General features: G+C 43.7%; 9 protein-coding genes and 1 long non-coding RNA gene across 21 annotated transcripts in view; 6 read left to right on the plus strand and 4 right to left on the minus strand.

Moving 5' to 3' along the window:
* On the plus strand, window positions 11,974-14,145 carry LOC8080460 (metacaspase-1). Its single transcript, XM_002465142.2, has 4 exons — window positions 11,974-12,729; window positions 12,831-13,279; window positions 13,411-13,614; window positions 13,743-14,145. The coding sequence occupies exons 1-4, from the start codon at window positions 12,360-12,362 to the stop codon at window positions 13,800-13,802; spliced, it is 1,083 nt and encodes a 360-aa protein (XP_002465187.1). The 5' UTR covers window positions 11,974-12,359; the 3' UTR covers window positions 13,803-14,145.
* On the minus strand, window positions 14,280-16,222 carry LOC8080461 (2-hydroxy-6-oxononadienedioate/2-hydroxy-6-oxononatrienedioate hydrolase). The gene is made up of 5 exons (XM_021450767.1): window positions 15,286-16,222; window positions 15,097-15,189; window positions 14,928-14,995; window positions 14,689-14,827; window positions 14,280-14,481 (listed from the first exon to the last, which is right to left on the minus strand). Exons 1-5 carry the CDS (start codon window positions 16,138-16,140, stop codon window positions 14,464-14,466), a joined length of 1,173 nt encoding a protein of 390 aa, XP_021306442.1. The 5' UTR covers window positions 16,141-16,222; the 3' UTR covers window positions 14,280-14,463.
* Window positions 18,434-27,799, minus strand: LOC8077118 (calmodulin-binding transcription activator 3). 3 transcript variants are annotated; one of them, XM_002467719.2, is made up of 13 exons: window positions 27,521-27,799; window positions 26,479-26,598; window positions 24,586-24,701; window positions 23,869-23,957; window positions 23,707-23,749; window positions 22,901-23,075; window positions 22,668-22,784; window positions 22,252-22,583; window positions 21,611-21,949; window positions 20,771-21,456; window positions 19,993-20,569; window positions 18,915-19,238; window positions 18,434-18,818 (listed from the first exon to the last, which is right to left on the minus strand). In XM_002467719.2, the coding sequence occupies exons 1-13, from the start codon at window positions 27,561-27,563 to the stop codon at window positions 18,705-18,707; spliced, it is 3,075 nt and encodes a 1,024-aa protein (XP_002467764.1). In that variant the 5' UTR covers window positions 27,564-27,799; the 3' UTR covers window positions 18,434-18,704. The 3 variants fall into 3 exon arrangements, with proteins under 3 accessions (XP_002467764.1, XP_021316757.1, XP_021316766.1); XM_021461082.1 differs by having other exon boundaries at window positions 22,668-22,787; XM_021461091.1 differs by lacking the exons at window positions 26,479-26,598; window positions 27,521-27,799 and adding exons at window positions 25,051-25,115; window positions 26,167-26,198 and having other exon boundaries at window positions 22,668-22,787.
* On the plus strand, window positions 31,224-33,886 carry LOC8077119 (WAT1-related protein At5g45370). 2 transcript variants are annotated; one of them, XR_002451549.1, is made up of 7 exons: window positions 31,224-31,537; window positions 31,651-31,713; window positions 31,787-31,903; window positions 32,077-32,362; window positions 32,542-32,701; window positions 32,821-32,972; window positions 33,581-33,717. XR_002451549.1 is itself a non-coding variant. In XM_002465143.2 (7 exons), the coding sequence occupies exons 1-7, from the start codon at window positions 31,299-31,301 to the stop codon at window positions 33,738-33,740; spliced, it is 1,173 nt and encodes a 390-aa protein (XP_002465188.1). In that variant the 5' UTR covers window positions 31,227-31,298; the 3' UTR covers window positions 33,741-33,886. The 2 variants fall into 2 exon arrangements, 1 of the variants encoding a protein (XP_002465188.1); XM_002465143.2 differs by having other exon boundaries at window positions 31,227-31,537; window positions 32,542-32,697; window positions 33,581-33,886.
* Window positions 35,156-38,355, plus strand: LOC8080462 (WAT1-related protein At3g45870). 3 transcript variants are annotated; one of them, XM_002465144.2, is made up of 8 exons: window positions 35,159-35,651; window positions 35,792-35,854; window positions 35,982-36,098; window positions 36,254-36,530; window positions 36,728-36,883; window positions 37,033-37,184; window positions 37,923-38,103; window positions 38,197-38,355. In XM_002465144.2, the coding sequence occupies exons 1-7, from the start codon at window positions 35,416-35,418 to the stop codon at window positions 38,074-38,076; spliced, it is 1,155 nt and encodes a 384-aa protein (XP_002465189.1). In that variant the 5' UTR covers window positions 35,159-35,415; the 3' UTR covers window positions 38,077-38,103; window positions 38,197-38,355. The 3 variants fall into 3 exon arrangements, with proteins under 3 accessions (XP_021307657.1, XP_021307656.1, XP_002465189.1); XM_021451982.1 differs by lacking the exon at window positions 35,792-35,854 and having other exon boundaries at window positions 35,156-35,651; XM_021451981.1 differs by having other exon boundaries at window positions 35,158-35,651; window positions 37,923-38,355.
* On the plus strand, window positions 39,432-47,620 carry LOC110432388 (brassinosteroid LRR receptor kinase BRL3-like). The gene is given in 7 exon segments (XM_021452711.1): window positions 39,432-39,633; window positions 41,757-41,759; window positions 45,591-45,698; window positions 45,978-46,300; window positions 46,302-47,363; window positions 47,366-47,467; window positions 47,558-47,620. Coding segments are annotated over 7 exon segments (1,863 nt in total).
* On the plus strand, window positions 48,397-49,951 carry LOC8080465 (copper-transporting ATPase PAA1, chloroplastic). The gene is made up of 4 exons (XM_002465147.2): window positions 48,397-48,791; window positions 48,881-48,934; window positions 49,313-49,466; window positions 49,590-49,951. Exons 1-4 carry the CDS (start codon window positions 48,498-48,500, stop codon window positions 49,619-49,621), a joined length of 534 nt encoding a protein of 177 aa, XP_002465192.1. The 5' UTR covers window positions 48,397-48,497; the 3' UTR covers window positions 49,622-49,951.
* On the plus strand, window positions 53,568-56,990 carry LOC8080466 (serine/arginine-rich splicing factor SC35). 4 transcript variants are annotated; one of them, XR_002451917.1, is made up of 7 exons: window positions 53,568-53,735; window positions 53,856-53,934; window positions 54,026-54,105; window positions 54,185-54,251; window positions 55,375-55,417; window positions 55,539-55,610; window positions 56,217-56,292. XR_002451917.1 is itself a non-coding variant. In XM_021458418.1 (7 exons), the coding sequence occupies exons 1-7, from the start codon at window positions 53,660-53,662 to the stop codon at window positions 56,644-56,646; spliced, it is 714 nt and encodes a 237-aa protein (XP_021314093.1). In that variant the 5' UTR covers window positions 53,575-53,659; the 3' UTR covers window positions 56,647-56,990. The 4 variants fall into 4 exon arrangements, 3 of the variants coding, with proteins under 3 accessions (XP_021314106.1, XP_021314093.1, XP_021314095.1); XM_021458418.1 differs by lacking the exon at window positions 55,375-55,417 and adding an exon at window positions 56,463-56,990 and having other exon boundaries at window positions 53,575-53,735; window positions 56,217-56,372; XM_021458420.1 differs by lacking the exon at window positions 55,375-55,417 and adding an exon at window positions 56,466-56,990 and having other exon boundaries at window positions 53,575-53,735; window positions 56,217-56,372.
* Window positions 55,612-56,280, minus strand: LOC110434422. The gene is made up of 2 exons (XR_002451920.1): window positions 55,987-56,280; window positions 55,612-55,898 (listed from the first exon to the last, which is right to left on the minus strand). It is a non-coding gene; the product is annotated as an uncharacterized LOC110434422 (long non-coding RNA).
* Window positions 61,411-66,986, minus strand: part of LOC110435648 (protein LNK1-like) — a 5,837-nt gene continuing 261 nt past the window's right edge. The window contains exons 1-11 of one of the 4 annotated variants that reach the window (XM_021461443.1): window positions 66,950-66,986; window positions 66,532-66,561; window positions 66,136-66,249; window positions 64,733-65,202; window positions 64,362-64,641; window positions 64,197-64,268; window positions 63,429-63,645; window positions 63,043-63,311; window positions 62,580-62,728; window positions 61,938-62,073; window positions 61,411-61,848 (exon numbers count right to left, since the gene is read on the minus strand). The exon at window positions 66,950-66,986 is cut by the window's right edge and continues 261 nt beyond it. In XM_021461443.1, the coding sequence (XP_021317118.1) occupies window positions 61,735-61,848; window positions 61,938-62,073; window positions 62,580-62,728; window positions 63,043-63,311; window positions 63,429-63,645; window positions 64,197-64,268; window positions 64,362-64,641; window positions 64,733-65,202; window positions 66,136-66,159 (1,731 nt within the window). In that variant the 5' untranslated portion in view covers window positions 66,160-66,249; window positions 66,532-66,561; window positions 66,950-66,986 and the 3' untranslated portion in view covers window positions 61,411-61,734. Of the gene's footprint in view, window positions 61,849-61,937; window positions 62,074-62,579; window positions 62,729-63,042; window positions 63,312-63,428; window positions 63,646-64,196; window positions 64,269-64,361; window positions 64,642-64,732; window positions 65,203-66,135; window positions 66,250-66,531; window positions 66,562-66,840 lie in introns of all 4 variants that reach the window. The other 3 variants (XM_021461452.1, XM_021461460.1, XM_021461447.1) reach the window with 3 other exon arrangements.

Below are 66,986 nucleotides of genomic sequence, written 5' to 3' on the forward strand. Positions count from 1 at the left end.
GCTCTCCTCGGTTGTTTTGCAAAAACACCCTCGAAATTCAGTGGAATCAAGCCGCAGTCCATGCCTCCTCTCAATTGTTTTAGAAACAGAACCTCAAACTTTATCGAAATCAACCCACAATTCAGGCCTTATAAATGGGCCGGCCTGACTCCCGTTCAGGCATACATCGTGGATCTGGGCCTTACTAGGCCGAAATTGGCTTGAAGACGTCTTCCTATTTTTGTTCGAATTTATTCTTTATTTAAAATGGTTGGAATTTTGTAGAGGACATAATAAAAACAAATAAAAATAAAAAAAGGCCAAACTAAGTTTGTTGAACTCTACACAACTATCACTGCACTGCAAACACATAACATCACATATTTCAATGATTTTTTTGCTATTAATGATAGCTTAACCATACCACTTATAAAATAAAAAAATTGAAGATTTTACCAGCTTTATAGGCATAAAAAAATATATAAATTTACTTTCTTCAACAAAATACAATTATGTTTATGTATTGCAAATTTCACGATTCGAGATCAAATTCTCCTCATGTCGCAATTACATTTAGCTTTCGGCTATCATGATCTTCCCTCTTTAATGAAACGACCTAGATTTTTCCAAAAAGGGAAAAATCCACAGATTCGAATTATAATGTGATAATTCAAAAATTGAACCATCTCATTATCATATATCAGCTGTTATCATAGTCATACATCGTGAGAAACAAAATTACAACACATTTACTTTACAACTCTTGGTCAACAAGCCTATTGCATCGTTTTTCTAGCGGAAACACACACGGGTCTTTATCAGAGTTGATGTAGCGCGTCAGCGGTGAAGGCTCCTCCTTCACGGGCAATCATCAGAGTCGGCATAGTTTATCAGCGGGCGTAGCCTTCATCTCCGAACCAAACTTGAGTGCAGAAACGAGACCACCTAAACCTTCTATTCTCCGTGGTTATCATCATAGACCATGTTCATAACCTGCTAAATAATTTTCAGTACGATTTGTACTGGCCACTGTCTCCCACCCTATGCTTTTGCGTAAGCTTTGTGGTAGGTGGAATGCAATAGGTATATCAAAAGGCCTATATATGTGGCTGTAGTCTTTCCTATGCAAGTTCATCAATATTTTGTAATAATAATTCATCAGGTTTTAATGCACCTCAACCACACGTCCATCCATCCATCCCATCACACACATCTCACCACACTCTCACTCTCTAGGCGGCAAGGACGACTCCCGCTCGTGCCTTGCCTCAACGGCCAACGCCGGATCCAACACAAACCCAGGGGAAGATAGAAGGGACTCCTCTCTCTAGTCAAGTGAAGCGGAAACATAGGAAAGGTCCATAGCCGAAAACGGCATATGTATCGATCGATCAACCAGAAACTCTGCAGAGGTTTGCACTAACCACAAGATCACCATCATCGGTGGTGCGCCCCACCTAGGCTGATGCCGGGCTGCCTTCCAACTAAGTACGATGCCACCCTACCACTCAGAACTGGGACCATACTGGAGTACCACCGGTACGCTGAGACTGTGAGGCGTAGTACTGTAACATCCCTGATGTTACGAACACTAAAACTGGATCATGTCATCATAAGCATTGCAAAGCATATTTGTTAAGCACATTATTATGCATCAACTTAAAATAAGTTTATTTTGGTTGATTGTGCTTAGGGAATTAAAGTGTGTTTATCTTGTGAAGAGATGCTTGTGATGGTTGTTTAATCCCTAGTTAAGGAGGGTGGTAAGGGAATAGCTAAGGGAAAAACCCTGATTTTAAAAGCCTTGTTTTGCCCCCTTTTGTGCAATTTAAAAACTAAGCAAAATTTGAAGTTGAGTTCAAAATCAAAGTTGTAGATCTTGTAAAGATGTACAACTTTGGTGTTTTGAGTTTTTGAAGTTTCAATACAAAATTCAAAGTAATTTTGATAAATAAGGAAGAGGGGGATAAGGACACGCTACAGTACTTCTCCTTTGGAACAGAGCACCGTGACCCTGTCCGGCACCCCTGCTCCCCCACGTTGCCATGGGCATGGCTGGCACGCAGCTGCTTGCCTGGTTGCTGTCACCATGAGATGGACGAGTCGAAGGCATCCTCATCCAGTCCTATCCACCGTCCCAATCTTGCAGTCGCCTTTTTCTCTGCTCACGGCTTGACGCCGGCGAACTTGCTCGGCTGCCTCCATGTCCGCTCACCCACTTGCTCCCGAGCCAAGTTGAGAGCCCCAGCAACTCCGCCTTGCGCTTTCGCTGCCCTAGCACCCAGCCAACCATCCCCTACCCCCCCTCAAAGCTCCGGCTGAGTCCTTCTTCCCCAACTCTGATGGAAGCACCGCCGCCCGTGGCCAGAACTCCTCCAACTTTCCCCGTAGCTGCCAAGTGGCTCCGCAGTCTCGCGATGAGCTTCTGAATCTCCCCGTTGCTTTCTTTTTATCTCTACTGCATCATGGTGGCCGGCCCATCGCCGCGCCACCGTGCCGTTGCTGCCGGTGCCGCTGCCCGCGCGGCCAGGCCACCTCGAGCCATTGCGGGACAAGCTATGACCACCAGAAGGTGCGCACTAGTCCGGGCAAGCTCCCCCGATGCTCCACTGCCGCCGACGAGCACTCCAACGCCGAAACTGCGATCTCCGACGAGCTCCTGTGTTTCCAGTTCGCGACCAGGGACTTCGCGCGACAATTTGAAGTTCTCCAGGGGTCTAATTACACAGACTGTGACTCAGGTGAATAGTGCTATAAGGACTTGTTTGTAGATGTTTTGTTGAATCTTTGAAAATTCATATCTAGAGTTGGGTAGCTCCAATTTTGGTGGACCAAATTTTGTTGTGCTCCTTGAGATGTCTAGTTTTTATTAAAAATATGAAACTGACCATGTTTTGTAGTAAAATAATTGGTTATGATTTATGCCTTTTAATTATGTTTAAAAAGGAGAAATTCATATCTTATTCGGTGTAGATCCTATTGCCCTGAAATTTTTATGGTGTTCTCGTGACGTTATGTGAGTGTTACAGTAAAAATTTCATGTTCAGTAGATGATATATGGTTAAGTTATTAATTTATCTTGTTTAGTGCTTATTAAATAGTTTAAAATTAAACTAAAAATAAATAAATATAAAATATGGTTCCTCTGCCTTTATATGAGGTCTTTATATCATACAGATACATAATTTAGCTATGTGTTTGTAGAAAATGTCGAGTTTCTTATTTATCTTGTTGCTACATGCTTTCTTGTGATGGAAATTTATCTTTTTCATGGAAACTGCTATACTTATTCAAATGGCATGAAATTTATAGAGTAGACTTTGGAGAACATATATGAGCTTCTGTAGTTTTCTCAGAATTTATTGTGTACTTTTGATATATGGTTATTACTTTGTCTATTTATCTAAATAAATTAATAAAGACATAAAAAGAATTTATTTAGGGATGACCATGATATTTTCTAGTATCTCTTTGATGTATTTCAACTTTTGGTGAGCTGGGTTTTGCCCAGGTTCAAGTTTGGAACATAAATGAAATATGATTTCTCTATAATTTAATTGTTAGTGGTTTCTTGATAGTTTTTAGAGCATGATGAATTGCTCTAGGTAAATAATGTTGGATATGAAACTTGTCTATAACAAAGTTGTATAGAATTCATGTATCTAGCTGATGTTAAATTTTGGTGGCATTTGGCCCTATAGTTTCTGAGTGATGTCTGTTTAAATTTAAGTTTCAGAAATGGTTTCTTTCTGTCAAATCCTGGATCAGTTTCTGTAGTTGTGCAATTTTAACCTACTAAACTTATGAATCATGCTTTCATGATAAAAGATGAATTGTAGTAATTTTCATAAGCTTTCTAAAATGTTATGGATCATGACGTTTGGTGATCTAGAACTCTGGTCATAGAGGTATAAAGCTTAATGTCTGATTCTGTCCAAAGTCTGGACAGAATTGTTTATTCATGCTGTTTGGCTATTTTATCTTTTAAATCAGTTCTCGAAGATAATAACAAAGTTGTAGAAAATTATCTAAGCTTTCCATAAAGTCTAATATCACCTTTATTGGATGTTTGAATCTCTAATTATGGTTGAATGAAGTTGTGTATATGCTGCTGTCCTGGTTATGTGTGCAAATAGAGTTGTTTGTTTTTAGCTAGCCTTTACTTAAATAATGAATTGCTTAATTTCCAAACTAGAATTTGAGTGCTTTTGGGATTTGTGTGATGACCTGAGGTCATTATCTTTCAATGACCTTTGGCACTTAATTATTGTTTGATGTTAATACTTAATTATTACCATTAATATTTAATTAAGAATTGATTAAGATAAATAGAAAGCCTAATCATTTTAGGTTTTGATTGATCTTTGGGATTGATTGACAACTAGTGGTTACTTGGCATGAGATCTATACAACCTTGCTTAATGAAGATGATAAAATTTGTTTAGTAGTAATCCATGCTTTGATAGCTAGATTAGTTTGTTTCTATACCATGAAGGTAAGTTGTACTCGAGGTAGTTATGTTTGTTGTTATCATCCAAGAACATGTAACCTGTCTTTATCATGTCATGAGCATCTCATTGATCATGCATATGCACTTTTACGTATAGAATACGCTCGGAAGAATCTGATCCTCAGTGGGTTGCTTCCGAGTTTGTGGATCCTTCGGGTTTTGCTGAGTTGCCGAACTTCCCTTCCGGTCAAGGCAAGCCCCGGACATTAAACCCTATCCTTGTATTTTCATAAAGTTATTTATATCACTTGAGTTAATATGATGCATTAGGTGAATAGGAGTTGAGTGAATCCTATTTGCTGCATTATCTACCTTGATGATTTCAATATTAACCTTGATACTTGTTTTATGAAAATACTTAGTATGCTTAGCCCTGCTTATTAGATAAGTTTTCAAATGAGAAAGTTTGAAGGGTTGTTGTGGAATACTTTTAAGGTCAATACTGTTCAACTTGAGACCGGTCGGTGGACTTGCTTTAAGAATGGAGTCTTAAAGTAGTGTCTCCAACTGTGTCGATTAAGGACCGTTCTGTTGTTGGCCTGTTGTGATTGAGACCTTTGAGTACAGCCCACATGCGCTGGTAAGCCTTACCTATAGCTATTCCGATACTTGAGAACGGCTAACCGCGTACTGGGAGTGGAGAGATGGCGAGAGTAGCGTGTACCCACCTTACGGATCTGAGATGACCGGGAAACATCTAGATTGGCTGTAGGATGGTGGTGTACTGTACTCTCGGGTGACGCTGGACCCGTTCTTGTATGGGAGTATCTATAGAAAAGGTTGACATATGCAAGATTAAGTTCTACATATGTCGTGTGGTACTGAATCCCCAGCTGGGTTTAATCGATTCGAATCGCCGTGTTTCCTCGGATATGGAGCCTCAATCCTCACCCCATCATCGTAGTAATAAATGATCTTTGGTAAGAGAAAGAGGTGGTATGCTTATGCAAGTTTGATAACAATTTTGGTTAGTCATAAATAATGATCTTGAGTTAAAACTTGAAAGTAGGTTTTACTCTTAGTAAGCTTTTATGCAAAAGAAATGCTTTGATCCTGTTAAGGTTTTACCTTGAATCCCTATAGCCTGCATACCTGAGTCTTCACCTCTTTTCTAGTCGGTTAAGTCTTGTTGAGTACTTTTGTACTCAAGGTTTTATAACCCCTGTTGCAGGTGCTGACTTAGTCTGCTAATGGAGGTCATGTCGGTGGGCGCGACATGATTTATCCACCTCTTCTACCTTAGAAGCTTCACCTAAGATGCTTCCGCTACTCTATACACCTTTTGGAAATTTAGTTAAGTTTATACTTCATCATATGTTGTAAATTAAGTTATAAATCTTCCGCACTCTGATCTAAGTTATTTTTGTAACAAATGTTGTAATGTTGTGGTAACTCCATGTTGATCCTGTATGAGTTAAAACGTGGATGATTCGGGTTTCCCGAGGACACCCGACAGACTTCTTGAGTCATTTGGAACTCGTGCACGCTGATCAGAAGTCTTTGAGACAATGATGGGTGCATGTGGGCCACTTAATTCAGGAGGTTCTGCCACAAGTACCGGGCCCCCAAAGGTCACTACGCTGTCTTAGGAGGGTGTGGGTCCTCATGCCCGTACCTCCCTACACTGTCTACCAACAACCTAGTAGTAGTGGCACCGCCCTAACTGGTCGTACATCCGTCTCCTCCCCATAAGAGCGAGTGGGGTGCAAGGCTTCCTACGAACCGGTTCTCAGAACATCTCAGTCCTTAGGGTGACCGAACAGGACATCTTCACGAGGGGCCAACCGATGCTCCGCTCGACGAGACATCCGGCTACCCCGTGCTAAACAGCACCTCCCATCCCGGCGCTTCATCCCATGAAGACACTCCACTTCGGGACCTCTCCCTGTCACATGTACCCACCACAGGTATCTCTCGTGGAGAACGCCCAGGTAGCGTCCCCCGGCAAGACTTGTCCCAGGACTCGTCGTAGATCCTGCTCGGTCGACTCAACCCTCACCACACACCCAAGACACACGCCAAGATCTCCCCAAATCCATTACCATCTCATTATCTAGCCTTTGGCACCACGTGCCTTATCCACTCACTTCCAGTCCTCCACAATGCATCACATCACAGATATAATACGTAGTAGAAGCAGTAGTAAGTAGTATGCAAGCATCTAACCTAACAGCGGGTGTGCGAGGGTTATAGGTTGCAACAAGGCAATGGCTCACAAGCATTTCTACCATGCAACCTATCTCAGTTCATTTGCATAAAGTAAAGCACTAGCATCTACATTATTGCATGTCTAATAGGATTCTACGAGGTTGGGTGGGACGTGGCACCTGTTGAATGTCATTTCCAAGATCCACAGTGCACTTGTAGTTGTTCTCATCCGAGATCCTCCTTTCCGCATGTCTTTTCTTCAACGGGTCCCGATCCGATCAACGCTAACCGAAGCAACTACCTCGTAAACGACAATCAAGGCGAAACAATCAAACCACTAGACCTCGAAAGACTGCGAAAAGAGATGACAGAACACTGAGGAACAACTACACTAAAAGAGCAACGAAAGGAAAACGGCTTAGCCCTCTCGACGGATGTCCGATCTCTGGGCTAAAAGAAACGAGAATGGTTGTTCACTAAGTACAAGCTGGAGTCTTAGCCTAGCCGGTACTTCCTGGGTCGACTAAGTCAACCTGTACGACCTTAATAAATGGCTTAGACCCTAACTCATCATAAGCAAACACCATAGCTAGTGGCCCTTCGATCCAAGCGTCGCGGAGATCGACGGGGATGAAAAGGGCTACGAGCACGAGAAGTCCCGGTCTCTCTCAATCCATACGCTATTGTAGTTGGCGAGAGCCAAGAGAGGGTGGAACAAAGAGAGAAGAAAAAGGGAAGTGGTCTACTCCTTCCAATCCACTCGTCATGGTAAGAGACGGGGAATCAAAAAGAGTGACACACAAGAATACGAGTGCTCAAACTACTTGTAGGGTACCACTACCTAGGTGCACTAAATGCACTAAGACATCTCCAGGGTTCTTAGCGGTGCGGTTGTCACCATGAGAACCAAAGAAGTGCTACGGTCGAATAGGTACAAGCATACAAGAGTTTAAACACGAAGAACCAAAAAGGCGAGAAAAGACACGGAATTCACCTTCCTTTGATCCGCTCGCCATAGCAACGGCGGGGATCGCGGGATTGGAAACAAAACATCAAACAAGCAAAAGGGCTTAATCCATATCTTACTGGATCGACGGGATTGAGAACAAGAGAGAAGAAGAATGATTCACACTCTTTCGACCAACTCGCCATGGAACGGACGATGGTTGGATAAAAAGTGATATGACCCCACGATCCAACCCTACTCGTAGGGTACCACGACCGTGCAACTGAATCGGCACGAGGCTATTCCTAAGGCCCGTAGCGATGCGGTTGTCACCACTAGGTCCGAGGGAATGCTCTAGTCAGGATGGTACAAGCATACGAGGTGGTTAGGATAAACACCCGAGAAATGGGGTAAAGCCCGATGGTCATGGCAAGGTGGACTTGCGGCCATGAGCTTCACCTAACGAGTTGGCCTCCGACAATTCCACGAAGGTTGTCCCCTAATCCGTATCCCACTAGACTAGATCACAGAGGACTCGAAGGTGCGGGTAAGAACCGCGTTGTTATGAATATCGAGTCTGCAATGATCAAACTCTAGGGACGGGGATAGGAGCCAACGGCCGTAGTTCAACGAAGTCAACTAAACACGAGGAATGCGTTACGCTCGGCATCGCGATCACGGCGGGACGAACCCACGATCGAAATGATCAAACGTACAACGATTTCCCCGACCGGCTCGAAGGCACGGTCCACAGACGACAGCACACACACTCAAGAACCAACGCACAAAGAACCACAATGCCACGACCAACACAAAGACCAAATGGAGTACCACATTCCCATCGCGACCAACAGAGATAGATAAATAGATAGATAAATAAATAGACCGGCACGAAGGCACGGCACAGACATGGGTATAGATAATCACGCATAGATGACTAAGATCAAGTATCACAAGTATACAAAGGTATAGGAAAAAGGGCATGGGTTTTGTCGACGTCACGAAGGGCGTCAACTCAGTTTGAGGTTCGACCTTGGTGTGAGGGAGGCGCTGCTGCGGCTTGGCAAGGATGGAGCTGGCGGTGCGATCTTGGGGCTCGGCAATGCTTCACGGGTTTGGTGCTTCGACATCAGCGGCGCCTTAAGTTCAGCGGCTCCAGCGAGTGGCACAGCATGGCTGCAGCATCCCTGCAGCAGTGAAGGTTCACGGCGTGAAGGCCGGTTGTTAGCCAAGAACCACAGTATGGTCTTCGGAACGGAAGGAAGGGTATAGCCTTGGTTTGAGAGCTCACCGGTGGCAAACGAGGTGGTGCTGGCCACGCAGTGAGGATGGGGTGCCCCTGGCTGTGACAGAGCAGAGACCGTGGGTGACATCGCAGGGTGGGGCAGGTCGTGTGCACGCTCGACGGGGCGCAGCTTGACAGTCGGTGCAGCTCGCGATGTCGCAGCTCGCGGACAGGGTGATGGCCGCGGTGAGCTCAGAGCCGCGGTCGGCTCGGTGGCGAGGGCGTCGTTGTTCCGGGCAGCGGGCTCGACGTCGCGGCGAGGGCACGACGCGCGTGGTCGGGGCGAGGGCGAGGCCGTCACGGCGTGGCCGCGACTCGGCGAGGGCAGCACGGCGTGCCCATGGCTCGCGGAGTCGACGCAGCCGGGATGAGCTTGGAGCAGAAGTGGCCAGAGTCCGCCGCGATCGGCCTTAGGGCGTCGTCCTCGCGGGTTCGTGCGACGGCGTGCAGCTCCAGCGTCGCGGATGGCGAAGCTCTGGGCGAGCTCTTCGGCGAGGTGAGGTCGTGGCCACGGTCGTGGTCGCCACGGCCGGTGCGGCGTCCGCGCGCGACGTCGTAGGGGCACCGGTGTCGGAGTGGCCAGGCGAGGTAGCTCTGCGTCGCGTGGCAGGGCTCGACGGCATCCAGGCTCGACAGCGGCGGGTGCGCGGGGGCGGTGCCGAGGACGAGGCACGGTCGTGACGGTAGCGTCGTGGTTGCGGCGCCGGTCGTGGAGGAGAAGGGGGAGGGCGGCGGCGCTGGTTGGAGGGAGCAGAGCGGCGGCTGCGCGTGGGGAGAAGGGCGGCGGCTGGCGGCTCGGCTTTTATAGCACGGGCGCTAGGGCTTCGGGGTGGAAGCGTTGATCCTCGGCGTCCGTGCTCACGTTGGGACACGCGGCAGCCGATGCGAGGTCGGGGTACGGACGTCGAGACGCCCAGGCGCGAGCGCGTGCGTCCTAGGTGGTGGCGGCGGTGCTGGGAGTAGGCAGGGGCGCGCTAGGGTTCCAGGGGCGCGGGTCTTGGGCCAGGAGGCCATCTGGGCCGCGCGTGGTTGGAAGGGGGATGGCGCCGGCTCCCTCGTGGGCCACAGCCTGGCTGGAGGGGGGAAGGGCAGACTGGGCCTTGGCGCACGCGGGCCGGTCGGGGTGAGCAGCCGAGCTAGGCCGGCTGGTCATGTGGGTCAGAAGGAGGAGAAGAAAGGTAGAGGGGAGCAGGGCCGGCCTGGGCTGGACATGAAGGGAGGAAAGAGGATTTTGGCCCAAGGGAGAAGAAGAAAGATTTCCTTTTTATGGATAAAGGAATTTGGGATTAGGTTCAAAGGATTTTTAAAGAGGGGATTGAGAGGGGAATTTCGGGAAGAGTTCAAAAGAATTCAAAGGAGTTTGAGACGTACTCCAACGGAAAGATTGAGAAGGGATTCGTTTCGCCTTTGAGATAGGCTCAACGGAGATTCGGGAAAACTTTGCTACGGATTTGTGCACTCCAAAAGAAACTCAAAACCCTAAACATGACCCAACTCAAGACGACTCACGAACGAAAGCACTCGCCTACAAACAAATCTACATGTATGCTATGATTTGTTAGCAGGTTAGGATCGAATTAGACCTAAAAACTATATCATTCACACGATTACAGGATAAATTTTTAAAAAGTTCGTAGTTTTGGTTTACGTAAAAATCTGGGATGTTACATTTAATAAATACTTTTAATATTTCTTCCTCCATAATAAATTTAGCCAAAAAAAGTGATACCTTCATATCGATAACCAATAAAATATATTATGTCGCAATTACATTTAGCTTTCGGCTATCATGATCTTCCCTCCTTAATAAATACTTTTAATATTTCTTCCTCCATAATAAATTTAGCCAAAAAAGTGATGCCTCCATATCGATAACCAATAAAATATATTACTTAAATAATACAAGTTTGCAAAATATATACCAAGTGTAACAACGAGCTGCAGACCGTGACACCTATATAAAAATAACAAAGTGACAAATTTTTCTTACCTATGTTGCTTAAAAAATGTGCATCTATCTACATACAATTATTATTACTCTACGCTTGAAATAAATATTTATCCTACTACACTTGAAAAAACAACTCATATGAAAAAAGGGTCCATCAAGCATTGCAAATGGTGCACACACTGGCCATACGCGGCAACGCCGCGTGCATTTCTAGTGAGAAACTATAGATGTAGATCTCGTATAGAATAAAATATTTTTTTATTTATATGAGAGGATTATAGTCAATTATTGATAATTTTTAATTTATGTATGAGAGGATTACAGCTAATTATCTAAAGATCCATCTAATCAATATTGTTTACAATAGTTGAAGAGGCGATGAGAAGCGACTAGTGAGTCTATGATTTATAGATCCAGAACTTGCTACTATCTTTACTTTCTATCTATCTTAAACTTTTTCGAATCCTTTATTGAGTAACAATTCTCTCGAGGTGATCTTGTCAATCCTTGAACACCCTATAATCCCCCGATGAATCCTATCGTGTATATCTCCGATGGATCTTCTCGAGAGGTGTTCATAGGTTCATCGGGCAAACGACAAACGCCAAATCAGTCTAATTGACACGTTGGTCGCCTTCACCGTTTATTAGAAGTATCTTCGCCGTGTGTATCTAGGCCAAATGCAGCTTTGAATGACGTAGCCTCTGCCGATGAGTTTGGCCATATTTAGCGTCAACCGTTATGCATAGGGCAGAGTCTCAAATTCCATTTTCCAATTAAACAAAGGCTAAATAATATCCTTCTGCAATGTACTTCTTTTAACGTTCGTGCACCTTTTTCTGATTGTGATATATACCCGGTAGGCTCCTTTTGTGCTTCAAAAATAATATTATAAGATATTTTTGTCAAGAATCAAGTCGCGTAATGTTTAGTAGAATCTTGAGACCACATTTATAGTCTTTTTATTTTTACAAGATAGAAAGCGGAGGACGATATATATTTTTTTAAGAAAAAAGGAATGCAAGTAGCTAGCTAGTAGCCTAGTATACTAGTAGAGCCTAGAGCTACCTTTCGACTGAAAGCATATCGCTCAAATTGTATGATTTCCCGTGGCTGTGACAACTTATATATATACCACGCCAAAAGTATCTCAAAGCAAACCCAGCGGACACAAATTCTTCACAGATTACAGAAAATAAATAGAAAAGCCCAATAACCAATGATCCTTGGGAGACAAAATATGCTCAGTTCCACTCAAATCATTTGCCCATTCACGCAAATCTTTTCCCACAACACAACACCTAATAATGATCATCAATTATATACACACAAGGGCCAAAATTAAATGTCCGCATCTTTGGAAAAGAAAAAGAAAAAGGGAACAATCTTCGGCAGCAGCATCTGGTAACAGTAGTTTCCTTTGCTATATAAAGGGGAGGAACGCAGGAGTCTGATGGCAAGCAGCAAGCTAACCGAGCGAGGGAGCTCTGAGCTAGCTAGCAACGCGTAGCAACTCGGCCGGCTAGTAGCTTGGATCGCCATGAACATGGGCGGCAGGACCCCGGCGGCGGCGACGACGACGATCCGGTGCAAGTACTGCAGCGCGTGCCTCACCGTGTGCCCCGGCGAGCGCGCCGTCCAGTGCACGCAATGCTGCGGCGTCACGCGCATCCGGCGGTCCTTGTCCTCGCGGATCCCGCTGCCGCCGGCGATGACGAGGCCGGCGGCGCCCATGGGCGCCTTCCCGTGCTCCCGCGGCAAGAAGCGCGCCGTCCTGATCGGCATCTCGTACGCCAGCGTGCGCCGGGGCTGCGGCCAGCTGAGGGGACCCATCAACGACGTCAAGTGCATGAGGCAGCTCCTCTGCCAGCGCTTCGCCTTCCCCAGCGACTCCATCATCATGCTCACTGGTATGCAATGAGAGAAACCGTGTCCGTGTCCATGTCCATGTCCATGCATGATGCATTTCGATGTGTCTCAAGAAACTAATGAGACCGGTGCGTGCACGCAGATGAGCAGAAGGACCCGTTGAGGCTGCCGACCAAGGACAACATCCGGATGGCGATGCGATGGCTGGTGCAGGGGTGCAGCAGCGGCGACTCCCTGGTGTTCCATTTCTCCGGGCGAGGCTCGCAGGTCGCCGACGAGGACTGCGACGAGCTGGACGGGTACGACGAGGCCATCTGCCCGCTGGACTCGTTCGACAAGGGCCCCATCCTGGACGACGAGATCAACGAGACCATCGTCCGCCCGCTGGTGTACGGCGCCAAGCTCCACGCCGTCGTCGACGCCTGCCACAGCGCCACCGTCCTCGACCTCCCCTTCCTCTGCAACATGTCCAGGACCGGGAACTGGCAGTGGGAGGATCACCGTCCCCCGTCGGGCGTCTGCAAGGGCACCAGCGGCGGCCAGGCGGTGCTCATCAGCGGCTACAGCGACGGCAAAACCAAGTTCAGCGTGGTCAGTCAGTGCACAATCATCATCATCATCCTATATTAATTCCTATGATCGCCATCGCCATGAACGTAACGCTCGCACTCTCTAATCTATGGCGATTGGTTTGACACGGGACACGCCATGTTCTACTGCAGACGCCGGAGGCCTGCGCGACGGTGGGGGCCATGACGCACAGCTTCCTCAAGGCGGTGGAGTGCGAGCAGCAGGGGGTCACCTACGGCCGCCTGCTCACCTCCATGAAAGCCTTCATGACCAACGCCGGCGGCTGCAACCAGCTGCAGGGTCCTATCTGCGCGGGCGTGCCCGCCCGCAAGGTCGCCAACTTCAGCGGCGTGCAGGTGAGGCTATCTCTGCCGCTCTGCTGGCCATCGCGATACTGAGCTCAGCACTGACTTCACTTTGCTGTTCGTGTCCCTGACATGCAACTCATATATGCACGCATTTACATGCATGGCTCGTCTTGCAGGAACCTAACCTGTCCTGCTCGGAGATGTTCGACGTCTATCGCAAGCCCTTTGCGCTGTAAACTGCCGTCTCTCCTCTGGCTTTGCCATTGCAGACTACATACTGCTGCCGTCTGGACTCTATAAAATGCCTTGTCGTCGGAACTCGGAACAATAAACCAGACGGGTTTAAGCATGACATATGCTTGCTAATGATGTGTGTCTAATTGTCTATGTGTCAATAATGTGTGTCTGTCTATGTGTCACCGCCGTGAGGCAAGCTCATAGCTTGTGGAGGACCCAATGTTGATCATATCGTCCATGGCTCCCGAGCCTAGTACTGTACCTTATGGCGGCCCATTGTAATAATAAGGCTATTGTTTCTCTTTTACATGACTCTAAAATGAACTAAGTGTTATGGTGGTACTTTATCTCACTTTCAGAGAATGGTTATTACTTTATATGATCAAAATGACATTAAAACCGATGAGACCGGTGTGGTGGAACTGAAAAAGCCGTTTCCCAGTGGCATTTGTTAAGAAAACAGGACCTCGGCCTTGTTTCACAGGTCAAAAGTTTGTTTCTTTGAGCAAAGAGTCCTCAGACGTTTTACAAGAGAGACTTCTATGGTCCGTGTGATTACAAAGGCTTTGTTACAATTACAGGTTAGAACAGTTCAAGAGCCAAGGATACGGCAAAATTGTGAGCAAGGCACAAGATGTCCTAGCTCAGAATTCCCAACCATCATTGTTGCTTGACCTCCTGAATTAATAGGAGAAGGAAGATTAATTAATTATGAACAACAATTCAATTGAACTACTGAAATTAAACTTCAATTGAACTAGCAAAAAGGGATATACATAACTATTATGATGGTGAGGAGATCAATATAATCACCTTATTATATAAATTTTTTTTTGTGAATGTATTTATTATTTATAAATTGGAAGCATCACAACCAATACCTACCTTTCCCTCAATTGAAGCACTTGGAGCCGGTTCCTGAAAAAAATCAACGATGCTCTTGCACACCTCTTTGGACTTCTCTAGATTGGCCGCATGCCCAGCGTTTTTTACAACTACTAATCTAGAATTCTCCCCAAGATGCCTGAATACAAAAATTGCAATTTAGCAATAGATAATGTGTTTGATGCATCACCCGGTCTGCATGCCATTTATAATCAGAGGCCGGGAAGCACCAAACTGACCTCTCCAACCTATGCGCCAGCTCCATAGGAAAAACCTGATCCTGCTCCCCCCAAATGATCAACGTTGGCTGCATGCGTAGTTGGGCCAAGAGCAGAACGCCATCAGTAATCGAAAGTTTAATTCAAAAGTTGCTCGCAATTGCAATTAGAGAGAGAAATTTAAGCTAACCTGGTTTATTTTTGGAAGATCTGATAGTTTCCTGCCGTTGATGAGAGCATGCAGAAGCTCGGTCTTCTCCTGAAGATGATCTGAGCCCATCACCTGATTCATCATCATCAATCAAGCCAGATATCAGAAAGATCCAAAAGGAAAACGAAAGTGATAAACAAAAATTAGAACAGAGCAATCATAGCGGACATTGATGTAATCCTTGAGGAAGCACGACGGCATGATGGGCGGCGGTCGGACGAAGGTGAGCTTGACGAGCCGCCGCACCTCCGCAGGCCGCCGGGGGACGAGCAGCGCGGCCGCCTCCCCGACGTCGGCGACGGGGAACAGGCCCGCAGCGAGGTCCGCCTCCTCCAGGCACACCCCCGACGACACCAGGACCACCCGTTCCACGGCCTCCGGGTACATGGCGGCCATCCGGTACCCGACGAAGCCGCCGTAGCTGACGCCGACGACGGCGAACCGGCGCACGCCCATGCCGTCCATGGCGGCCTTCACGGTCCTGGCCTGGAAGGTGTCGGACCGGTCGGGGACCGTGGACGAGGAGGCGCCGAAGAAGAGGAGGTCCGGGACGATGGGGTCGAGGCCGGCCGCGAGGAGGCTGCGGAGGTACGGCGCCCACTGCCACGTCGCCGAGGCGCCGAAGCCGTGGAGGAGGAGCACGGGCCGCCGCGCGGGCCGCGGGGGCGCCCAGAGGTGGACGACGGTGCTGGTGCCCGCCAGCGAAGGGAGGCGCACGGAGAAGGGGCGCAGGCCCGCGGAGAGGAACCGGCCCCGGAGGAAGCGGTCGCGCGCGGCTGCGAAGCTGAGGAGCACGCACGGGCGCCGCCGCCGCGGCTGCGGCTCGTCGCCGAGACCTTTGGGAGGAGGCAGAGGCAGCCCACGCGCCGGCTCCTCGGAGGGGGTGGTGGTGGTACTAGGCAGCGCAGGCGCCGGCTCCTCGGCGGGGGTGGTGGTAGGCAGCGCAGGCGCAGGCGCCGGCTTCTCGTCGGGGGTGGTGGTAGGCAGCCCAGGCGCCAGCTCCTCAGCGGGGGTGGTGGCCATGATTGGCGACCGCCGGCGCGAGGGGGGCCCGGGCTCCGGCGATCGCTGAGGGCCTTGGGTGCGATGGGCTGGGGGCGCTGGGCAAGGCGAGGAGGGATGGCGGGGACGGGCTGGTTTAAATGGCGTTGCTATTTTTGGCGGGGCCGTGGGCTCCGTCCGTTGTTGGGCGTGACACGTGGACCCAAATGCCAACTTTGGAGGATCCCTTTCCAAAAAAAAAAAAAACTGTGAAGGTTGAACCATTTTGAGCCAGAAGCCTAGATGATAATTTGGGAGTGGAGCGGAAAGGTTCTCTAAACCTCCAACAATAGCTAGCTCAGCTATAGCTGTTTCAGTAAAATTTAGTTATTTTTATAAGATATATATATTTAGCTATTGGCTACCTTTAGATCACACTGTCTTAGCCGGAGATTTAAAACACTGGTTTGGATTGAGTCTAGAAACACTACTATAGAAAGAACCTAGTCAAATTTTGTACGTGTCACTTAACAGCTAAGAATTTTTTTGTAACCAGCTTATGATCGAGATGACAAGACATAGGTGTCAAAGCTTGGGTGTCGAGTATTTTGTCTGGTCGATAAGCTGACGAAGGTATTTTCATTTTGTGATGGGCCCCGGTACCTTAAAAAAAGGTCGAAACAAATTTTTATTTGAATGAATTCTGGGGGCATTTGTTTTAGAAAAGAGATTCTGGGGGCATTTTTTTATACAGATAAAGCTGAAGTGACGTGTTCTAAGTTGGCCCTTATATGGCCTTGTTTAGTTTCGAAAAGATTTCGGATTTCGGTACTGTAGTATTTTTGTTTTTATTTAACAAATATTATTTAATCATAGACTAATCAGGCTCAAAAGATTCATCTCGTGATTTATAGGTAAACTGTACAATTAGTTTTTATTTTCGTCTATATCTAATATTTTATGCATGTGCTCCAAGATTCGATGTGACGAAAAATCTTAAAAAGTTTTTGGTTTTTTGGGGTGAGCCTCATGTAGTAGTAGGTGCCTATTCCCTTTGTGCCATCGGCATTTCAAGGTTCGCCACGTTCGTTTTTGCTAGAAGCCGATCCCATTAGCTGGTTCAGTTCCCCGATTCCCCTTGTCGAGTTGTCGTGAAGACGCTGGTGAGGCATTCACACTGGTCCATTCATATAGGAAGGAGAAAGCTGCAGGCTCCCCGTGTCGCAGACTCGTAGTAGGTTTATGTCGTTAACTAAGGCCTTGTTTAGTTTCAAAATATTTTGTAAAATGGACACCGTAGTTTTTTCGTTTGTATTTGACAAATATTATCCAATCATGGACTAACTAGGCTCAAAAGATTTGTCTCGTCAATTTTAACCAAACTGTGCAATTAGTTTATATTTTTGTCTATATTTAGTACTTCATGCATGTGTCTAAAGATTCGATGTGACGGAGAATCTGAAAAATTTTGCGAAATTTTTTGGGAACTAAAAACAAGGCCTAACGTGTTCTTGTATCATATCAATCTGTGTGTCCACTGATGATTCACGACCTTTGACCTACTGCCTGGTTATCAAAATCAACAAATAATTCAATTCGTCCACGAAAGGACACTAACCAGTGACCACTGTACTTTTAAACCGGCAAGTCCGAGCATAGAAAAAGAACTAGGCCTTGTTTAGTTTCGAAAAAATTTTGGATTTTGGTATTGTAGCATTTTTATTTTTATTTGATAAATATTATTCAATTATGGACTAACTAGACTCAAAAGATTCATCTCGTAATTTACAAACAAACTGTGCAATTAGTTTTTATTTTCGTCTATATCTAATGTTTCATACATGTGCTCCAAGATTTGATGTGACGGAGAATCTTAAAAAGTTTTTGGTTTTCGGGGTGAATTAAGGCCTTGTTTAGTTCCCTATAAATTTTGCAAAATTTATCAGATTTCCCGTCACATCGAATCTTTAGACGTATGCATGAAGTATTAAATATAGATGAAAATAAAAACTAATTACACAGTTTGATTGAAATTGACGAGACGAATCTTTTGAGCCTAGTTAGTCCATGATTGTATAATATTTGTCAAATACAAACGAAATTGGTATTGTTCACATTTTGCAAAATTTTTTGGAACTAAACAAGGCCTAAACAAGGCCCTAGTATGTAGATTGGTCGCTTGGTTGGTAAGCTGAAAATACTGTTCACTAATTTTCTATGAAAGACAAACACTGCTAAACAGATTCAACGGATACGCTCAAGCAAGACAAACACCGCTAAATTTGACTGACAGATTCAACGGATACGCTCAAGCAAAGAGGCTGTTGGGTCATGGTTTAGATGTCGCAAATTCACACCCATTATGGTTTGATATGGACGCAGGATTTACAGCTAAATGTCAAGTTATAAACTCTATCAAATAATAAGAGGCGATTATTGTATGTAGCGATAATCAGTGCAATGAAACTACGTTATAGTAGTACTAGCAGAATGCAATTAAACAGTCAGGTGAACAACTAGCTGAACAATATTTACAGGGCTAGTCTGACAAGGAATAAGGAAACCGCCTCCCTGCCTAATAACTGATCTAAAAGGCTCTCACAGCTTCACCAAATGGCAGACATCGCGGCATCATCAATGCAGATCAGGTCCTCCAGTCCAGCCATGAAATCGTCCACACCACCACCAGCCGCCTCACTTAGCATCTCATCCTGCATCATCTGTTCCAAAGTAGCCACACCAAAGCATGATCAAACCGCCCAAAAAAAAAACGGCCTGTAGCAAGCATCCAAATCATAGGAGTGATCAGATCATACCCTGGACTGTTTCATTTCAGCAACGCAGGTTGTGAGCCTGTGGTACTGCTCCCTTGCTTCTGGATACTGTGACATAGAGTGCACCCGGGCAAGTGCTCTCTGAAGCCTGGCTTCGGCCTGCCTCCTGCCGTCGTGCAAGAAATCGTATTCATCCTCAGCCTTCGCAGGCTGGATTTGTGATGGACCTTCTAGTTGTTTCTGAGGCTGAAAATTGCGTAACCCAGGCCTCTTTCTCCTCCATCTCAGTATGACTTTCTCGACGATACCAACTGACCAGACTACCTTCCGATAGTTCTTCCTCACTTGATGTCCTCGTACATGAGCCTGATCACAAAGACAAAGTTAATAAATCTTAATGCTTGCACAAGACAGTTAGCATTTTGAGAGTTGTAAGTCATCGTTCATAGCATTTAGTCAGTCAGGAGAAACTGCGGATTTGGCAGCTCACATCACATCCAAAAGTGCTTACAACTTATGGAAAATTGGACGAGGAAATGGTATTCTTTGCATTGAATATTAGCTCGAAAATTCTACAATGAAGCCTACACCCAAAATTATCAAATATGAACTTTGATGCATGCTACGTTCTCTGAATGCTGAGCTCGTACATATGGTTATGAATAAAATTTCAGTATTCATGTTTACAGGGAGACCAATGTCAAGAGACCAAATTCTTATGTTTGTATAGCATGCAACAAATTGTCCAACAAAAAAAAAGGTTAGCAACAGCCTACTAGAATGATGAATGCTGTTTGTAGCATGCATCAGGATCTTTGAGCTACACTGCTGTGGTATTTCAAATAGATGAATTGCTCTTAACAAAAAGGAAAAAAGTGATCATCTATTATTGCAGAAGGCTTCTGTTATAGTTAGGGAAGCAAAGATTCATCAAAACCATTCAAGCGAGTTAGTCAAACAGAAGGCTTCTGTTAGAAGCTAACTCATGCAAGATTATTGCAGAGTGTTAGCATTGCAGGTCAACTAAGTGGAGTTATTCGTAAACCCTATATACTCAGGGAAATGTAGTAGACACGAAATAAAGTAGCTTAAAAATTTGTTAATTGGTTGTTAGCATTACCTGTAACTTGACAATTCTCTGGCGAATGATCATAAACTCCTTTCTTCCCTTCCATCCACGAAACTTGTTCTGTATACGAACAGCAGCAGAATGCAGATGTGTATCATGTTGTCCTGGTTTGACATTTTTAAGAGACACAAGTGAAAGCGTGCGTTCATCAGATAATCCACAGTCGTCGTCTCCGTATTCCACGACTTTCTTTCTGTGGAATGACTCCACTCGGAAGGCTTGAAATATACGAGCTGCAGCTTGAGTGGATTTTCGAACAGCACTTAAAGAACCTTCAAGTGATTCAGCATGAGGACCCTCTCCAGCGAGCTGGGCAGAATCAGTGCCAGTGAGATCTTCAGCAACTGGTAACCCACACACTTCTACAGTGCTATCATTTGATTCTCTAATAGTAAGTGCTGACAGATGGCTTGTCAAAGCAGATTCTGCGAGAAAACCAGCAATCCCCTTGTGTCCATTTACTGAAGCTAAATCGGCTGGACTTCTTCCAGAAGGGAACTCAGAAGTTGGATCAGTCAGTGCTCCTGCAGCGGCTCCATTTGCTATGAGAACACTAACTGTCCGCTCTCTACAAAAGCATAAAATATAGGGTTCAATAATAGAAAAAGGACCAAGCTCCTACTAAACTACAAACAAAGTGCAAGATAAGGGGATGGAAAAGAAATAAAGGTAGCTTCTTTTTCTCACAAAAAAGTAGCTTCTTTTACATAAAACTCTAGTGAGGCATGGACTTCCCAGTTTCAAATAGCTTTAATGTGTGCGAGCATACCTTCCCAAAGATGCAGCCCAGTGGAGTGCAGTCCATCCATGAGCATCCCGGAAGTTCACATTTACACCAGCAACCATTATTGGTCTTATAGCCCAATCATAATCCAGTGCTGCTACTAAATGAATTACACCCTGTCCTTCCTTGCACAGAACATTGGGTCCCTTTCCATCATCATTTACTTTGCAGATGAGCCATTGATGCAGCTTCTCTTTCACCAGTTTCTTTATACTTTGGCCCCTAGCAGTGGAAACTACTTCCTTGACAGAAGATTCTTGATTTGACCATTTCCCATCAAGCATTAAGGCATTTATAGCATTCACTATCTCATATTTCTCATTACCACTGCTTATAGCAAGCATATGATGGTCATCTGGCCCCAAAGTGAGTAGCTTCTCAAGACGAATATGTAGATGCATTTCATTTACACCATTGGCTTGGGAACGAGAAGTCTCCATGTACTGAGCATCAGAATCACGATACTCAAATTCTCGCACTTCACTACAAGCCACCCTGTTTGAACAGGTCACATAAAATGGGACTCTTCCTGATTGATGTGCTGGTGCATAGCAGCGTAGGGTGCCATCAGTCAAAACCTCAGCTGGTACTTCAACATCCCCAAACATACATGACCACTTCTGATTTTCCACATGTTCCTTATTCACCAAGAATGTACCAGTAACCGAAACCTGCATCATTAGAATAATTAACAACTAGAAAGAGACATGAGTACTACAAACTGATAAGTAACTAACTAGAATTATCAACCTGTGGTCTATGGAGGTGAAAACCATATATACTGTAAGAATAGAAGCAATTAATAGCACAAAACAGCATACACACCTTTGTATTTGTACCAATATATGCACAACTTGGTGAAACATCGAGAATGCTGAATAGTTGATCTTGAGAAAGTGAAGGGCTCACTACATAAGCACCCAGCTGTTCATTACTCAGCACATTAGAACCATCAGGCACCTTCACTGTCTCAATGCTACTCCAGAAAGCATCAGAAGTGGATTTAATACCCAAATCAACCACCTCTTCAAGTTCTTTACTCATCCATCTTGAAAAGCTGTCATGTTTCTTCAAACCAGGAGTCTCAATCGTCAATAGATCTAATGATGACTGCTTCAAGAGTGGATGTTTGATGCTATCATCATTATATCTATCTCCGTTCACCTGAAAATTTTGTATAAAAGATTTTTTCCATAAATCAGATGAAACATCATCAAATAGCTGTACCCATGCTCACACTATATGGGCCATACAAGCATTAGATGTGCATCTGCTTTCATAGCATATTGTTCTATTTTCAGTTCCTTTTGATCATTCAAATGTATCATTAACAATTGAAGTACACCTAGTCTGAACAAGCTACAATGCTTTTGATGCAACAGGTCCTGGGTTCACCTGCACGAACACCCAAAGTAAACTCCCACCCGCTTCTACAGACTCAAAGTAAACAAGACAATCTTAAGTACCTCTGATGTTAATATGCCAGTGAAACCCAGTGCATCAGCTTCCTTCTGGCTGAGGTGGTTAGTGTATAGAGCCTCAGATGTAAATGTCTGCAAACAAGAGCTATCATCCAGATTGTTAGCCTCTAAGCAGGCAAATGAAGAATGGAGTGTTGGCTCTCTGAATCCAGCTGAATAATTTGTGAAGGGCTCGTTGAATGGCACTGAATCAAACGGAGTGCTGGAAACATCACTTAGCCCAATGTTGGCACCATCAAGCATTCTAGCTATGTCATGGTGAGAAAATGAACGGCTATCTAAGTTATCTGTTATTGGCAGCATTTCACCATGATAACCTGGAAAGTTCAAGGGGGGAAATGATTAGGAGATAGTATTAGCACAGAAACCCAAAATCTCAAATACAGAAGAGTGACTCTTGCCTTGTCTACTATCAACAGTTGAAGCGGAAGGGTATAACATGTTTTCCGTTATGACTCCATCCACAAGCTGCTGCATCTCAGCGAGAGGGTGGTATCTGGAGCTTGCTCGGCAATTATCTGCTGCACCGAATTTCGCTTTAGATACACTGAAAGAAGGTGCATAATTGAATCTGCATCAGTTAATCTATACTTAGAGTAAATGATGCAGAAGGAAGATAGAGAAACTGCAAGACCTGATTCAGTGTCTTCATATTCTGAAATCTGTCCACTTATTGGGCTTTCATCAGCCTCCATGTTTTGTGGGCCCATCTGGTTCTGACTAGTGATAGAATTTGAACATGAAGGACTATCGACATTGGATAATTGCATAAATTCTTCTTTCACACGATTGAAACTTTGCTTGCATCCCTGGAAAGTTAAACATAAACAAATGAATAAACAAAATACCTTAACATTTTTATCAAATAGGAATAGGAATGTAAGTTATCCTTCCATTCAAGCAATGCCATACAGTTATAATCGTAGTCCAGAAGAATTCATTTATTGTATATGAAATATGAGACAAAAGTGGACCATTTCCAAATAAATGACTCCATGCAAATCATAGTTATTTGTGTGCGCGCACTTTAGAAAGGTATATAACCAAAATTTGTACCCACTTGAAGAGAATGGGCTAAGTTGTCTGTAGTGGCAAAGTGGTCACCACAAAATGCAAAAGAGGATCCCAAGCGGGATGTAGAACCATGTATAGGTTGGAAGGGAAGTTGTAAACCATAGTAACAAGGCCATTGGTACATGTCAGTGATGTTACAAGTATGCGAGCAAGCATAAGCTCATGTGGTATTTCAGATATATTTGTTACTACAGCTGGTGAAGATAGGTGTTTTAGACACATTTCCTAGCACAGGTGGTAAATCCGATGTGTACTCATTAAATAAGATCTTCACAAGCCATTTTCCAGTGACAAGTCACCCAACAAGGAAATACACAAAAACAGGAAAGATGCGAGAAGGTTAATGGACTATGAAATAGAATGTACCTTGACTTCTAGGTAATGTACAAGAACAATATGAGTGAAATCCCTGAAAAAAAAAAAGAGAAGTCATTTGATTACAGTCACTTTCCTCTGAGTATAAAGTTAACTATCAGTCTATCATCCAAATGAGTGTGGAATCACATGAATGCATCGTTCAGCACTTACTCTTCCAACAGCCAATATGTTCGCCTTTGAAAGTTTTCATTCTCCTCTCCATGGGCATAGTAGCAATGGAGTACATCAATGCTGCCAGCCTAAAATAACAAGCCTTAGTGGACAAGTGAAGGCACTAACGAAATAGGACTAAATTAAAATATGTACTAGTACTAGATAATTAAGTAGGACTTCTGCAGTTCTGCTTGCAATAAATCTCACATAATTTATGTTTCCTTCAAGTCATAGTTGTACACAAACTTGTGGGTTGTGAAACACATCTTTCATGTAAGTATCAGTTAACAGGTAACATGCTCGGTCAGTGAGATGATGGAATTATGCCCCAGCCTATGGGATGCAACACTTCCCACCTGCATGCAACAGCTTCTCCCCAATGCAATGCTCATTGCTTAGGTCTAAATTGAATGTAGCAGCATAAGATGGAAGTTCTTAGCAACCTCATAAGTATGGATAGCAATGCCATCTGCAAGTTGTTAAAAAAACTCCACAGGCATGGACACATCTATAGTGGATAGGTAGTATAGACACAAAAGTATCTATCGGCACAACAGCATATGCTCAGGTTTTAGCTACACCAAACCGATACAGAAGTTACAGAATGCCCAATAACAAGTAGTAAATGCCAAAAATGATACAGAACATCCCAGCATCCACAGTTAAACTTTTTGTGCAGCCTTCGACATATTGATTAATAAAATATTTACTCACTTTAAGTTTCTCATGAGCTTCTTTGACAGTCTTCCCATCCTTTTTCTTTCTCCAGTTGTGGCCATCCTTTCTGAAGTACCTCAGTACTTTGCGATCAAATAGAAAAAGAGAGCCACCTATTGCAATCACATGGAAGTTAAGTAATGAGAATCAGTGCCAATGAGAGGGTCACCATTACAAACTATAAGAATAGCTTTGACCAAATGAAGCAATCAAACTGTAGAGCTAATACTATTATAAGAATAGCTTTGACCAAATCAAGCAATCAAATTGTAGAGCTAATACTATTATAAGAATAGCTTTGACCAAATCAAGCAATCAAACTGTAGAGCTAATGTAACTGTTGTGCTATTTGTGCTAAGGGAAAGAAAGAGGATACTGAGCATGGTGACGTATCATCAGCAACGACTTGAAAGGAAATCACCATGCGGTGTTGTTGTCTAGCGAAAATCACAAACTATTCACCATAAAATTTGGGCCACCAGATCCCCAACACATCAAGTTGCCAGAATTCTATTTCAGAATGAGAATTCAGAAGTTGGGGATGGAGCGAACACCCTCTTCTGGACAGACCGTTGGCTCCATGGACAATGCATCGCAGATCTTGCACCCCGTCTTTTCGCCGTCATCCCTAAAAGAAGGCAGAAACAACGAACTGTCCAGGATGCCCTCACTAACCAGACTTGGATTGCGGATATAAAAGGAGCTCACACTGTTGGTGTAATGGTTGATTACTTACTCATATGGGATATCTTATCAGATTTCTCTTTGCAGCCAGATGTTGAAGATAGTCATATTTGGCGGTTCTCCTTAGACGGTCAATACTCGGCCAAGACTGCATACAAGGGATTTTTTGTGGGGTCAACATCTTTTGAGCCTTATGAAAGGATTTGGAAGACTTGGGCACCGCCAAAATGTCGCTTCTTCGTTTGGTTGGTGGCTCACAATCGATGTTGGACAGCAGATCGCCTTGCACGTCGTGGACTCCCTCATCCTGAGCAATGCCCGCTGTGCGATCAGGATGCAGAAACTATTGATCACCTCTTAGTCCAGTGTGTCTTTGCAAGAGAATTTTGGTTCCGCTTCTTTACTCGGTTTGGACTCCAAGGCTTTTATCCGCAGTCCACAGAAACATCCTTTCATTCATGGTGGGAGAGAGTGAGCAAGGCTGTTAGTGACTTGGTAAAGAAAGGAATCAACTCTCTCATAATCCTGGGTGCTTGGACCTTATGGACACACCGTAACAGATGTGTTTTTGATGGTGCAGCCCCAAATGTTACAGGGGCTCTTGCTGTAGCGGAAGATGACAGAAGGTCGTGGTCTTTGGCGGGGGCTCGAGGATTATCCCTCTTGGATGCCCTCGCTCCGGCGGGTTAACGCCCTGTATTTTGCGGTAGTGTCTCTACTGGCACGGGTGCGTTAGTTTTCTTGCAGCTGCAGCAGCAGCAACAACTCCTGCTGCAGAGTGTGTTTTGTGTTGTGTGTGTTGAGTTGTATGGGTTCTTACCCTTTTTATTATCTTCTTAATATAATAAAGCGCAGCTCTCCTGCGTTTTCGAAAAAAAAAAAAAAGAATGAGAACATATTTCTGAAGGCATGCGAAAATTGTACCACAAGCTGTGCCACTAGATACTCCAAAGAAATATACACAATTACAATTTACACAGCCGAAATGCCCATGCCAAGCTAATGGAAAAATACAAGTCTATACATCATAAATAGCAGAAAACAACTCTATACTCCATGTAGTCCATAGCATAAATACATCATAATTGCTAATGGAATAAATAAGCATATTTATTAGGCCAGTGTTCAGAAGCCACGGGACCTAAATAGAGCACAAAAACATAATAAAGGAAAGTAGAAAAGGAAAGAGAAAAAAAGTAACCATACTCCTGGGCATGTTGGGCGGCTCGGCCGCGATGGAGAAGAGCTTGTAGTTGGACAATATCTCGCAGATTTCGGTGGGCCGCAGCCACCGCTTCTGAGCCTCCTGCAGTATCTGCGAGATGTCTGCAGATTCACGACGATGTGTTTAGTTAGTCACCGGTTAGTCAACGCCAACAACTGCTCCCACCAGGCCACCACCACTCGCATCCGGTCCTCGCGCTCGCGCTGTTTGGTACTGAAAACCCCTTTTGTCTGCTCTGAATATTTTTTTTAGACGTTTGTCTGCTCTGAATTATTGGCCGGAAAAGTCAGCAAAACGCCAGAGACTAGCCAATCGCTTTCTTTCGGGGGAAAAAAAGAGAGCAAATACGTGGCCGATGAAAGAGAAAGAGAAACTGATCCAGCTAAAAATTCCACAAGGCCATAAAGCAAAATTTTGCAAAGACCGGAAATGGAACGGAATTCTTCTTTCTTCTTTTTTTTTAAAAAGAAAAAAAAAGAGCGTGGGATTTCGCGGGGACTGCAAGAACATACTCCTAGGACGGACGCACGGCCTTTTTTCAGATGTACCACTCCGTTTAAGACCACCTGTCGTCGATCGACACAACACGTGAAGTTTTTTTTTTCCCTTCTTCTCTCCATCTTGAGGCCTTGTTTAGTTCCGAAAACTGAAAAGTTTTCAGAACTGTAGCACTTTCGTTTGTTTGTGGTAAATATTGTCCAATCATATACTAACTAAGATCAAAAGATTCGTCTCGTGATTTACAGTCAAACTGTGTGATTAGTTTTTGTTTTCGTCTATATTTAATGCTTCATGCATGTGCCGCAAGATTCGATGTGACAGGAATCTTGAAAACTTTTTGGATTTCGGGGTGAACTAAACAAGGCCGTGAGACGAAAACGCATCCGTAACCGTAACAAACCAAACTGCCAGAAAAGGAAAAAAAAAATCCATCGAATTCTCCGTGCTCTCTCGCCCGTGGGAAGAGCGAAAAAAACCACCCCAACCCCGGAAGCAGAGGCGAAGGACGACGACGACTCGTACCTGGGGGCTGGCCGGGCAGCACGAATTTGCGGGCGTCCGCCATGGCGCCTCCCTACCGATCAGACAGACAAACACTCCTCCGCTCCGTCCCCCGTCTCCCGAAGCGGTGGCTCGCGTGGCCGCTGGTCGGAGGCGGCCGGGCGGGCGTGCTTAAAACGGGGAGGGATCGCGGACGGAAGCTTCGGGGAAGCGAGGAGGAACGGAGCGGGAGGGCGGGGCGCCGTCGCGCTGAGAAAATTTATTGGCCTGCGGACGGAGGGGAGAGGAGGAGGAGGGGTGTGAGGGGGTGATGTGACGACGACGATGGTGAGTCAGTGAGTGTGAAAGGGGGTGCGCAGAAAAGAAAAGTAAAGGCGTCGTGGGGGCGGAAATGACGGGGGTGTCCCTGGGGGATGGGAGAGTGGAGTGGAGAGGAGGAAGCCCACCAGGAAGAACGACGGGGGTGGGTGGTCACTGGTCAGGTCACCGGGGGGTGGGTGCGTCTGTGTTGTCGTCGCTACTGTGGGAGTGGGAGTGGGACACTTGGCCTGTTGCGCGGAGAGAATCCGCCGTTTTCGGATCAGCTCATCAGCGCTTCCCTGCGGGCTGCGGCCGCAAGCCCCGTCCGTCCTCCTCTGTGTTTTTTTTTAGTTTTGAGTTTGTTGGCTTTGGGCACATGTTTTTGGTGGAAGGGAAGCGTGCAAATTTTCGTGTTTGGTCGTTGCACTATTTTTTTTATATATACGAAGAGCACTTTGATCGTTGGCCGAAAAGCAAAAGGGAGAGGTTGCAAAAAAATTCCCATGTTCTTCATGCTTTGGTCATGTAAGATTTTATTTTATTTTATTGCTTGATAGAAAGTTAACGAGTTTTTGGAAACTTGATTGGTAAGGCCTTGTTCAGTTCTGAATTTTTTTTGGGGTTTAGGTAATGTAGCATTTTTGTTTTTATTTGATAATTATTATTCAATCATAGACTAACTAGGATCAAAAGATTCATCTCGCGATTTACAGATGAATTGTGCAACTAGTTTTTATTTTCGTCTATATTTAATGTTTCATGCATGTGCCGTAAGATTCAATGTGACAGAATCTTGAAATTTTTTTTATTTTAGGGGTGAAGTAAACAAGGCCTAAGTTTTATAATTTTTTTGTCTTGAAACAATAGTATGATATGTGGAATGGTGTGTAACTCAGCTCTGTTTTGGTTCTGTGTATTGGAACTAGCCCTTCTATGTTCAAATTCAAAATCCTAGACTTGACATGGTGTCGTCTTATGCTCTAAATGAAACACAAACATTTGTTTGTGTTGAAATTAGAATACCTTAAACAAAAGAAAGATACTTCTTATCGTAAAGCCTTGTCAAATAGTCTTATTAGGCGAGTTATGCAGCAGTCGGAGTTACTGATCTTGAGGATGGAGGCTACAAAGAGTTTTCTCGACGCTCACTAGAGTCCTCGCTTGTCGACGGGCCAAAAGTACGAGATATTGTTTGCCTCACCCGGAGGAGTCATTTGTTGGGCGTTTGGTGGAGGGATGAGGGGTATGTGGGGCACTCGTCCCACCTCAAGAATGAGTTCAATGTGTTTCGTTATGGCCTTCTTGGTGGAGCAGAATCTTTACCTATGAAGCAATGGGGCGAGATGAGCGATCGGTAGGGTGATCCTGATGGCTCTCTAGGGGTGGGGGTAGCAATCTAGGCCCCACCCTGAGGGTAACACTATGGGATCAGGGGCTTTGGAGAAAAAGCGCCAAGAGGAGGAGATCAAGAGAGTGCTCTTTAGCTTTCTTGATCCTCATAGTCCAATTGATCATGAATTGGAAGAGACCTCGAGATCCCTAGAGGCAACCATTAGTAAGGTTCCATCATAGCCATGGCGGATAGGATGGGAGGTGGAGGAAAGGAAGGAAAGAAGAAGACTAATGTGGGTCGTAGATTCAATCTAGAAGCAAATTGGCCATCTCAAGATGAAATTATTAGCCCATTAGCCAATATCGTCTCTACCCACTCGTGCATAACCCTGGCATCATCATTGTTGGTTTGAGTCTTCAAAGATAGGCTTCTTACAACGGCGGTGAAGGGGTTCCTAGCATGAAGGGAGGTGATCAAAAGGTTTAAGGCTGCAAAGAAGATCGCGACAACATAGGTAAAGCTTGTTGATGGTATAGCACAAATCCAACCATAAAGTTCTTAGTACAAGTGAAGATTACACTAATATTTCTGTGTAGTTATAATCTGAATGATATGGTTCCACATGCATTTGGAGCATGTGTGCTTACAAGAGATAACATGGCAAAATGGAACAAACTGGGCCAAAAGGCAGATCACCGAACCCCATGCTCGGTCAGCTAACCTGGCCCTGGCCCCAACCAGGCACAATCCTTGTCGAACACAAGAAAACACGTACACTCTAGTGAAGCTTGGCATGTTGATTCAAGACCGATTTGATATGACGACTACCAAGATGTCATCCAAGGATTCAAAAGGCCGGCCCATCAAAGCATGCAAACGTGAAACGTACAAGCCCAAACTATTGGAAAACTGATTTTGGCGAACTGCCAAGCACCTTGGAGGATGTCCTTAATAATTCATATTCTAATGATATTAACAAATTATTTAGAATTGTTTAATATCCATGACATTGATAAGTTGTTACTTAGAGATATTATATTTATTTAGACATTTTGAACAAAATTTTTTGACATATCTATATTGATAGTATAACAACTAATGCACCTATAATTCTTTGATAAGAACTTGAAACACCTTGAAACACAGGGGTTAGTGCATATCATATGTGCCTATACCTGCTGTCTTTAAGATCTCTTTAGAGTAAGCCTTGTTTATTTCTAAAATAAGAAATTTTTTGGGTGTCACATCGGATATTCGAAAGGATGTCGGGAGGGGTTTTCGAATACTAATAAAAAAAATAAATTACAGAACTCGCCTGGAAACCGTGAGATGAATTTATTAAGTCTAATCAATCCATCATTAGCACATGCGGGTTACTGTAGCAACTATGACTAATTATAGACTAATTAGGCTTAAAAGATTCGTCTCGCAATTTAGAACCAAACTGTGCAGTTATTTTTTCATCTATATTTAATGCTTCATGCATGTGTCCAAAGATTCGATGAGATGAGTGACAAGTTTTTGGGTGGAAAACTAATTAAACAGGGCCTAATTATAAAAGCTTAGATATCAATATCCTTGATATTAGCGCCCCTACCCCATCGTAGACATCAATTCAAGTTCTGGCACTAACTTGATATGATGAAAGTTATGAATGATTATTCATGTCATTATAGTACTTAAGGGTGTAATCTATGAGCTAAGATTCTTATTTTCAGAAAATACAAAAGGAGAGTTCATAATTGATATTGTAAACCCAAAAGTTTCAACTCTAATTGAGATAATTTTTTTTATAAAAAATTCAGATTCATTGTCATATAAGATTGCAATATGAGTCACTATAACTTAAGTTAAGGTTTCGATTAAATGAATATTAAAAATACATAGAGGTGACATGCAAGCAAAGGAAAAAAAAAACTATGCATATGGATGAATATGTGTTGTGGGCTTGTGGCCTTGTGGGTAATAATTCTTACCCACCAACAGGTACCATATACTTCGCATAGATGTAGCCTGTTCAAAGCTACACGTCTTTATCAATCATGAATCTTTCAGCTTCTTATTTGTGGCCCCCGACTCCCAAGAGGGTGCAACAGCAACACGGGGGATTTTTTTTTTAGTCAAATCAAAGGTGTGAGTGCAGACGTGCAGTGGAGGGAACTGGAGATGGGAGATGAGAGCAACGAGCGGGAGGGGACGCTGCTCCAGCGGTGCTCGCCACACCTCTGCTCCGTCACGGCATGGCGGGCGCACGCCGGGATGGTCCTCGTCCAGCTCGCCTTCAGCGGCTACCACGTCCTCACCAAGGCCGTCCTGAACGCCGGCATGAACCAGGTCGTCTTCTGCGTCTACCGCGACCTCGCCGCGCTCGCCATCCTCGCCCCCGTCGCCTTCCTCCGCGAGAGGTACCCTACGGTGCGGTGTGCACACCACGCCCGCCGCCGCCGCCGCCGTCTCATCGCCTGTGCTGCTGCTGGTCTCGATCGCTTCAGTTCATTTCCTCCCGTCGTTGTTGCAGAAGGTTGAGGCCTCCGGTGACCCCTCAGCTCGTCGCATGCTTCGCTCTTCTTGGCTTCACTGGGTACGAATTGAATTCCGATCCTTAGCCTCTACATACAACAAGCGCCGACGACACTGATCTTCTTCTGATGCAGGCTCTTCGTGAACCCGCTCCTCTTCCTCGTCGGCCTCCGCTACACCAACGCTTCCTACGCCGCGGCGTTCGAGCCCTCGGTGCCAGTCTTCGCGTTTCTCTTGGCTGTGATTGCCGGGTAATCGTCAGAGATCGATGCACATGCATGCGCATGCAGCTCCTCCAATAGTTTCACTGTCAGTTCAGTTTCATCAGGAGACGTGACCAAATTGAGTGTTCATTCGGAAAGCAAAAGCAGGTAATAAGCTACATTATATTCTGAATAAGACTCTAAATTAAAACTCTTTTCAGCGTTGAAGCGATCAACATCTTCAGCAAGGACGGCATCCTCAAAGTCATCGGCACAGTCGTGTGCGTCTCTGGTGCCCTTCTGATGGCTCTGTACAGAGGCCCGTCCCTGATTGGTCTCCTGGGAGGCGCCACTGCATCACCAGCAAGTGAAAATGTCACCACCATTATTCCTGCTGCTAAATGGCTGACATCTACCGAGCTCGAGGGTGGTGTAGAAACATGGTTTCTTGGTGCCCTGTGCCTTATAGGACACTGTTTCTTGGTGGGTGCTTATCTAGTCATGCAGGTAATGGAAAGTTTGGAGCGCTTATATATCTATGCTTGATTATTGATCCTTTGTGGTTTTAGTATTTATTGACCGTACCAGATCACCTTTAATTTTCCTTAATTATTAGTTCTTACCCAATGTTTGTGCTCATGATTGATGCAAATTAGCACCCTTTTCTGCCGTGACGATTATTACAGGTTTCTGTGATTAAAAGGTATCCTGCAAGCTTATCCTTGACTGCTTATTCCTATTTTTTTGCTACTGTCTTTATGGTGTTCACTGGAGTAGTTGCAACCAATGGGCTCCATGAGTGGGCACTGACAAACACTGAGATCATAGCTGTTCTATACGCTGTGAGTATGTCTAGAAGCCTTTATGCTTAGACCACATCATTTGCATAGCACTGCTGCTAAAGATTTAGGAAATTCCTTGTTAATTATTCTAACCAATTAAAATTCTTACTTGTGTACCTTCAGGGAATTGTTGCATCTTGTATGAGCTATGCACTCATGACATGGGCAAACAAAATTCTTGGACCTTCGCTGGTTGCCCTCTATAATCCACTCCAACCAGCTTTTTCTACCGTCCTCTCTACTATTTTTCTTGGTGCCCCAGTTTATGCCGGAAGGTTTGATTCTACACACTGTCCAATAAGTATGCCAAATGTGATATTTGAACATTATTACTCTCTCTGTCTTAAAATATAAGGTATTGAAGTGTTCAAATTTTATCCTAAATTGTAAGGTATATGTGTGAATTAACTTCCTAATAAAGGAACCAATCACATGTGTGTATCAGTCATAATTGTGTACCACCAGGTTTAAAAAAATAGTAAACACATGATCTCCCCGTGTTTAAGAGAGGGTTAAATGCACCATTTGCTCTGCACCATAATCTATCATAGAATTCCCGCTCGTTATATTTGAGGACAAAGTGAGTATTAGATTATTCGTCAAATCTTGGACCTTTTGAATTAGTAGCTCTTGAGTATTTGTTCTTATTACTTGTTGACTTATACTCTTGCAAGCCAAAAAAAAACCTACATTGACGTACTCGATCAAATATGAAACTGGTGAACTTTTTACAGATATATATATAGCTATTGATATTCTTTGATTATCTCATTATAAACTTAACGAAGTTAGGTAATTCATCATAGAGAAAACAACTTATGTAGCAAAGTAGTATTATATTGATCCTAACCTTTTCTGTACACTTGTATTCAACTGCTTTCAGCATTATTGGGGGAGTCTTCATAATTGCTGGCTTATATCTAGTTACATGGGCTCGCTACAATGAAGTGCAGCGAACAACGACAGATGATTATTTGGACCCTCTTCTTGTGGGTCATCCAAGAATCACTAAGACACAAGAAAGTTCTTTCATGGATCCTTAAATATTAGGGGGATCAAATAGTTGTCTCATTTGTTTTCTCCAAGATATCACTTGGAAGCAACATGTATAGATTCTTTTATATATACAAGATTGATTCTTCTAAACTATGCCGGTCAAACCATTGACAATTTGGCTTTGGGAGATTAATTTGTGCAGTTCCTCATAGAAAATATGTGCATCACTGTTTGGGCTTGGAACATAAATCGATAACGTGATAGCAATTGTATCATCCTATAAATTTAAGTGTTTTGTTTGTGCGTAAAAAAATCTCAAATTTCCAAAACCCTTTCTTGATGCTTTGAATCAAATAGATTTAAGGTCAAATTAAGTCAAGACCTCAACCTCTCTCTTGAATTCTTAAATTATTTTTTAAATAACATGTGTGTTGCATATAAATGTGTGGTTGTATGAAGTGATTTGGATTTACATCATCTTAATTGAATTCTTTGTGGGGTTTAATCTAAACCAAGATTCAAATTCAACTTATAAAAATCTATTTGAATAAATGGTTAAACTTCTTTCCGGCCCATGATCTATCTCATGCCTAAACAAGCCATATCTAGTTTTTGAGCTTTTGGTTGTTAGCTCTTTCTATTATCTTTTATAATTCATATTTAGCTTCTTAGCACACCAAAAGTTAGAAAAGCTCTTCAAAACATATATTTCAATTTCTAAAAGCCATCTTTCCAAATTTTGGAAAGCCAGCTAGTAAAAGCGCCGAAAGCTTCTGGTTTCTAGTCGGTAAAAACCACTCAAAAGCTGAAACAAACAAGCCCTTAGCCCACAATAACCCCATATCCACTTAACATAGTTACCCAATCCTCCAAACCCCTAACCCTAGCCTGGTAAAGAAATGGTCCTCCCAAAAGTGTAACATGCAAGTAGTTAGAAATAAGAGGATATAGGACTGATTTGGGAATTTGGGTCTATTGTTGCACACTAATTTTATATCCTTTCTTTCTAATTTACAGGAGCAGAGATTTGGTGAAAAAATACCCTCAAACAATCTCTTGAATCTCCAAATATATCAAATATAAACATCCCTTATTTTGGATTTCTCACTAGCAAATTTTATTTAAATAACTCTCCAAATGATGATTTAGTGAGTCAATTTTAGAAAGATTTTTGAAGATGTTTAACTCTATATAAACATGGTAATGTAAAATCTGCCCTAAAGACACATGCCCTCACAACGTGGACCACAAGATTTGTTCTGAAATTTGTGCGCGGTAGAAGAGAGATAATTTTCTATTATCTCTCTCCTGCTGTACATGAATTTCGAAGCGAATCCTGTGGTTCACAACACGAGGGTATATGCCCTTGAAAGCGAAGAAACTGTGTTCATATAAACACTACCTGGGTCTTGAGAGTCGAGGGAGTCACAAAGACAAAAGCTATCGAATAGAGGGGAAACAAAAACAATAACAGAGTGGGAGGAGGGCGGCAAGCAGGATTTCCGGTTTGGGACTCCGTTGCGTGTGGCCAGATGTTGCTATCTTTGGCTGGGAGTGGGAGCACTGGCGTGACGTCCACCACTGTACCTGTTGCGTGTCAGGTCCCAACTCCCGAAAGCCACGGGAAGTCCGCAAGGGCGACATTTCCCATTCAAGCAAACAAAGCAACGTCCTCCGAGTAGCAGTAGTACGTGGGAGGAGTGGAGACGAGAGTGGAGGGCGATGGGCGGAGACCGGAGAGCGGCGGCGGCGCTCCAGCGACACTGGTGCCCGTCATGGAGCGTGAGCGAGCGGTGGCGGGCGCACGCCGGGATGGTCCTCGTCATGCTCGCCTACAGCGGCTACCACGTCCTCACCAAGTCCGTCCTCAACGTCGGCATGAACCAGGTCGTCTTCTGCGTCTACCGCGACCTCCTCGCCTTCGCTGTCCTCGCCCCCGTCGCCTTCCTCCGCGAGAGGTGCGCTGCCCCCTGCCCCTGCCCTTCAGTTAATTTCCTTTCCTTGTTGGATATGGATCTTGCTGCAAGCAAGCAAGCAAGGGGGGAAAAAATCACATCTTCTCCTGCCATTTGGATTTGGTCCTTATCCGTTGTTGCAGAAGGGTGAGGCCTCCGGTGACACCTCAGCTCCTCGCATCCTTCGCTCTTCTTGGCTTCACTGGGTACTGATAATCCCTCTGCTGATGGAACATCTATAGAGAAGAGTTCTCTACAGAGTCTTCCAATGGTGACACTGATCCTCTGTCCTTGATTCAATTTATACTGCATTTTTATTTGTATAATATGCAGGCTGTATGGGAACCCGCTCCTGTTCCTCGTCGGTCTCCGGTACACGAACGCTTCCTACGCCGCGGCTTTCCAGCCCTCCATACCAGTACTCACATTTCTCTTGGCTGCCATTGTCGGGTGACTGTCACATATACACCCTACACTATCATCAGAAATTCAGGATGTCTTTATCTCACTCAGTTGTCACCCCTGGACCCACTCTTCAGTGAGACAGTCCTGAATCGGCATCTATTTGCGTGTTAATTAATACTGAATAAGACTAACTTTTACAGTGTTGAAGCCATTAACATCTTCACCAAAGACGGCGTCCTCAAAGTCATCGGCACGGTCGTATGCGTCTCCGGCGCCATTCTGATGGCTCTGTACCGAGGTTCATCCTTGATTGGCCTTACTAGAAGCATGCCCAACGCATGGGCGAGCACTTCCTATCCTGCTGCCCCCAACTGGTTGGCATCAGCCGTGCTCGAGCACGGTGTAGAAACATGGCAGCTTGGTGTCCTGTGCCTTGTAGGAAACTGCCTCTTGGTGGCTGTTTATCTAGTCATACAGGTAACACAACTTTTAGAGCTTGCAATTAATCCTGAATTCCTTTCCTTTTGTGTGTGTGTGTGTGTTCTTGCCGGCAACAAGATAGGACTTCACTGTTTATGTTCATCATTTTTTTTTGAAAGAAAACTGGAGGGGCTTGCGCCCCTACAGTAGTTGATGCAGATTAAGTGTCCTTTTCTCTGCCCTGACTGTTACAGGCTCCAGTGATGAAAAAATATCCTGCAAGCTTATCCGTGACAGCTTATTCCTATTTTTTTGCTACAATCTTTATGGTGCTAACTGGAGTATCTGCAACTAATGGACTACACGAGTGGGCGCTGACGAAAACTGAGGTCATAGCTGTTCTGTATGCTGTGAGTGCCCTTTATGCTTAGACTACATCACTTTTTTATTGGATAACTCTTAGACTACATCACTTGGATGCATAACATATAACAATGATGCTAAGATTTTTCCTCTCCATGGTTCATTGTCTAACAAAAATTCTTACTTGCACCGTCAGGGAATTGTTGCGTCTTGTTTGAGCTACTCAATCATGACATGGGCAAACAAAATTCTTGGACCTTCTCTAGTTGCCCTCTACAATCCGCTCCAACCAGCCTTTTCCACTGTCCTCTCAACTATTTTTCTTGGTGACCCAGTTTACATCGGAAGGTTTGGTTTCACATAATGCCCAATAATTATGCCAATATGATGTTTCAACATTGTTAGGGGGTGTTTAGTTCCCATTTTTTCCCAAAAAAATTTGAGTTTTGGTCCATTATTTTGCAAAATGGAACTAAACACCATGCAAAGTTTTTGGCAAAAAGGTAGTTATTCTCCATTTTGGATTTTGGCCTCAAGAGACAAAAAAAAAAAACCCAAAATGAGCCTCAAGAGGCTTCATGAGTATAATAAATTCTTCATTTTGGATGGAACTAAACATGACCCTAAAAATTTTGGCAGTTTGTATTTCATCACTCCAAAGTAGTTGGCATTTTGCATTTTGGATTCTATGGGGAACTAAACACTCCTTATTGGATTATTCCTCAAATCTTGGACCTTTTGAACTGGTACCTCTGGTGTTGTATTTTTATTAGTTGTTGCATGATACTCTTTCAAGCCAAATAACAACATTTGCGGTGCTTTGCAGAACGTGAAAGTGATCACACATAGTCCTTTTTTGAAACCTCGGCCTAGGCTGCGGTTGGTCGCGCTCCTTGCGCATGTAACTGTTGTTGTGCTGATTTCTTCTTATGATAATCCAAAGCTGGGTTACCGGATCTTTCGGAAAAAAAAACCTCAATGAATTTATGTAATTGATAAAAAGCAAACTAGCATTGATTCTTTTTGAAACGAAGCAGCATTGATCCTGACCCTGTGTACACTTGTATTCAAATCCTTTCATTTCAGCATTATTGGGGGAGTTTCCATAATTGTTGGTCTATATCTGGTTATCTGGGCTCGCTACAATGAAGAGCAACGAGCACCTATGGATGGTTATTTGGACCCTCTTATTGTGGATAATCCAAGAATCCCCAAGACAGAAGAAATCTCCTTCATATAGATCCTTAAATGATCAGCGAATTAAATGGTTGTCTCCAATATGTTAGAAGTAGCATGCATAGATCGCTTTATTTTGTCTTCTGTAATCATAATCTTAACTAAGGTTGTCTGCCTTGTGCAGGGTTGTGCTCGGTGACCTCGAACTACCGTCGACACTACCCTTGTAACAAAACTACTCTTTCTGCTTAATGAAAAACATGCTTTGGCATGATGTCTTATGTTTGTTAAACTTTACATATATATTCTAACAAAGAAGTGGTCAAAAATTCACATTGGAGAATTTGTCATGTCCGTCAAGTACTTAACTTTTAGCTGAAAGTATATATACAGGGTGCTTGGATTCACCTACCTGAAGAGTCCAGGGTCACCTATAATTTGTTCTACCTCTTAATAAAATAAAATACATGCCTAGTCACGATCGTGAAAATAAAAGTCCAAGGACATTTCCGAGCTTTAGTTACCTCCTAAACAAGCATCTTGTTTCACTTCTATACCAACAGATGATTTAAAGCAAAGAGGCACTATTAAATGGGTGAAATTTGATGAGGGTAACACAAGTTTTTCGTTCCTTTTGCAAAAATAAAAAGTTTTTTCGTTCCAATGCTACTATTAAACACGCGAAAACGCTATAACTTCCTTGCAAAGCAACATTTTTTAAATGATTGTAGGGAGTTTGGACCCCTAATGGTTAATACTCCGTCCATCCCAAATTATAAGACATTTGACTTTTTTGTCCCAAAGTTTGACCACTCGTCTTATTCGAAAAATTTGTATAAGAATAGTCAAATTTAAGTCATTCTTGAAGAATTTAATTAATAAACCAAGCCATGACAAAAGAAGTAATATTTTGCACAAAATTTTGAATAAGATAAGTGGTTAAATTTGGTGTCAGAAAAGTTAAATGTCTTATAATTTGAAATAGATTGAGTATATATTAGATAAAAGTGTTTACAAAAAGGTAGAAAAGCAAGATTAAGCAACAATGTGTAACTATTTTTGTTTGAATTTATCAGCCTGAATCATCAGTCATTGCACAGTGTTTTCTCTTGCAACAAATTAACAAATGCTATCAGCATAAGCCAAATTTCGACGAAGCTCGTATAGGATGAAGGAAGTGGTTGAGGTCTAACGGCTTATACGGGATTAGCTGCGTGACGATAGACAGATGAGCAAACCACTTTGGTTTTAATATTATGGATAGAGTTGGCTATATGATTTGTTGCTCAGTCATATTTCCTTGATCCCAACAACCGCAGAGAGTAGATAGTTCGTGCGTGTTGAACCGAGCACGAGAGAGTCACATACTACGCCCGGTGCGAACACCAACGAGAAGACAGCACAGCACAGCACGCAGCAATGTCCATCGGTTGCCTCGCCGCAGTCGTCCTCCTCCTGTCGCTGCTTCACCTTCAGATTGCACCTGCCGACGCCGGGGACGATGCTGCGGCGCTGCTCGGCTTCAAGCACGCGTCAGTAGCCGTTGACCAGCGCGGAGTGCTGGTGGGCTGGGTCAACGACACCTCTAGCAGCTCGCCGTGCACATGGACGGGCATCTCTTGTGCCGATGGGCTAAGGTTTGAGGAGTGGCAGGATAGAGGAAAAGGCTTTCTGTTGCCTAAAGTATGGGTGAGGGTGACAGGTATTGAAGAACCGCTGCGCGAATTCCCAATTCTGTGGGCAGTGGGAACCCTTTTAGGATCGACGCAGTCTGTAGATATGGAGACTACAAGAAAAAGTGATTTTGGTCGAGTTTTGGTAGCAATGCTGGATCCTAAGCTGATCCCCAGAACACTTGACGTAGTGATTGGCGATCACTACTTTGATTTGGTTTTCGAAGTAGAGAGGAAGGGTTTTGATGAGAATGGAGATGACGTGGAGATTGATTGGGATGGCGGAGAAGGGGAAGGAGATGGGGAAGGAAAGGGAGAGGGGAAGGAACCAGAGGCAGACAGTGAGACAAATCCAGCGGATGGCCGAACAGAGGAAAGGGAGAACAAACGTCTCAAAGGAGGTGGGGAGAAATTGAGGGATGGGCCACGATCTGGGCAGGGACCAGCTGATCGTGGTCAAGGACTCAACGAGTTTCAAGATGTTCTTCATCGGAAGGCAGACTTGATTCTTGACAAAGTAGTGGAAGAAGTGTTGGAAGAAGCAGCGTCTAAGGTGCTGAGAGAGGAAGAAGTGCCGGTGGAGGTGACTGATGGAGATGTAGTCGGGCTCCATGAAAAGAATAGTGGGGAAGTTGAGATGGCTATGGAGGTCACTCCGGTAGTGATGCAGCGGGGGCTGACCTCAATGCATGGTACGGTGTTTAACAAGGGGCTGGGAGGAGATTCAGAGCAGGGAGCTGATCTTGGGGAGAGGGAAAGTAGCAGGCTGTCGACCAAGGAAGGGCTTGCTGAATCAAAACTCACGGATGCTGCGCTGATCCCAGAGGTTTTGAGGTCACCATCCAGGGCAAGTCCGAGACTTGCCGAGATGGGGGCTGAGCACACCTTGTTGAAGGCGGAGCGCAGGATGCTGTCCAGGAATCTGGAATCTTTGGAAGGTAATCCATCTACTGATCTTTATAGTAATCCTCTTTTGGCACAAGCTGTAGATAATTTACGGGCTTTGGGTTTAGGAGAAAATTTTAATAGTGTTAGCTCTTTTGAGGCGAATGTTCAAAGTCTATTGGCTAGGGATTTAGCAAGTGACAGACCTGTTACTGAGGGTGGAATGGGGGATGTTGAGTTTTCTGATATTGAATCAGTTGACTCGAGAGGAAAGCATTAGAGTACGTGTGTGAGGATTTAATGGAGGAAGTGTTTGACGAGGATAGCTATCACCTAAATGGTGATTCTAAAATTGTCCAAAGGAAGCGGGGCGCTAAGTCGCCAAGGAAACGAGCTTCGAGAAAATTGAAGGTTAAGATAAACAAAGTAGTTGCATCATGAAAGGAATTTTCTGGAATAGCAGAGGTCTTCGTGACTTGGCTAAATCTAAATTCCTAAATAATACGTCTCGAGAGCAGAAGCTAGACTTCATTGCTCTCCTAGAGACGGGTAAAAAGAATTACTCTCAAGCAAAGTTGGATAGGATTTGTGGGGGGAAAAATTTCGTTTGGCACTGGACTGATCCTCATGGTAGGTCAGGAGGTATGTTGTTAGGGGTGAATTTAGATACCTGCGACGTAGGAAGCATAGAGGCGGGTGATTTCTTTATCAAGTTCCATCTCAGAAATAGATGTGATGGTTTTCATTGGTGTTTAGTGGCGGTATATGGAGCAGCTCAACCAGAATTTAAAGAGAAGAAGTTCCTGACGGAGCTTGTTCAGGCCTGCAGGAAAGAATCTCTGCCTTTGTTGATAGGTGGGGATTTTAACATCATTAGGAACCCCAGTGAGAAAAATAATGATAAGTTTGATAGTCGATGGCCCTTTTTATTCAATGCCATTATAGATGGTTTGGACCTAAGGGAGATTGAGATGTCTGGGAGAAAATTTACTTGGGCCAACTCTAAGAGTGTACCAACTTATGAGAGGCTGGATAGGGTGCTTGTTAGTACAGAATGGGAGCAAAAGTTCCCTTTAGTTACAGTGGATGCTTTGAATAGAGAAATTTCAGATCACACTCCTTTGCTGTTGAGCACGGGAGATAGGGTACAGGTGGCTGGGCAGCATGAGTTCAAATTTGAACTCAGCTGGTTGCTGCTTGAGGGCTTCTTTGAGACAGTAGCTAAGACTTGGAAAAGTGTAATCTGTGGGTATTCTCCTATGAAGAATTGGCAGAATAAGATTAGAAGGCTAAGACAATTTTTGAGAGGCTGGGCCAAAAATGTGGAAGGGAATGCTAGGAGAGAAAAGAAGAAATTATTTAGGCTAGCTGGAGAACTCGACTTAAAAGCTGAAACACAGCTCCTGAATCAACAGGAATTAGACCTGAAACAAAGTCTGAATACAAGAATTGCGCAGCTGCATAGGGAAGAAGAGATCAAATGGTTCCAGAGGGCTAAGACCAAAAATCTGCTAGAAGGAGATAACAATACAAAGTATTTCCATATGGTGGCGAATGGAAAGAGACGAAAAACTAGGATATTCCAGCTTGAACAAGAGGGGAAAGTGATTGAGGGTTAGAAAAACTTAAAAGGCTTTATAACAAAATACTATAAAGAGTTGTTTGGGTTATCACAGAGAAATGAGCTCTCGCTTGATGAATCACAAATTGAAGATATCCCTCAGATCAATGAAGATGAAAATAAAATGCTAATAGACGAGTTTACTGAAAGAGAAGTGAGAGAGGCAATCTTCCAAATGAAACATAACAAGGCGCCGGGGCCTGATGGCTTTCCGGTGGAGTTCTATCAAGTTTTCTGGTCTCTCATCAAAGATGACCTCATGGCCATGTTTCGGGAGTTCCATTTGGATAACTTGCCTCTCTTTAATCTGAATTTTGGAACAATTTGCCTAATCCCAAAACAAAAGGAAGTCAAGCAGGTCCAGCAATATAGACCTATTTGCATGCTGAATGTGAGTTTCAAAATATTTACTAAGGTTTTGGCTAATAGGTTAACTGCGGTTGCCGACAGAATTGTCAGACAATCACAAACGGCCTTCATGCCAGGGAGGAACATTTTGGAGGGTGCAATAGTCTTACATGAAACAATTCACGAGTTGCACAAAAGGAAGAAAGCTGGGGTAATCCTCAAACTGGATTTCGAAAAGGCATATGACAAAGTTAGCTGGTCCTTTGTGCAACAAACGCTTAGGATGAAAGGCTTCTCGCCGACTTGGTGCAAATGGATTGAGGAGGTTGTTAGTCGAGGAAGTGTGGGGATTAAGGTAAATGAGGAGACCGGCTGTAATTTTCAGACTAGGAAAGGACTTAGACAGGGAGATCCTCTCTCTCCTATTCTTTTCAACTTGGTAGCTGATATGTTAGCCATTCTTGTCTTGCGAGCAAAAAATTCTGGGCAATTTAGGGGGCTGGTTCCAAACCTGGTGGACGAGGGGCTCTCTATCCTATAGTACGCGGATGATACAGTCTTATTTCTGGAGGACAATCTAGAGGAGGCTAGGAACCTTAAACTCGTGCTGGGAGCTTTTGAGAAGCTTTCAGGTTTAAAAATTAACTATCACAAAAGCGAACTGTTTTGCTTTGGTGCTGCTAAGAACCGAGGGAATGAGTATAAAGAAATTTTTGGGTGTGTACAGGGAATTTTCCCCCTTAAATACCTAGGAATTCCAATGCATGTCCGGAGGCTTTCTAATAGGCACTGGAATGCAGTGGAAGAGCGTTTCCAGAAAAAATTGAGTAGTTGGAAAGGGAAATTTCTTTCCTCAGGAGGTAGACTAGTGCTGATTAACTCAGTCCTCTCTAGCTTGCCAATGTATATGATGTCCTTTTTTGCAATTCCTAAAGGAGTGCTAAAAAGATTGGACTATTATCGGTCTAGATTTTTTTGGCAGTGCGAGGAACACGGTAAAAAATATAGGTTGGCAAATGGAGTATTCTTTGCAAGCCAAGGTGTATAGGAGGGATGGGGATTCTGAATCTAGAGACACAGAATATTTGTCTTCTTAGCAAGTGGCTGTTCAAGCTCCTTAATGAGGACGGCATGTGGCAAAATGTTCTCAGAAGAAAATATGTTAAGAACAAATGTATAACTCAAGTTGGGAGACGACCAGGGGATTCACACTTCTGGTCAAGCTTAATGGAGGTAAAGAATACAATGCTTAAGTTTGGAAGTTTCAAGGTGAATAATGGCCATGAGGTTAGGTTCTGGGAAGATGTGTGGGTGAGTCAACAACCATTAAAACAACGGTTCCCTAGCCTGTATAACTTGGCCAGGAAGAGAAATGTGTCGGTAGCCAATGTTCTCGACTCAACTCCACTGAATATTTCTTTTAGGCGGGCGATTGTGGGCGAGCGGCTGGAAGAGTGGCTCAGGCTGGTGGCCGTAATAGTACCAGTTTCTTTAAACAACAACAAAGAAAAGTTTGTTTGGTATTTAAAGAAAGACGGCGTATTCACAACTCAGTCGCTGTATAAAGAATTAATGAGGGAGGACAGAATAGGGGGAAGGATTTTTTCTGGAAGACAAAAATTCCTTTGAAAATTAAAATTTTCTTTTGGTATCTAAAGAGAGGAGTGGTTCTAACAAAGGATAATTTATTGAAAAAAAAGTGGAAGGGCGACCCTAGCTGCATGTTTTGTGGTTCAGAGGAGACCATCCAACATCTGTTCTTCGATTGTCGGGTAGCCCGGTTTGTGTGAAATCTGATCTTAATTGTCTTTAACATTCAACCACCTAGAAACACGACTCATTTGTTTGGATCTTGGATAAGGGGATTTACTCCAGGGCTAAGATTTCAATTAATGGTGGGGATAGCGGCCATGTGTTGGGCTTTGTGGTTGAATAGAAATGATATGATATTCCAAAAGGCAACCGCTAACTCCTTTCTGCAGGTGATTTTCAGGGGGGCATATTGGATCAGACAATGGTCCCAGTTATCTAAAGAGGAAGAGAAAGGGGCTCTGATGGAAGGATGTCAGCGTCTGGAAGTAGGGGCATTGCACCTCTTTAGTGGCCATGCCTGGAAGAACCGGAGAAGGATAAAAGAATAGCTCTTTGCTGCTGTTTATCTTTAGACTAGTTTAGAGGCTCTAAGCAGGATCTCTGTTTTTAGTTGCCATGTTTGTGGTCTGAACCTGTAGAGCAGTGGACTCATTGTTGTTTTGTATGCATTGGTTGACACTTGCAATGGTGGGTTGTAATAGGGCTTCCTTTTGCCTCCGTGTAGCGGAACTCTGGTCTAAGTACCCTTTTGTAAGGTTGTGTCATAAGCGTTCACTTGTGAGCGTGAAGGCAGGGATGTTTATTCCGTAATCTTAAAAAAAACCTCAGCGGCATGTCGCTCGCCGGCCGCCTCAGCCTGGACTCCCTCCTCGAGCTGCCGCCCCGGCTAAAGAGCCTCGATCTCAGCAACAATAGATTCTACGGTAACCTCTCAGCATCAGATCACACCCTGTTTAGGCCATGCGTGCTCGAGGACATGGACTTGTCATCAAACAGTTTGGACGGGACATTGCCTAGCGCGTTCTTGGCGTCGTGCGGCGCACTGGAGTTCCTCAACATCTCTAGGAACTCCCTCACCGCCGTTGGGTTCCCTTTCCCTCCATCGCTGCGCACCTTCGACTTGTCCAACAATCAGCTGTCAGATGCCGGCTTGCTAAACTACACCTTCACCAGCTGCGGACACAGTGTTCAGTACCTTGATCTCTCGGCTAACCAGTTCGCCGGAGGCATCCCTGCAACTGCAATTGCGCCGTGCAGCAAGCTAGCCGTCCTTGATCTGTCGTCGAATCTCTTGTCTGGTGCACTCCCTGCTGATCTTGTGGCTGCAGCGCCAGCAACCATGACACATTTGAGCATTGCTAGGAACAACTTGTCTGGGGACATCTCGGCATACGAATTCGGTGTGTGCGCGAGCCTCGTGGGGGCTCAACTGGTCTTACAACGGGCTAACTGGCAAAGGATTGCCGCCAAGTCTCGCGAATTGCCGCCGCCTGGAGATGCTCGACATGTCAAGGAATAAGCTCTCGTCCAGCCTCATACCAGCTTTCTTGGGGAACTTTCCATCACTCAGAGCAACTCCAGCCCAAATCCCTAAATTAAGCCTATAAATTTTTATTTACATGCTATGATAAAAAAAAAGTAGGGGCTCAAATTAAAATCCAACTCCAACCCACCTCCTAAACAAGTAGGATAGGGGGTTCTAGATGTGAGAGGCTGAAACTATAATTTAGGAGGGCATGGAAAATGGGAGCCCATGTAGGAGGTGGGTTGGAGTTGATTTTTTTTAGATCAAGTCTCTAGATTTAGAATAGAGACTTGTTTAGGAGGTGGGTTGGAGTTGCCTCTTCAGGAGACTAAATTTGGCAGGAAACAGGTTCTCTGGTGAGATACCAGACAGCTTAAGCCTGTTGTGCGACACTTTGGTTGAGCTAGATCTGTCGAGCAACCAGCTTATCGGCAGCTTGCCAACAAACTTCACAGAGTGCGTGTCACTTAAGCTGCTCGACCTTGGTAGCAACCAGCTTTCTGGGGATTTCGTGGCCACCATCATCAGCGGCGGCATGCCGTCCCTCCGTGTCCTGAGGCTGCCATTATTCAACGACATCAAAGGAGCAAACCCATTGCCTTCGCTGGCGACTGGCTGTCCATTGCTTGAGGAAATCGCCCTTGCATGGGTCCAATTTACTCGACGGGGATATAATGCCTGACTTGTGCTTGTCATTGTCATTGCCGATGCTACGGAAACTCATACTCCCAAATAACTACCTCAGTGGAAGGATACCGCCATCGCTTAGCCATTGCGCCAATCTACAAGTGATCGATCTCAGTTTCAATCTGCTGGTTGGTCCAATTCCAGCTCAAGTACTGCAACTTCCAAAGCTTGTTGATCTGGTCTTGTGCGCAAACAGCCTCTCTGGTGAGATACCAGACATGCTATGCTCCAACGGAACTGCACTGGAGACCCTGGTGATGAGCTACAACAACTTCACCGGGAGCATCCCTCCGTCCATCATCAGGTGTGTCAATCTCAACTGGCTATCCCTCGCCAGCAATCAACTCACTGGCAGTGTGCCTCTGGGTTTCAGCAACCTCCAGAAGCTTGGCATACTGCAGCTCTACAAGAATTCACTCTCCGGCTTCATCCCCGAAGAAGAACTTGGCCGTTGTAACAACCTCATCTGCCTTGACCTCAACAGCAACTACTTCACCGGCACGATACCACCTCAGTTCGTCGCCAGGGGCGCTATCTCAGGGAAGAGGTTTGCATTCCTCCGAAACGAGGGCGGCAACATATGCCCTGGTGCTGGCTTGCTGTTTGAGTTCTTGGACATCCGGCCACAGCGTTTGGCTGAATCCCAAGCTGCTAAATTTTGCCCTTCGGCAAGGATATACGTTGGCACCACAGCGTATTTGTTCCGCAGCAACGGGAGCATGGTTTTCCTCGACCTCTCATACAATGGCCTGACCGGCACAATCCCAGCGAGCTTGGGGAGTATGCTGTACCTTCATGAACTTAATTTAGGCCATAACGACCTCACGGGTGCAATCCCAGATGCATTCTCCGGGCTGAAGAGCATTGGTGCACTAGACCTCTCACACAATCACCTCAATGGAACCATTCCTCCGGGCATTGGTGCACTGAGTTTTCTCGCGGACTTTGATGTCTCCAACAACAACCTGACTGGTGAAATCTCGAAATCGGGGCAGCTCATGACATTCGCTGCATCACGCTTATATATGACAATAATTCTGGCCTCTGTGGCATCCCTTTGCCTCCCTGCAAACGGGTTGACAGCGGAGGAGAGGAGCCCCAAGATGTGACTGATGATGGGCAGGTGCCTCTTGTCTCTCCAACTGGACTCGGTGTAGGCCTCGCATTTGGTTCCCTTATCGGTATTTTTTTAGGGTATTTGCACCCTTTTTAGCTGGTGATCGTCCTAGTGATAAAAGATGTGTCCATCATGTCAGCACTACCACATTTGGTTTGAGGGTTTTGGACTGGCGGCTACGGCATGGTCTGTGTGACTAGTCAGAAACAATATGGACACAAGGAAAATGGACTCAGCATCCTGATGAGTGCTGACTACATATAATTTCAATTAGGTTCAGCTCAAACCGGCAACCACAATGCCTGCTATATCTTGAATCCCTCCTTCCTCCAGAACAAGCTAGATGGATTTATGTTTGTTATGGGAGAAAGAAAAGTACCTCGAATGCTATAAGCTCAGTTTATTAGCGAAAATTTTTAGCTTTGGTTATTGTAATACTTTCGTTTGTATTTGACAATCATTATTAAATCACAGAGTAATTAGACTTAAAAGTTTTGTCTCATAAATTACAGATAAATTATACAATTAATTTTTATTTTATCTATAATTAGTACTTTGTATAAATCTTAAAAGTTTTTGGTAGGCATGATGTGCATAGGTTGTACTTTTCCGGACTTCCGGTTCGCCTGCATACTGCTGTCAGTCAGGACCAGATCAGAGCACTCACTGTTTGGTACAGTAATTTGGTACGGTCTGAGAAATGCGGACATGTGGTGCACGAAAGTCTGAATTTTTTTTTTAGAATCTCAAACTTTATTAACTGCTCTGAGAATAAGAAATACATACGTTCTCCAACGGACTAATAGATCCCGATAAATCAGACATGTACCAAGAGCATCGACATGTGCACGAAAGTCTGATGGCAGGAACACGTGAAGCACACGACTGCCACAGCCATTACGGCCTGCAAAAGGCCCAGCGAGCAAACCGAATCCGTTGGACTTGGACATTCACAAACGAAACGAAACGAAACGCCCGCCGCGAAGCAAAGGATTACCAGGCTCTGCTGCTGTGGACCTGTGGTGGCCGCGAAGCAATGGAGGCCGCGGTGGCCACGAGTACGAGGGTGCCGCCCCTCCCTCTGCCGCCCACCGCGGTGAGGCCCCTGCTCCCGTCGGGCCTGGCGCGGTCCCGCCGCGGGTTCGCTTCAATCTCCGACGCAGGCGGAGGTGGAGGCCGCGTATCTGGAGGAGGAGGAGGAGGAGGCGGCGGCGGCGGAGACGACTCCGGTGCCGGCGCCGCAGCGGGCGCCGCGGCTGTGGCGGCTCTGGGTGAGGCCGAGCAGCAGGCGGACGGCGGCGACTCCGACGCAATCGTGCTCCATGTCGGGGTAACCGCTCGCTCGTGCGCGTGTCTGATTAGTGTTCCGATTGTGGTAGCCGCCGGTATGAGATGAGCTGATTCGTGTCTTGCGTGCAGGGAATGTCGTGCGGCGGATGCGCGGCCAAGGTGAAGCGGATTCTCGAGAGCCAGGTCCGTAACTCCAGCTAGCAGCAGTGCAAAGTTTGCACTTCTGCTTCCTGTCACATATATCGTCTCTCCATTTGGCGTCGGTTCTGGAAACAAATTCAGGATCGGATGCACTAGATTTGCAAATCTTACAGTCTAATAATCTGTTAAATTTGAGAAGAAATTATTTGCTGTGAATGATATACAACTGTAAAATCAGCACTTGCATGCGCAGTTGCTTGTATGGGTCCATCTTTTCAGTTCTTATTAGCCAATTTGTAGCTACCTTCTTTTCTATTGTACAGTATTCTGCTTCTGTGTGTGACACCTCTAAGTGCCATCAACAACCAAACAAGTAACACCACCATATAACTGAAGTTGGGTTTGGCTTGTTTTTGTCAGCCTGAGGTTGCTGCAGCTACAGTTGATGTCGAAAAGGCCACCGCCATTGTATGGACAACACCTGAAGCGAAGGCTACCAAAGATTGGCAAAAGCAATTGGCCGAGAAGCTTGCCAATCATCTCACCTCTTGCGGGTTCCAGTCTCATGTGCAAGGTGTGAAGAATACATTTCTTCCATCTTTCAGTCCATTTATGCGCCATTTAAGTTGCACTGGTTAAGATGTTCTTGTCTACTGAAGTATGTCACCTTCCCAATTTTTCTCTTTGGTTTTTGCAGACGAAGGCGAAGCTGAACAAACTGATTCTTGACCTCAGCAGTGCCTTATGTATGTATGACTATGAGTGACCAGGAAGTTTTAGCATGGAGGGGTCCTTGAATAAAGACAATGTCTCCTATTCCTACTACTACTTCAGAAGTTGTACACGCGGATCTACTATGTACATTTGATTGAGAGTTATATAGTTCTATGAGTGCTCAGCAAGTTTTACGCCATTATATTGTTGTTAGGGACACCTGAAGTCCTGAACTATTGAAGGCAAACTAGTGATAAAATAAAAAGGCAAAAAAAAAGCTTTGACAGCGTTGTAAAATGATTCCCTACATATAAGTATTTGGTAAATCTTGTCCTCAGCTTTCAATATATGTGTGCGATTTATGTTTGCTATCTTCTAGGACACCTTTCTTCCTGTAGTATTTGCGTAGTTCAACCCTCCCGCCTGGTTTTCAAAAACGAGCCAAGTCATAACGAGTCGAGCTATAACGAGCCGAGCCATAACGAGCCGAGCTATAACGAGCCGAGTCAGTAACAAACCGTGTTAGCTTGATATCTAGCCCTACCTCCCTCGCTCATCGAGCCTCTATTGCATGTGATTGGTAACTCAAGGGCGGTTATTGGAAATCTTTCATATGTTATGACCCCTTATGGCACCTCCAATGATGACTTATGAGCTAGCTCTAAACATATCATTTTATATTTTAATAGAGAGAGAGAAAACCATCTCTTGATTAAGAGCTAGTCTCATACACACACTGATCATGATCATATGCGGTTGTCATGTGAGGCTACTCATATTATGAGTTTTGTGTTAAAAGTTAATGACATTGGAGATAGTCTTAGAGCTAGTAACTAGCTAATACCATCGAGGATGCCCTTAGTGTCTAAATAGACCCAACCAAAAGTATCATTATAATCAATCATATAGAGACCTATATGTAAAATAGGAGTTTGTTTGTAATTTAAACCCAACCAAACAAAATATGTGAAATCAACCACCAACCTAAGGGCATTATTGTAATCATGTAGCGGCATGCCTATAAAATATAGGATTTTATTTATAAATTAAGCTCTATTGAGGGAATATGTGAAATCGACCACCTTCCTCAATGAAAAGTGTGGAAAGCACTAGATGGAAGGGGCTCTCCACCTTCCGCCTCCCGTATAAAAGAAGGGCAAGGGCTAGGTGAATGAGACTTCTTACTCTCTCTATGCCTCTCTCTCGTCTTGCTTCCTCTCTGTTTGGTGATGTGGTATGTTATGTATTCCATCCATCCTGTAATATTGTGTATTCTAGCATTAAAAAATATACCCAAATGTATTGAGAAGAAGATGACCTGATGTAACATACTGTTAGAATTAATGTGTATGTACCTTTTGTAACACGGTGTGATTAATATAATCTATATAGTTGTGACCATGATCTTCATCTATTGAGTGCTTAGTTCCAATAGTAGGTGTTGGCATTTCTTAACATCATTGCAAAAAGTAGAGATAAACTCTAAGGGTTCATGAGACCCCCTCCCCCCGCTCCCCTCGCACCCATGGCTCTCCCTGGCGCCGTTCTCCTGCCTCGCCATCCTCGCCACACTCTTCTGGAAGATCAGACACTGATAAAAAGATTGACATGAGGGAAAAGGCTCGGAAAATGATCCGCTACTCAATGGGCGACTTTGAAGCTTATGACTACTAGACATTCTGCTGTGTGGTCCGGTGATTACTATGGTGGTAGACAGAGTGTTTGATGGGTTATGTGTGTATGTGTGGTGGTTTTGATGCTACAGTACTATAGACCTTTTGTTGTGTTGTCCGGTGATTACTATGGTGGTAGACAGAGAGTTTGATGGGCTCTTTGTGGTGGTTTTGATGCTATGGTACTATCTTATGTGCTAGCTGTAATGATGTTCAGTAACTACGATGCTACTTTCAATTGATGTTCAGGATACTACATTCATTTGGTAATACTATCTTTTGATGTGCTCTTATGAATGATTGAGTAGATTCTGTGATATTTTAATCCTTTTCTATACCATTTTGCTACCTAGCTAAACAACATGTAGACGATAAAGTTATGTCATCCATCAATTATATGATTAGGGGATACAATCTAATAGTTAGTTTTAGTTTCAAAGGTCAAATATTAGAGAGAGAGTTATTTGAAATCTTATCTATTTACATTTATGTTTAACATAGTTATTAGCACATTCACTCTCAAGAACGAGGAAGAATATCTGCTAAGAACAGAGGCTTCTCGAAACGAAGATAAACTGTTTGTACGTTTCTCGATCGGATGAATGCTCACGGTAAGAACACATGTAACGTTCTACATTAAAAAGTTATTACCATTTTGACAGCTCTGGAGAAATTGTGCATCAACGTCTTCGGCAATTGCAGCGGCGGCGGCGGGACCCGTGTGCCCAGCCCGCGGTAGCGGTTGTCTGCATGTCGTTGAAGCCCACGGCAGCAACTGGCACGAGGGCACGAGGCCATGCCTCATCGGCTTGTCGTGGTGTCGACAGCGGTCACTATGCCTTTTTGTTCCCATCGGCGTCGAGGCGGCCGGCAGCGGTGCTCGCGCACCCGCACGTCTGCACCTCCTACGGCAACGTCCGTGGCGGCAGCCCAACCCCAACGCCAATTCGCGCACAATGGCATGGCGGATCCAGCCTAGTGCAACAACGACGCACACACGCGCCAAGGCGGCTGCAGCACTAACAGTGTATTTTCTGACTTTTCACACCAGCTAACAGTAACGGGGTTGGCGGCCCCTCTGGCGGCTGGCGCCCACGGCAAGCAGCCCTGCTGCACGCCTGCACCGCGCCGGGCGGCCTGCGCACCGGTGGCCTTGCGGCCGGCAGACTCCGCGCCCCGTGGCCGGCCGGCCCGAGCCCGCTGCAGTAGCCTCCCACACTTGGCGCACGCACGCCCGTCTTGCGGCATCGCTCCAGACCACCACCCAGCGAGACAGCCCCGAGTCTAGTCCTCTTCACGGTGATGGCGGTGGTCCCTAGCCTAGCACCCTGCATCCCGGCAGCCAGGAGCGGAGCCAGAAAATTGATTTTTTGAATATTAGGGGGCCAATAATATTGAATTTTTAAATTTAGTTACAATTTAAATTTTTCAGTGGAAAAATCACTAGCCTAGCGCCCTGCATCCCGGCAGCCAGGAGCGGAGCCAGAAAATTGATTTTTTGAATATTAGGGGGCCAATAATATTGAATTTTTAAATTTATTTAATATTTATATTTTTCAGTGGATGGTCAGCCAACCGCTTGCACCGTGAGACGACCATAAGGCCAATCGATGTGTCCGTCCGTCCGTGGGATTCGATGGATAAGGTTGTGAATTTTTTACGCACAAAACACTTATCTTTCCTATAAAATATAATATGATAATCCAAATAGATTGTTAATATATTTCTACACCGTACTATATTTACTTTATGTGAATGCTCATTTTAGATCATACGTTTAAAATAAATTATGATCCACAATATTTACACGGAATAACATTTTTGACACCCATGTGTTGTCAAATATTTCATCATAATATGTACGGTTGCAGATGAGTTTACTCAACTTTGAAAAATTCAAGTACATTGTTCAAAGTGTTTGTCCAAGGCAATTCCCAATAAACATGTACTAGTTGAATTACATGTGCAAAGCGTTTGTTCAAATTCTTTAAATTAAAAAGGTGCCATCGAATCCGGATCGGACACGAGAGCCCTAGAGCTCACTGCTCTGACCGGTCACACAACGAGAAAATTGGCAGAATTATTAAATCATATACTCAATAGCTAGAACAACCCGTATAAATAATAAAATTAATTTGAATCTGTTAATCATAAATAAATAAATAAATAAATAAATAAGAATTACAAAATTAAATAAAACATGTCCTTGATGGCACATTTGCTTCCAGAAGTGAAAATACGCCGAATTAATTTACGAAGTACAATAAAAATCCTTGTTTCCTCGTCTTCCCCGACCGTTTACACCCGTCCCAAAACCTAACCAAAACCCCCACGCCGCAATTAAATTAAAAAAAAAAACACGCCGCCGCCATCTCCGGCGATGTCGCGCTTCGGGCGCTCCGGGCACCCGGAGAACCGCGACACTTTCTCCCTCCTCGTCCTCAACGTCTCCTTCCGTAAGTAATCTCGCTCGCCTTCCCGCCTCTTGCTGGCTTCCCCCATCCCGCGCGCGGCGCGCTCTCCCGAACACCGCGTTCCGCGTACTCACGGCCCCGATGGATGAATCCCTGCTGCAGGCACTACGGCTGACGACCTCTTCCCGCTCTTCGACCGCTACGGCGAGGTTGTCGACATCCACATCCCGCGCGACCGCAGGTGGACGCCATTGTCTCTTTCACCGCGCGTCGGGGGCTGGATTTCAAATCGTTTTTCTTTTTTTTTTTTGAGCTTGCGTCTCCTCTTGCAGGACTGGGGAGTCGCGAGGGTTCGCGTTCGTGAGGTACAACTACGAGGATGAGGCGCAGGATGCCATTGACGGGCTTGATGGTGAGCGAAGGAAAAATTTCATCCGTCTTAGGTCTTCGACATTCTTCTAAGACTTATTCCATTAATTTTTGTGGTACAGGGATGAGGTTTGGTGGGCGGGCGCTCATGGTGCAGTTTGCCAAGTATGGCCCCAATGCTGAAAAGATGTAAGATCACACATGCTAAAACCTTTGTTTTTTTTTCCCGAACAATTTGTTATGTACCGATTAAATTATTTGTTGCATTTCATTGTAGCAGCAAAATCTTGGGTCGTATGCTGTCATGTAGCAGTAATAGATTCCACCCTGCAGTAGAACTAATTTGTTTTATTATTTCTAAGAGGTTAAGGATTTCTTTGAGCCTTTAGTCATTTAGATGGTTCTGTAGTTGAACGAAACATTGATCTGTGCGAGTATGGCTATAGTTTTATGTTTGGGTATTCCATCGTTACATTATCTGATCATCATTTTGTTTTCTGTTCAGCCTTCTTGTGCCCCTGTTTTGATGCAGGGAAAACTTCTGGAGTTGTAATGCATTGTAATTTCTAGTGTGGTTGAAATGTAGCCATAGTAATGCCAATAAGTTATGAACACCAACCACCTAAGTACCTAATTTAGCTAGGTTGTTTCATGCCCGCAACAGAGTATTTGAAGGTTGACAGGAAATCACATGTAGATATGGATGTGGCTATGTCAAGTTGGGATGAGGAGTATTTCTCTGAGTGAAGTTTCACAGTGACATGATTGTTAACCTCTCTTTGCTTTCGTAATGCTAGCTTGGGTTGTTCATCTGTTGAAGCATCCCTGTAGTCTAGGTTGATTTATGTGTTCAATCAATGGAAACACTCCAGGGGCTTGTTTGTAGTGAAGTTTTTTTCAACTATAAATTATTGATGCAGTGGTTATAGATAGGTGCACTTTCTTCTGCTACTGCTGCAGCTAGCACCCTTGCCTTGCACCAGTGAACTGCAGGTGGCTGGCAGCTGCAGCAGTAGCAATACCGAACAGGCTTGACATGAATTGTGCTGAAGTTTTTGCTTGTTACCATTCCGTTCTAGTTCGTTGGTTTCATGCATCTTTTTGTTAGGTTGGGGAGGTGCATATCCATTGGTTGACTTACTTTCATTGACTAGAACTTTGACTCTACTTGTATATGTCTGAATGAAGTTTAGAAATGGCAAGTAAGAGTGTTTCTATTAGACATACAAACCCAAATTACTTGTTTACACATCTAGCAGAGGACAAAAGTCACATTACATGGCCTGTTTAACTCATATTGTTTCTTTTCTAGGAAAACACCCATTACAATAATCAAGAATGCCGCTTGCTATCATGTAAAATATCTTGATACTATCATTTTACTATCTATTAAGTGCATCAATACAACTCAGAGAATGGCAAAACACTAAAAGCAATTTCACTTATTAAGCATTGCCTTCTTGTTTGTGTTTGAAGCCATAGGGGTAGAATTACAGAAGAAAATCCAAAGCCAAGGGGTCGTTTCAGAAGCCGCAGTCCAAGACCAAGGTAAGAAATAGCCTGCATATTTGAATCTTGACAATGACATACTTGGTACTCCCTCTGTTCCCTTTGTGTATGATGTTTCAAAATTGCATGCACTGAAGGAAAAGCTAGCTATGACCTCATGCCCTTACTGACTTTGTGTATCTTGCTACGTACTAAATTTGTTTGTCTCCCAAACTGCTCATGTTTAGGCTTATTAACCAATAAACAAAGAAAAGTGTTGCTTGCACTAAATGGAATAGGCACACTTCACTACTTTAGTAGAGATGTACTCCTAGCTGTCTCGTTTAACTGCTACAATGCCAAATAAAGAGGATTAAAGGAATACTATTCCACTATAAAATATGAAATGAAAATGAATGTATGCTGCACATATTACCTTTGTGATAGGCTATAGCATACAAGGGCCCCTGCAAAATGGTGTTGTGTTTCATGGTTATTGCTCAAGTGCCCAAATGGTACCACGAAGGCACCAAATTAGACCTATACAATATAACTTAAGAAATTTTCAGCTGGGATGATAGCTCTGTTACTCATAGTACTAAAATTGGTATAGTATTTCAGATGAATTATCTTTATTTTTAATATGAGTGCTAGCCATTTGTGAAGGTATCGAGAGGATTATCAGGACAGAGACTATAGAAGGCGAAGCCAGAGCAGAAGTAGGGAGCGATATGAACAGGACAGGTACAGAGATGGTGATCATCGCCGCCATAGGACTCGCAGTATTAGTCCTGATTATGACAGGAAACATAACAGACACAGGTATGTCCACTGGGTTGGAGATATACTATTTTCCTCTTTTGTATTGTTATATCAAAATGAATTAATTTTTACTCCATTCTTTAATGTCAGCAGTGGCTCTCCTGTACGTAAAAGCCCCAGTCATAGCAGAAGCCGTTCACCTCATAGGGCACCTCATGAAGGAACACCTAGCAAGCCCAGAGATGGCAGAAGCCGTTCACCTCGTAGGGCACCTCATGAAGGAACACCTAGCAAGCCCAGAGATGGCCGTGCTGCATGTTCTGGAAGCCCTTGAGCCTAAGCTGAATATCACACAGCGTCTCACGGACAGCTTGAGGAATCTAGACAGTTCTCGTAATTAGTATTTTCTTACTTTTAACTGGTATATGCTACTAAGATGGCCTTTGTTTCAGTCTAGGTGGAGTAGACTGAGCTTTGGCAAAAACAACACTTTTGGCTTGGTTACTGAATCTACATGGTGCCAATGCCAATGATGGAATATTGCTTGCCCCTGCATTCAACTTCCAGTACTGTTTTTTGTTAACATGGAAGCCTCATTTTGGGAACTATATACACATTGGATATTGTCGTTTCTTACTATAGGTGGTGAATTGTACATTTCTAGTTATATGATGTGAATGTCTTCTTGTACTAATATGGTGGTTACACGGTCTACAAGAAACACACAACTTTATTGTCACGTTTGAAGAAGTTAGACTTACATGAGGGCGCCGCTTTGGCACATTTGGAAACTGATAATTATATGTAAGTTAACGTTGCATATGTTAGCAAAATGATGAAATGCATGTGTTTTATTCTTCATGTATGTCCTGTTTTTTTTATTAAACATTGTATGACTAATGCATCTCGTCATAGGCTTGGGCATCTTTCGTGTCGCGTCGACCCTAAGTATTACCAAGTGCAGATAGTCTATATTGCATATTATTAGGTGTCAGATAGTCTATATTGCATATTATTAGGTGTTGTTTGGTTCGTTGTGTAAGTCGCATAATCAGTCCATGGGGTGATTAGTTACCTTTTCGTTGTGTAAGTCGCATAATCAGTCCATGGGGTGATTAGTTACCTTTTATGTTTGGTTTAGTCCGTTCGCTTGTTTTATCAGCTGTATTTTTTCTGTTAGTTAGCAGTATTTTTTTTCTTATAATAAATTAACCAATAGTAATTTTAGCATTGATTTTTTAGATTAGGACTTTTCAGGATGAATGGGAAACTAGTGCAAAATGATTACCGCTCCTCTGTAGTCGCTATCCAATTCCGCTCCGCACGGGGCCTCATAGGCGTGGCACTGCGTGGGCGGGTGGCGCAGGGACCGCGCGTGATGCACGGACGGGTGCCGCTCGGACAGGTGGCTGGCGCTGGGGCGGCACGCGTGCGGCCAGCCTGGGGGCGAGCTGAGAGGTTGGGCAACAGAGGCCGGCGGGGTTAGGCCGTGTTTAGTTAAAAAAAAATTTTAGAAAATCGACAATGTAGTATTTTCGTTTGTATTTGACAAATATTGTCTAATTATAGATTAACTAGGCTTAAAAGATTCGTCTCGTCAATTCCGACCAAACTGTGCAATTAGTTTTTATTTTCGTCTATATTTAATACTCCATGCATACGTCTAAAGATTTGATGTGACGAAGAATCTGAAAAAATTTACAAAATTTTTTGGGAACTAAACAAGGCCTATTAGGCACAAATCGCCGGTGACTCAACAAGGCGATGATTGAAAACCTAATTTCATAATTATGCCAACTAGCTGTATTGCCAGGCACAAAAGGGCAGATATACAATGTACAATGTACAAAGAAACTCTCCAAATAGAGGGGAAATACATATACATGCTATACATCTAACATGCTACTGCCCACGTGCTCGTGGAAGTACTTTGTAATCCGTTGTGTTCCCTGTTTTATAATTTATTATGTTCTTGCCTAATAAAGTTTTTTTATGAAAGTTGCCTAATAAAGTTGTTACCTACCCAGCCTCTCAGGTTCTCTTTTAGGCCTCGTTAGGTTGTTGGAGTTTGAAAACATGCCTGCTTTTATTTCTGGGTTGGATCAATGATTCTGGTTGGTTCACTCAAACCTGGCATGTTTCTATTCCACACCTATGATGACCTGTTTCTATTCCGGCCATGAAAGGGAGAAAAAAGGCCCGAATCGACCAGTTTTTATTTCGGGCCGCATCTAACCGAACAATCATTTCTAGTCTGACCTGACTTGGAGTCGGGCCAAATTGATCTGCGCGGAATAGGCCGTATTTCAGATCATTTCAGCCCAAAACGAACGAGGCCTTAGTGTGTTTCGAATTAATGTGGAAACTTCATTAGGCACCCGCAATAGTAAGAGTTATTTACTAGCTCTAAGCTAACACCTCCAATAATAGTAACTTTTAATAATGACTCTTAGTAGGATTAGACCCATGTAACACTCTCACATGATCTTAAAATGTGTGTAAGAGTCTAGCTCTTGATCAAGAGCTAGCGATCTCTCTTTTATATTAAAACATGAAAAAAATGAGCTCACTCAAAAGTCAATTGTTGAAGCTTCCCTTAGAGGCACCTGACAGTGGGCTGAGATCCAAACCAAACCCACACCAATCCAAAACATATATATGTGAAAGTCAAATCCAAACCAAAGTAGACCATGACTTCAATCATCCACACCAAACCATACCACTTATGCGCTAGATCCATTAAAATACATTTCCAACCCACCATTTCACCGGCACCTCATGCTATTATTTATATTTAGCCATAAACAAAAGCAAAAAATAAATAGATAGAATAAAAAATCATTGTAAACTCTATTATTTACAGCCAAACCAGTTCTGCCCACTTTAATAGGGCCCAAACCAAACTGGTCCAACAGCCTTTTCAGCCTATTTGAATCCAAACCAATACAACCCAAAAGTAAAACCAAACCAAAAAAACCGGTTTTAACCCAAACCATTGTCAGGTTTACTTAGAGCCAGGAGTAATAGGATGGAAGGCATGTTTGGTTGTATAACCCTTGCTGGCCTGACTAAATATTGGCCATGACTAAAGTAGAGCAATTTCAAATCTTAGCCTAAAATGATGTGTTGGTTCATGGCCAAGCTAGATTCAAGATAATATGCAAATTCAAGCTAAAAAAATTATTTGATGGATGTTTGTATGACATGGGAGTGAACATGCCATAAACATTTTTTTATCATAGAAAAAATGGATCTTGATTTGTAGATTTAATTGTAAAAAATTAATGGTACGAGCAGATTGAAGATCAGAGACATGGTTTTATCAGATGTTGTCACTTAAATTGGTAATATAAGGGATCCCTCCATGTAATGATGTAATGCGCAAAGGGGTTACATACGAATGTTTTGGCAGGTTGCAATGTTCCCTCTATATATGCAAAAGATTGACATACGTTGGAAGGAGCTTGTAGCGTCCTACCTCTTTGAGGTCGGGCTCGCTTACATCTCGCACTTTTTTTAGGACATAGACTACCCTTATAGACCAACACAACTCTTTTCTGCACACTTTGTCCTCACACATGCACACTTAGAAAGAACTTCCTCTTCAAGATCGGGCTCACATCTCGTAATTTTCCTAAGACATAGACTGCCCTCATAGACCAACACAACTCTTATCTACACACTCTGTCCTCACTCGTGCACACCCGGAAAGAACTTCCTGGTCAGACACTCATCTCGAAATTGCTCTAGACCAAGCACGCTTAACCTCAGAGTTCTTTGAAGATAGACTTTCATAAAAGAAGTTGTAACTTATTGGTATGAGTATTCTATTAATCCTATTAAGACCTAGGCCGGGATGTTACACCCTTGCCCCCTTAAGAGATTGAATGTCCTCGTCGGTCAACCCTAAGTCAGAAACGTTTCCTCTTGGCCACGTCTGTGTGTCTAGTGCCAGCACATGTGCCATGTTGTGTGACCATTCTAGGTCCACACTAGCCATACACACCATGCCTGCGCAACTGCGTATCCTATTAATCCTATTAGATCCTAGGGAGGGATGTTACGTCCTCACCCCCTTAAGAGACCGAATGTCCTCGTCAATCAACCCCAAGCCACGAACGTTCCCTCTTGGTCACATCCATGAGTCCAGTGCCAGCATATGTGCCATGTTGTGTGATCACTCTAGGTCCACACTAGCCATGCGCACCATGCCTGCGCAACTGCGACATACGTGCCCATAAAATCGCGAGAGTCGGCCCCGATACCATTCTGTAACGTCTTGTCTCTTCAAGACTAGGCCCGCTTACATCTGGCAGCTTTTCTAAGACATAAACTGCCCTTAGAGACCAACATAAGTCTTTTCTATATACTCTGTCCTCACTCGTGCACATCCGTGAAGAACTTTCTGGTCGGACACCCATCCCAAAATTGCTTTAGGCTAAGCACGTTTAATTACATAGCTTCTAGCACGTTTAACCTCAGAACTCTTTTGTTTAACGTGTTCTCTCTTCCGTATAAGTAAAATATTGACTTGTATTGCTAGAAGCTAGCTGGCTGATGTGATATTGTTAGGGACGTCATAAGGGCATCCACAATGATATTAGCTATGTAATTAGTTAGCATAGAAGTGAAAAATATAAGTAAAAACTGTTTTATATATTCTTGTATTATTAGACCTACATGTTTCTCTTATGTTTTTAGACTATGTAAAATAGATTAGCTATTTGTTTATTGCTAGTGACTAATCTCTCTTCTACTTTTTTCTTACCATGTCAAATCTAGCTAGCCAAATAACTAATCATTGGGATGCCCCAAGGGCCAGCAAGCTAAGACCAGTCTCAATGCATGTTTCATGAGAATATCATATACATTAAATAGGATGCCACATAAACAAAATTGCTGACTTGATAGGATCATTAAATGAAGAAGTTTCATCATATGAGAGAGAAGTTTCATCCCCATGAAACTCCTATGGCTCGGTTACCTAGTTTATAGTCTTGGTAACTGTGTCATGAAACTATGCATTTTAGACTGGCCTAATGCAATCATTTCTTAGCAACATCGCATAAATGCATAATGATTGTTGGGCGAATCCATCGACTCCTGTGCACCAGTTCAAAGGTTATATAGCTAGGGGAAAAGAATTTTTTCTTTTTAAATTACACAAGAAATGTGAGTCAACACTCACTAGGGAGCACAGCGGCCGTCTAACAATAGGATACAAGCATATGTCAAAACCAATGTGATTGGAACCGACTACAGACTACTGGGTACACAATATGCTTGTTTTTACATATAAGCCTAGAAACATCATGTGAAAGCCCCCCCATACGTCTGTAAAAATATTGCATTGAAAATCACGGACGTTGAACGCTCCACATCATGGCGCTTTAACCAGGTCATGGAGAGCAGCGCCACAAATTCAGTACTTGTCCAGGGACTGTACATCCTTGGGGGTCCCCTGACCTCCTGGGGAATACACCGATGAAGCTGGCATCAGGCCTTGGTTAGAGGCAGGGCCCGGGTGCTGTTTGTTCTGCAAGGTGGAAGAAGCCTCGTCATACTTGCACAAAGAGCTATAACCGTAGATTAATTTGTACGATGCAGAAAGGGAGGAAATCGTACACCAGCAGGGGATTTTAGTGACGAGGCATCGTCGACAGCTACAGCCGCCTGGTCCGATGACTGGTGGAAAAGTAGCAGAGCTATAGACCGATCGATCGGGTTTGTCTGCGTCTCGATGCTCCGGGGATCGACGAACCTGCCAAACAGAAACATCAAAAAGGAAGGGCTACACATAGGCAAAGCCATTTTCTCGCCTCCTTTGCACTGTAAGTACTGTAACGAGTATCAACTTGCCATGGAAGGATAAATCAACTGCCTCCTTTCTTATATTTCTTATTTACTGATGGACTAGATATAGCATCACAAATAACACATGTAAACAGTCAACAAGCAGGTTAATCTGTTACTCAAATTAAGAGCTATATTTAAACCTCAATCAACTAGCATCTTAGAGCCAAGGTATCAGGAAGCATATTCTGGTACATGGTTTGACATCTCAAAATGACATTTTAGAGATGACAGGCTGTGCGAAAGACATTGCATTAGGTGTTTCAAAGAAAGATGGCACATTAGGAGCCTTTAGACAACACTCTGAAGTTTCTAATTAAACAATGAGGAAAATGCCAACAATTACAGTTTTCAAAGCCATACTGATTCATGCTTGTGTAAGTATAGATAAGATCTTTGTTAGGAACAACATACTTGTGTGAAGTTTCTGCATTCTGCAAATCCTTTACATCCTGGCTATCTCCATTGTTGTTCATCATATTTGGAAAAACTTGCCTATGTTGCGCACTTCGTGCCAATCGGTATAAACCATCCCTAATGCACAATTTGGTTTGCACATCCAGCTGAAGCAGACAGGCAAAGTAACTTTAATACTGCGGTACATAGTTTATTAGAACTAGTTTAGTTCCTCTAAGAGGAAGGATGAAAACAGGAACTTTGGTTCTACCAAAACTCAGGTCCCTCTGATCAAATTTATGGTCATTTAGAGAAATCAGAAAGGCAAGACAAAAAAAAAGAGGGGGGGGGGGGGGGGGGGAGCTGCAAATGCAGCATGAAGTTGCAATAACAAAATGAAGGGGATATACTGTTGCAGGCTGGAGTTTCTGATTCATGGGACATTAAAAGAAAACAAAAGGAAGCTAGTAACCCACAATACCTGACTAACAGCATCCTGCAGTTGTCGAAAGCTGCTTTCTTCAACTGAGTTATCAGAGGACACAGATGATACAAATGAGCCATCCACTACCATTGAAGTACCCATTGTAACTTGAGGATCCCCCAGAGTTCTTTTCCCTAATCCTTTTCTTTCAGTTTCATAGTTCTCACAAGGATAAGAAGCTCTTCTTGTCAATGTTTGAGGATGTCTGTTTATGTCATTATCATTTGTTGGCTGTCTTGGTTGCATGTTCAAAGTTTTCTTCTGCGCTGCATTTGTAGAGTTAAATGTCACATCAGCTAATCACACCAGAAGAGTGCAAGATAAACAAACATGTTCAGAACAACTAGAAAATACCCCATCTGACGTTTCGCTTGTAACATTACCTTTTGAATTCCTTTGTGCAAAAGAACCGCTAGATGGACCAAACTTTTCTGCATAGGACTCAGAAGTAATGTTGCTTGGTGAACTGGAATTTAAGTGGTGCCTTTGATTCAGTAAATTCTGAGAGGAGCTCAGCTGAGAAGTTGACGCTATAGAGAATTTCTTGTCTTCAATACCTTGAATTGCATTTTCAGATGAATACTGGTTTCCAACCTGCAACTGAGACCATGACATTAAATCAATGAAGAACATGTTGCAGAGTGATCTATCATCCTTATGGCACTACCTCTTATGCACTACCATCCTCAGAAACAAACATTCCAGTGATAAACCCAATACAAAACTACACAAGCAAGAGAGAATTGTACCAAGGCCTTGGAGCACAAAAATATAAAAATATACTCACTCCATTCCAAATTATAAGTCGTTTCAGATTTTCCAGATAATAATTTTTACTATATATCTAGACATGGCATATATCTAGGTGCATAGCTGCATCTAGGAAAGCTAAAATGACTTAGAATTTGGAACGGAGTGAGTAACAGCAATAGCAAAACAAGTAGCATGATTGTACTTAACTACCTTTTCAATTCTGTTTTCACATCACAGTCAATTGTAATGGAACATTAAATCAAGTAATCAACTATATGTCCATTTAAGGGGCTTAGGCCATAAACAAAACCCAAACTAGTAAAAAACCTCTCGGCATCGAATACATTAATACAATGATTCAGTGTTGCTCCAATGATTAAATATCCCTAGGAAATTACCATATCAATGTTTTCATGTCCACTGCATATCTGGTCAGTGGGCAACAACTCCATCACATCCTCTTGGTATATCTATTGTGGACAAAAGAGATACAAGAATTAAAGAAGGTAGAAGATAAATATGGAGTCAACTAATACAGAAGGAAAATGGAACAGTTGACTTGCCTGTTCACCATATGCATTCACATTCTTTTGCTCACTGAACAGGTAGGTATCATTGAATTGATTATCACATAAAGCTGATGAAGGATCAACTGAGGGTAGTGATTTATCTTCTGCACAATGGAATGCTGAGAGATCATCCAAAATACCATAATCTGAATAAGACGAGTCAAACCCTTGCTGCATAGCAACATCAGAAGAGTAAACAGCATCTGAAGAAGGAATCCAAGATAACCCATCTGCATTCTCCAGCTGCTGCTGACCATATGTGGAATCAGATGACCTTTTTTCAAAGAGAGAAAAAAAAAGAAATAGAGTTATCACCTGTTTATATAAATTAAGATCTTAGCGAGTAAGCTAGAAGTTCTGAATACCTGAATAATGTGTCGACATCCTCAAAATTATCAATGCCAGGCCAATCGATGTAGTTTAGATCATTATCTCCATAAGTGAGGCTATCCTGTGGAGCACTGTGGTTATTGAGAATGGACGAACCATTGCTCAGTGCAAACTGACAGGAGTTCCAGTTATCTGTTGGACATCTGGTTTCAACGATTGTATTTTCTTCTCTTGAAAGAAAGGCATTGGAACCATTTTTGCAGTCTCCTATGCAGTCAGCGGCACTGTTTATATTCTGGGATACTATCCCGTTCTCACATTGGTTGTCCTCTAAATTACATTTCTGTGAATCTGAGCTATTCGTTCTGGGGATGGGACCTTGGGCTTTCTCATTGGCGACTGCATGCTTCAACTTCTTACTACTAGTGACACCTGGAGCCTCAACTCCACCTTCATGTTCCTTGCCATTACTGTGGGCAAACTCATCAGTGAATTTACCTTCAAACTGTAAAAGCATTATTAGTCATAGGCCTATAGCAGAAAAATTAGCAATCTCTAATGGAGTGCCAAGATAAAACGAGGGTCCAGAGAACATAACAAAGCACTGTTAGTGGACAAGGTCCAACGCAACAGATGACTGTGACCAGGGTATGATCCACTACAGAGTTCAACATCAACTTATTTAATGCTACAGTTGTAGCGTGTCAATCAAACTTTGAAATTTTAAACACTGGTCAACTTACTTCACCAAAGTAGACACTAGGCACTTTCTCGTATGAGGGGCTAGACCACTAAACCCCCACTCATCTATTCGGAGCAAAAACAATTGTGGATCTATTATGGGTGGCAAGCGCACTTCATCAGTGAAATAAACACTGACACTTCCATAAGGCAACACAAGGCTTAACCTGTTGACCTAACTGATGCTGAGTACCAATAAATAAAACACAGCCATTGAAGCTAACTAAGCAGGGAACAAATTTGAAGCATAACCAAACTAGCTTGAATGCTAGAATATAGAAATATTACTCATTCTTACATCAATTGATAGAAATGAGAATAAACATGCATCTTGTACCAAGAACCTGTATATACACAGTCCCAAATCCTGGCTGGCTAATTTATTAACCTGTAGTCCTGTACACTTACGCAGATTATATGGAATTGAATTGAATAAAATTATCCTCACACACACTGACCTACTGTTCTTCCTGATTTTTTCCACTTCGTATCATACACTAAATCTAAGGACACTGGTATTTCTAAATTGTTTCTTTTTTCCTAAGTTGCAAACAAATACATTCCACATCATTGGTTATAATCTCATGTATCAAATGCAATGGCTAAAAAAGTTGTGAGATGCTATGTCCAATTGTCCATCAAGAAATTCATGAAACTTTTGGCAGAAAAAAAGAGAAATTCATGAAACAGAGATTACCTCACGCACCCTCCAATCTGGCATCCCTGCGAATTCTATCCGGGTCCGAAACTATACCAGTCCACCGGATTTGATATCATATTCAACTCAGGATCCCCAGTTCTTGACCAACTCCTACAAACCAGAAGGAGAAGAAATGAGATGAATTACCCGAAAAATGGAAGAAACTTGTAAACTAAACAATCATATTCCGAGACAGGTCGCTACAACAGTAGTTATTCTAAACAAAACTACTGCAGCCACGTTCAGTTTCCTGCCTGCCCACCTTGGGGTTCAGATCAAACAGCGCCAGGAAACATGGAAAACTAGTGATGCACACATCTCACCAAAAGGGCCTAGCAGAACTCTACAAGGTAGAAACAAAGAAACAGAGGAGTCGAATGGATATGTTCTCACCTTCCGGAATCGAGAGCTGCGGATCAGAACCTGCAAAAGCAAAGGAAATCGCCAGGAGGAAAAGTCAGCAGACAGTAGTAGCAGCTTCACCAAAGATCCAAAAATGATTTTTCTTCCCCCTTTCAGAAACAGAGACTGAAGAATCATCACAAGGACACCAAACACCAATCAAACAGGAGGTAGCGAACCCAGAACCACCAGAAAAGAAAGGGAAAAAAAAAGAAAACGCCTCTTAGGACACCAAGAACAGAGGGGAACTCAAGGACTCCCAGCCCAAAACCACAGAACAAAACCGGGGGACCACCTCACCTCAAAGCCGACGCCCGAAGAATTCGCGTCCAGGAAACGAGCAAAGAAAAAGAGGGAGCGAAGAACTCAAGAACGGGCTGGATGGATGGATGGATGGATGGATCTTAACCGCTTCTGCTTCGTGAGGACGCGGCCGCCGCCGCCAC

The sequence above is a fragment of the Sorghum bicolor genome, chromosome 1 (genome assembly GCF_000003195.3).
Source record: "Sorghum bicolor cultivar BTx623 chromosome 1, Sorghum_bicolor_NCBIv3, whole genome shotgun sequence".
Classification (NCBI taxonomy): Eukaryota; Viridiplantae; Streptophyta; class Magnoliopsida; order Poales; family Poaceae; genus Sorghum; species Sorghum bicolor.

Bases quoted from the DNA above. Each gene is read 5' to 3' on its own strand.
- LOC8080460 (XM_002465142.2), top strand. From the start codon at position 12,360: ATGAACATGGGCGGCAGGACCCCGGCGGCGGCGACGACGACGATCCGG. The intron at 12,730-12,830 runs GTATGCAATGAG...GCGTGCACGCAG, and splicing joins CTCCATCATCATGCTCACTG to ATGAGCAGAAGGACCCGTTG. The intron at 13,615-13,742 runs GTGAGGCTATCT...CTCGTCTTGCAG, and splicing joins CCAACTTCAGCGGCGTGCAG to GAACCTAACCTGTCCTGCTC.
- LOC8080461 (XM_021450767.1), bottom strand. From the start codon at position 16,140: ATGGCCACCACCCCCGCTGAGGAGCTGGCGCCTGGGCTGCCTACCACC. The intron at 15,190-15,285 runs GTCCGCTATGAT...ATGATGAATCAG, and splicing joins TCCTCAAGGATTACATCAAT to GTGATGGGCTCAGATCATCT. The intron at 14,828-14,927 runs GTCAGTTTGGTG...TTTTGTATTCAG, and splicing joins CTGGCGCATAGGTTGGAGAG to GCATCTTGGGGAGAATTCTA.
- LOC8077118 (XM_021461082.1), bottom strand. From the start codon at position 27,563: ATGGCGGACGCCCGCAAATTCGTGCTGCCCGGCCAGCCCCCAG. The intron at 26,599-27,520 runs GTACGAGTCGTC...GTGAATCTGCAG, and splicing joins GCTGCCCGGCCAGCCCCCAG to ACATCTCGCAGATACTGCAG. The intron at 23,750-23,868 runs GTAAGTGCTGAA...TTTTTTTTTCAG, and splicing joins ACATATTGGCTGTTGGAAGA to GGATTTCACTCATATTGTTC.
- LOC8077119 (XM_002465143.2), top strand. From the start codon at position 31,299: ATGGGAGATGAGAGCAACGAGCGGGAGGGGACGCTGCTCCAGCGGTGC. The intron at 31,714-31,786 runs GTACGAATTGAA...CTTCTGATGCAG, and splicing joins GCTCTTCTTGGCTTCACTGG to GCTCTTCGTGAACCCGCTCC. The intron at 32,363-32,541 runs GTAATGGAAAGT...CGATTATTACAG, and splicing joins GTGCTTATCTAGTCATGCAG to GTTTCTGTGATTAAAAGGTA.
- LOC8080462 (XM_021451981.1), top strand. From the start codon at position 35,416: ATGGGCGGAGACCGGAGAGCGGCGGCGGCGCTCCAGCGACACTGGTGC. The intron at 36,531-36,727 runs GTAACACAACTT...TGACTGTTACAG, and splicing joins CTGTTTATCTAGTCATACAG to GCTCCAGTGATGAAAAAATA. The intron at 37,185-37,922 runs GTTTGGTTTCAC...CTTTCATTTCAG, and splicing joins GACCCAGTTTACATCGGAAG to CATTATTGGGGGAGTTTCCA.
- LOC8080465 (XM_002465147.2), top strand. From the start codon at position 48,498: ATGGAGGCCGCGGTGGCCACGAGTACGAGGGTGCCGCCCCTCCCTCTG. The intron at 48,935-49,312 runs GTCCGTAACTCC...TGTTTTTGTCAG, and splicing joins AGCGGATTCTCGAGAGCCAG to CCTGAGGTTGCTGCAGCTAC. The intron at 49,467-49,589 runs GTGTGAAGAATA...TGGTTTTTGCAG, and splicing joins GTTCCAGTCTCATGTGCAAG to ACGAAGGCGAAGCTGAACAA.
- LOC8080466 (XM_021458418.1), top strand. From the start codon at position 53,660: ATGTCGCGCTTCGGGCGCTCCGGGCACCCGGAGAACCGCGACACTTTC. The intron at 53,935-54,025 runs GTGGACGCCATT...CTCCTCTTGCAG, and splicing joins CACATCCCGCGCGACCGCAG to GACTGGGGAGTCGCGAGGGT. The intron at 54,106-54,184 runs GTGAGCGAAGGA...TTTGTGGTACAG, and splicing joins TGCCATTGACGGGCTTGATG to GGATGAGGTTTGGTGGGCGG.